Below are 62,254 nucleotides of genomic sequence, written 5' to 3' on the forward strand. Positions count from 1 at the left end.
ATTCCACCTGCAGCCGCTTCGTCTGAGCATTTATTAAGATAAAGCAGAAGTTAGCTAAATAACACTGTAGATAGAGTGCCAGGTCTGGAATCGGGAAGACTCATGTTCCTGAGTTCCATTCTGGTCTCAGACTCTTGCTTGCTGTGTGATTCAAGGTAAGTCACTTTCCTCATCATGAGTTGGAGAAGGAAATGGCAAACCAATCCAGTGGTTTTGCCAAGAAAATCCCAAATGGGGTCATGAAGAGTTGAAAACACCTGAAACGACTGAATAACAAAGATAAGACATTGTGCTGCATACTGGCAATATAAAAAAAGGTCTAAGATAATCTTTGTTTTTTAAAATTTTTTTTTTGCTGAGGCAATTGGGGTTAAATGACTTGCCCAGGGTCACACAGCTAGGAAGTATTAAGTGTCTGAGGTTTTAACCTCATTAGAACTCAGGTCCTCCTGACTTCAGGGCTGGTGCTCTATCCACTGGGCCACCTAGTTGACCTGATAGTCTTTGCTTTTAAGAAGATCACAGTCCACAGTGGAAGACAACATGCAAACAAGTAACATACAAGAAAAATAGGAAACAATGAACAAACTGGTAGAAAGTGGGGTTTTAGCTGGAACATCTATTATAATGAAGAATTTTTTAAAAGATGTGGGGGGAACAATTTAGGAAAACAAACAAATACAGTATATCAAAAAAGTCTACTATTCCATAACTATAATCTTCATCCTTTCACCAAAAAAAAAGTTTCTCTTCTTGGAGACCCAAATTTAAGTACTATCATTTCATTATTCTTTCCTTGAATGTTGTTATAATCTCTATGATGTATTTTTTCCTTAGCCCTTTTTTAAAAAATATAAATTGTCACTTACATTGTTCAGCTTACTGGGACACACATAATCCTTGTGCCTGGTTATGTGTGAACTCCAGGTTGTGATCTTAGAGGGGTTCTCCTACATAACACTTGTTGTTGTTTTGGAGGCAATGGAGAGTAAGTGATTTACCCAGTCACAAAATTAATCAAGTGTCTGAGGGTGGATTTGAACTCAGGTCCTCCAGGGCCAGGGCTCTATCCACTTCACCACCTAGCTGCCCTTTCTCATACACAATCTAACTCTCAAATAGTTAGACAGTAGAAGCAAATGTGACTTTGTTGCTGGAAATAAAACTGAGTAAGTTTCATTATCATGTGATTTGCCACTATATCCTAAGGACATTGGAACTAAAACTTCCAGCTAACACCTCCATATATGTTGTCTCTCCCTATTTGAGCATGAGCTTCTTGAGAGCAAGGATTATTTGCATTTCCAAGATTTTGCTGAATGCACAGAGAGAGTAAGTGATAAATGTGTTTCCATTCGCTTATTCTTTCATGTCTGGCTGTCCACGGGCCCACTCGGAAGAACCCTAACAACATCCATATCTGGCTTATGTCTCCCATGGAATCTATTTGGCTCATGTCTTCACCTGGGGAAGCATCTGGTTCTTTTTGTTCTCCCATCGAGTCCTGGGCTTCTCTGCAAAGGCTAATGACAATGAGACACTGAATTGAAGGCAGATTTTACTTAACTCAACAGAAAACACACTTTACGCTCAAGGGAAAATTCTCATTCCATTTCCAGAAGGTATCAAGTAACAGGTTCTCCCAATTGGCCCCACTCTCTGTGATGACCTCACCCCCTAGGAGCTGACTGGAGACAAGAAGACCCGTTGAAACCAGACTCCAGACATTTACTAGCTTCACGACCCTAACAAATTACTTAACTACCATCTGCCTCAATTTCCTCATCTATAAAATAGGAATAATAGTGTTGTTGTAAGGATCAAATGAAAGATTGTTAAAAGCACTTAGCACATTGTAGGAACTATGGAACCATTCTCCCCTCCAGGAGGGAGTCTACATGACTCACATGTCCAGTGAATGGATAGATCTTTTTGTTGATGATGATGATGATGAAGTTGGTTTACTGTAAATCCAAAGGCATCGGGAAACATAATTTCCTAGAACATGTTTCACATATTGCAGTATGGAAGACATTTATAAAAAATTCACCAGGAAAATAATTGAAAAGGATGAGTGGGAAGAGAAGGGTGAGGAAAAAGAAGTCGACTCTTCTTCCCAGCCAATTGCATTGGGAAGACATGAGAGTTGGTATATTTAATACTGGAAGGGATGGTCAAAAACAGTAAACTTCAAGTTTAATGAATAGATCCTTATTGCTGTCCCAGTGTCCGTGGCTCTTTGTTGCCCTGATATTTTTTTTTCTTTCTTTTTTTTTCCTGAGGCTGGGGTTAAGTGACTTGCCCAGGGTCACACAGTTAGGAAGTGTTAAGTGTCTGAGGTAAATTTGAACTCAGGTCCTCTTGATTTCAGGGCTGGTGCTCTATCCACTGCACCACCTAGCTGCCCCAATGACTTGATATTTTTATTGCCAGCAAGGGCAAGATGCCTGGCACATAGCAGGTATTTAATAAATCTTAATGAGGATATAAATTTTGTTTTGGATTTTTTGGGGGGGCAATTGAGCTTAAGGGACTTACACACAGCTAATAAACATTAGGTGTCTGAGACTGAATTTGAACTCAAGTCCTCCTGAATCCAGGGTCAGTGTTCTCTCCACTGTGTCATCTAGCTGTCCCCATGACACAACTTTTAAATTTAAACTTTTATGCATAAATCAGAAAAAAATATGGTTTATTGCTTACACTGACATGTAGCATAGATACATTATGCATCTCTCAGTGAAACTAGTCTATGTGGCAGAGTTGATCCTCCCCTTCCCCCATTTCTACTTCTCTGCCTCTTGTCCCAAAGCTTCCCTCCATTGACCCCTACCCCCTTTCAGCATCTTCATGTGGTCCATGAAGGTTCCTCCTGGGTACATTTCATTCTCTAGATGGGCATGGTGGATATGCAGTTCTGTCTCCAGGTCAGAGCCATAAGCAGTTGAAGGGGCCCACTCCAAAGGCTTTAGAGGAAGGAAGAGTCCTTCTTAAGCCTCAATTTCCTCATCTAGAAAGTGGGAGTAATAAGTGCACCCATTGCACAGGGCACCTGTGAAAAACAAATGAGGTAATGTCTGTAAAAACTTTAAAACCCGATGTATATTTGTACTATTACTATTATCGCCTCATAATTTTCAATATGGTTCATAAAGCAACAATCTGTGGCCAAGGCCCTCTCTTGCTATCGTTCTTTGATATTTAGTATTTTAATGATTAGTAACCAGCTAGATCTGACAATTGCCCCCAGTTCCAGAGGTCACCTTGTCACAGCACATATAGCCAGTCTGCTCAGTCTCGAATCGAAGATTCTCTCCTCGAAGATTTTTATATGATAAATTCAGGCCTGCTGCCATATTTCTCATCTAATTGTAACAGTAATCAATTGGGAAAGACTTAGCTACTCTGATCAATACAATGAATGACCTAAGATAATTCCAAAGGACCCTTGATAAAAAATGCTCTTCACCTCCAGAGAGAGAACAGATAAACTGAGTGAAGACTGAGGCAGACTTTTTTACTTTTTTTATGTTTCTTGAATTTTTTTTTTTTGGGGGGGGGAGGCAATGAGGTTAATATGGAATTCATATGTATAATCAATATTATATTGCTTTGCCTTCTCAGTGGATGGGGATGGGACAGGAGGGAGACAGAATTCAGAACTCAAAAATTAAAAAAAAAAGATGGCTAAAAATAAGTATTTTTAAAAGGAAACACAAAAAATAAAAATAAATAAAAGCTGTTAAAAAACAGATCAGTCAGGAGTCCAGGCTCCTGCATTCAGATTTTTTTAAAGTCCCTCCCTTTTTTTGTCCCCTCCCCATTCCCCATCAGGAAGAGCTTCTTGGTGAGATCTCAGCACTAGCAAAGCTGACTTTAATAATTTAGCAGATGCAGACAAATATAGCAGTCCTGAAAATAAGCCAGCAAGGACACTAACCTCCTCCTTCTCCCCTTTCCTCGATGGGTATCCTTCAGGTTCCCATCTCCGCTCCAAACCATACCTTATACACACTGAACCTGAATTCTATATACCCACATGGTGTGTGTGTGTGTGTGGGGGGGACAGACATTCAAACCCATAGATCTGGACATACATGTGCTTGCCCACAGATACACACAATCCTGTATACACAAGCTTGAATGCAAATACATGTGTACAAATACATGCAAACTCACATCGGTGTGTTTGGCGTCCTACAGAGAGCACACATACACTCTCAGTCCCATGTATAGGTGATCCAATCAGTGACAATCACACAAAGTTCAAGCCTCCACAAATACACCCCCAACTGAGCCTCTGTGAAACCCGTCCAGGAAGCCTGCCATGAATGTAAATCAGAGAGGAGGTAAAGAGAGGAGACAGGGTCCCGATCTGTGTTTACTGGGCTTCAGACACATGAAAATGCATGCATATACATATATCCCAGGTCTTGTGTACAAACATATAATAATGCATGTATACATATATATATATGAATTTCTGATACATAGCAATATTCTAGGATTCTAGATATAGAACTGGAAAGTGATTTAAGGGCTATCTATTTCAAATATTTCATTTTATAAATAAGGAAATTAAGACCCAGAAAGATTAAGTAATAGATTTATTTTTATTTTTGCTGAGGTAATTGGAGTTAAGTGACTTGGCCAGGGTTATACAGCTAGGAAGTATTAAGTGTCTGAGGCCAGATTTGAACTCAGGTCTTTCTGACTTCAGGGCTGAGGCTCTATCCACCTTACCACTTAGCTGCCCCTAGATCTTTAATAAATGCTTTTTGATTAATTAATTGAGGCCAAGGCGGGAACGCAGATATATTCACAAATCCCTGAAGGCTGATATTTCTAGACCAAATAAGTCCCCTGCACTGAGGCTGAATGAGCCCTGGAGGCCATCCCAGAGCTGCTCAGGAAATGTCTAAGGACTCCAGGGACAAGGTGACTCATTCCTTAGGCCTCCGGGAATAATAAATTTCCTGGGTGCTTCAAACCAGCTCAGAAAAGATTCTGTTGCATCATGTGATAGAACCTAAGTGGTCCCTTGGTATTGACCCTCCCCTCCTCATGACAGCAGGGAGGAGGGGGGGGGGATTCTGCATCTGATAAAAGAAGAGGTTTCCAGCTTCCTTGGTTGCAGCTTTCTAGTTGAGAAGATGTGATTTCAGGAGAAATGGAGGATGGTCCTTCTCTATAGTAATGTCTGTGAGGAGTATTGAAAAGGAAGCCAAACCCAGAGCAACTCTGTATCCTCCCATTTTACTTAACTGTTGTTTCTTTGTTTCAAGGGTGGGTGCATGTTTCAAAATAATAATATTAGCTAGCACTTTACAAATGTTATCTCATTTGGTCCTTATAATAACCCTGAGAAGGACATGTTATTCTTATATCCATTTTATAGTTCAGGAAATAGGCAGAGTAAGTGGCTTACCCAGAATCACACAACCAGCAAATGTCCGAAACAGGATTCAAATCAATTCTTCCTGACTCCAATTCAGTATTCTACCCATTTTGCCATTTAGTTCCTTATCAGAAAGGAGAGGGAATTAGCAGGGGGAAGGAGGTATATTCAGAGGAAAAAACAAAATAAAAAACAATGCGATTCAAAACCAAAAAGTGTCAATAAATCATATTTTCAAAAACAAAAATTCAAGAAGGGAGGTGGACTAAGTGACCCTGGAGGGTCCCTTCCAGCCCTGACATCCCATAATTCTATGATTTTCAGGACAACCAGACAAACATGAGACGCTGTTTATGTTCAAAATCTTTCAAATAAATCTTTACACTCTAGTCAACTGTAATTGTTTGAGAGAAAGCTGCCTTATCGTTAGTGTCTCTCAGTGAATGATAGCATATTTGCTTTTTCTTCAAATTATTAGGATATAGTCCCATCTTTATTTCTGAGCGAAGATCCAGAATGAGTTAATAAATTCCTCTGTCATTAATAGAGCACTGATTCTTTGCTAAAACTCTTCCACACCCTACAGTTGGGTCTTCCATAACCCGCTATGAGTGGCTCCTTCAGAATGGTGAGATGGAGGATAAGCCCTATCTCCCTCAGGCTAACCATGCTGCCTTCCTCACCCACACATGACCTCAACCTGCAGGGCCCACAGGAGACAGGTGTTCTGTATAATGGCCATTATCCTCCCATTAGCCAGTTATTCCTTAGGATTTCACTCATTTCTGCCTGGGGCACCGACACTCACTTGGTCTCACCTATTAGAAAACCTCAGGGTTATCATGAACTTTTCCCTTTCCTTCATCTCTCACATCCAATTAATAAGCCAGATATTGTCCATTTCCTCCTTGTAATCTCTTCCATTTATCTCCTCCCCACCCCCACAACCACCTCTGGTTCTGGCCCTTCATTCTCACTCACCTGAACTATTACAACAGCCTCTCCACCTCAGTCTCTCCTTTCTCCCATCCATCTTTTACACAGCTACTTTTCACATGATCATTGATTCTGAACTGGGAGTTCCTCAGAAGACATCATCTGACTCAATTCCCTCATTTTGCAAATCTAAAAACTGAGGCCCAGAGGTGAAGTGACATTCCTATTAGTGTTAGAGATGGGATTTGGACTCTCTGGACATTGAGGTAGCACAGAGGATATAGCACCAGATCGGGAGTCAGAAAGAACTGAGTTCTAATGCAGCCTCAGATACTTATTAGCTGTGTGACCCTGGGTAAGTCACTTAATCCTGTTTGCCTCAGTTTTCTCATCTGTAAAATGATCAGGAGAAGGAAATGGCAAACTACTCCAGTATCTCTGCCAAGAAAACCCCAAATGGGGTCAGGGAGAATTGGACACAATAACCGAACAGCTTCTGACTCCAGATCCAGTACTGTTTTCCTCAAACCATGTCTACCTCATTTCCATGTCATTCCTCGGTACAAAACCTCCCATGGCTCCCTAGCCCCTGTGAATAAAGTCCACATTCCTCCATTTAGTCTTTAAGACCTTCCATGGCACAGAACTCACTTCCAACACTCTAATCTCTAGCCACACTGGAAGACTCGGTCTCCTTTGCTTATCCCCCATGTTGCTCAATCTCCAAGACTTAGTCTACACTGTTGCTTGTCTCTGGTAAGGCTCTCCTCTCAACTTGCCAGCAGTAATCCTAACCAATTCTTAAAGCCTATGTCTTTGTCACCACCTCCACGAATCCTGCCAAGATTTCCTCTAGTTACTAATGATCTTTGCCCTCTAGATTTTATGTAGCATATTGCTTGCACACTTGCATAATACAGTGAGAAAAGTGTGAGATTTGGCCATGGGTTCAAATCCCAGTGCTGCCTATATGCCTATACAAATTAATTCACCTTGACCTCTCCAGATCTCAGTTTCCCCATCTGTAAATTGCAGGAGTTGGACCAGATGAACTCTAAACCATTTCTCTAAGCTTTCTTCTCCCTTTCCTCATCTGCTATCTCTGGGACAGTATGATTCTATAAAGCTATAGTCTGTCTCATCTTAACTTTGGTCCCCTCTAGATAGACTGCCATAGTTCATTCTGGAAGAGAACCAAAATGACAACATTATGCTAGAGTGGAGGTACGGCATGTCCGACTATGGCTGATCAGACCAATAAGAGCTCAGAAAGCTCTACCACAGGTTGGACACATATAATCTCTATGAACATTTGGGGTGGACACTTGAACTGCATCTTGCCATTTCTTTTGAGCTAATTGAATTCTTTTGCTCTTAGAACACAGCACCTTCTCTGATGAGAGCACACCAATGTCATACAATTAATTCTAAAGTTCTTAAGAGAGAACCATCCCTGAAATCAGGAGGACCTGAGTTCAAATGTGACTTAACACCCTGGGCAAGTCACTTAACCTCAATTGCCTCAGCAAAATAAATAAATAAATAGAAGTTCTTGCGAGTGTCCTTGAATTGCTTTTTCTGACCACCGTGTGAGTTTTCCATAAATGTCTTTTTGACCAGTGTAAGTTTGACATTCAAACAACATGGCCAACCCATCAGAGTTGGGCTCTTTGAAATAGTTTGATTCCTTGGCAGTTTAATTTGAAAAAGAGCCTCAGGATCTGATATCTTGTCCTATCAGGTGATCTTCAGAATCTCCCTACGACAATTCAAATTCATTTTCCTGACATGGTGCCGGGATACTGCCCAGATTACATAGCTATACAACAATGAGATCAGCACAGTGGGTCTGTAGGGCTTCAGCCTGGTAGCCAGTCATATGATAGCTCTCCCCCACTTTCCTTCAGAACCTCAGAACCTGTGTGTCAATTTCATCATAGGTGTGGACATCCTTGAAAAACATACCGCCAAGATAAGTGAGTGTATCCACAGCATTCAATATGTCTCCATTTGCTGAAACCCTTGGGTTCCACACATGGATGACCCGGTGCTGATTGATGGAGCCCCTTTGTTTCCTTGGTGTTAATTGGCCAAAATGAACACAAGCAGGCGCAAATCTATCCACATTTTGTTGCATCTCAGCTTCAGAGGCTGCACTGAATGCACAATCATCCACCAACAAAATATCAGGCACCTCCCTCCATCTTAGTCTTGGCTGGTAGCCTTTTTAAGTTGAAGAATTTCCCATCAATGCAGAGTTGGCCTTGATGCCTTGTTCATCCCCATTGAGGGCCTTTGACAACAGAGCTGAAAATTTCATACTAAAAAGCATGGGAGCAAACTCCCTGCCTTGTTTCACTTAATTGGTGACATGAGAGTTAGTGCAAGCCTCTCTGCACATAGTAGGTGCTTCTCTCCAGCTATTGATGCATGACGAGTTCTTGCCTTATGTTTAGTTGGTTTTACTTTGTCTGTTGAACACAGCATGCATGCTTGTGACAAGCTGCTCTATGTAGTAGTTATACCCCATTGTGTTGGTCAGTAAATCTGAGTTTGTCTTAGTCTGTAAGTACCTAAGGGCAGAAACCCCATTTGTAACGTAGCAGCAACCAAACTGGGCTTTCTGATACTCTTACTCCTTTCTTCTCCAGCTTCTCACTCCTATTTTCTAAATTGATAACTTTAAAAAATCAGTCATTTCCTGAAGACCTCTCCCACCCTATCTAAGACTTGTAGGACAGGAAGACAATTAAGCAAAACCAGGTCCAAGAATAGACACTATATCCCACTCCTGCAGCTCCTCATCACTACCAAGAAGAGGGAAATTACTACACTCTCTGATTTCTCTGGAGCAAGATTGCTCCTTGTGATTCATCTGAGGTTAACTACCTTTTAGTGAGTGGTATTTCCATTTATATTATCATAGCATTGTACACCAATGAAATCATCTTGTCTGGACCGGCCTTTTTGTTTATTCACTTGAGTTAACTTTCTTTGCTCTGCATTACTGAGCTTCCAAAGTTTCTCCAAATTCCTCATATTCCTCATTTCTTTTCTTTTTTTTTTTTACTTAGATTTTTTCCCACAAAATAACTAATACGGAAATGTCTGACATGATTGCACATATATAATCTATATCAGATTGTTTACTGTCTCAAGAAGTGAGGGAGGGATAGAATTTGGACCTTAAAACTTAAAAAAAAACCCACAACAAATGTTAAAATTAGTTTCATATGTAATTGGGGAAAAATATAAAATTATTTAAATAAAAATGCTCATCATTTCTTATAGGGTAACAATATTCCACTACATTCATATATCACAGTTTCTTTGCCAGTCTCTCCTGGAAGAAGCGGTGTAATGCAGTAGACAAGAGGTAATAAATAGATAATACAGTAAGATAAGGCTTTGGAATGAAAAGGCCTGGGTTCAAATTTCCCTTCCCATGGTTATTAGCTGTGTAACCTGGACAAGTCACAACTTCCTTCCCTGGGTCTCAGATTCTTCTTCTATAAAATTAGGGTTCAATTAGATAGTCCATTGAGATTCCTTGGTTTAGGACACTCAGTTAATGTTTGGGGTTTCTAGTTGTTTGGGGTTTGTGGCCATCACAAAGAATGCGGGGATCAATATTTTCTTACATGTGGCATCTTTATTTCTGTCACTGACCTTCTGAAGTCATATTCCCATTAATGGGATTTAGGGATCAAAAAGTACAACCAGTTTTGTGACTTTTCTCATCGACAATCGTATTGCTTTCCAGAATGATTAGAGCTAGTCAAACAACTCAACAGCAGTAACAACTTCCACTTCACCAGACATTAAATTTCAAATAGTCTCCACCAGCAAAATAAACAGTAACAAGTTCTATACCTACCTTTCCACAGTCTCTCCAGCAATGACTTTCTTCTGTTCCTTCTTCAAAAGCCAGACTCATTTTGGGTTTTCTACTCTGGGCAATGATGAGAGGAAAAGATACATAAATCAAGAGGTGACACAGAAGGCCTTTTCAAGAAAGGTAAGAGTTGGGATTTATTTTTCCTTGGAGAAAGGAGAGATGAGGGTAATCAAAGTCATATAAGGGAGGATTTGAGAAAGTTAAAGGAAGGTAAGGAAAGATCTCTCCTCTAGGGATCAAGTGCCCTGGAATCTTGATTTAGTTTATCAGTAGTATCTTGGGCAAGCCTACTTTCTTTGGACGAATATAATAATTATAATAACAAAGTCAACCACAACATTTACATATTGCTTATTATGTGCCAGGACTGCACTAAGCACTTTACAATTAGTATCTAAACGTGGGAGGTATTACTACTCATACACACACACATGCTATTATAGCTCCATGATGTTAATACCCGCCTTGTCTTCACAGGATCGTTGTGAGGAGAGAACTAGGGTGGAATGATAGAATGGGGGAATCTAGTTTATACTAGGCCCAATTCAACAATCACTTATTAAGCACCCACTGCATGCAAGAGCATATGTTCTGAGCTAGATACATAAATATGCAAAATGGCACTATCCTCCCCCACAAAAAAATTAGATAACAGATAATCAGACAATTAGATTTATCTAATGTAACAAATAGATGACTATGATACATACATGTAAGTAAATATGATGCAAAATAGAATGGACTCAAGAAAGGGGAAGATCCAAACAAAGGTCTGTGTGACCTTAGAGAAGTCACTCTCCTTTTTTGGCCTTCGGTTTTCTTATTTGTAAATTGAGAATAAATGATTCTTGTATTACCTGAGAGACATAATGGGATAAGGAGAAAGAGCTCTGGATGGAGAGTCAGAAAAGATCTGGCTCGTTTCAACAATGAGGTGATTCAGACCAATTCCAATAGACTTGTGATGGAAAGAGCCCCCTGCATCCAGAGAGGATTATGGTGACTGAATGTGGATCACAACATAGTATTTTCACTTTTTTGTTTGCTTGCTTTTTTCTTCTTTCTCATTTTTTTCCTCTTTTTGATCTGTTTTTTCTTGTGCAGCATGATAAACGTGGAAATATGTAGAGAAGAATTGCACAAGTTTATCCTAGATTTAATTACTTTCTAAGAGGTGGGGAGAGAAGGAGAAAATTTTGGAACACAAGGGTGAATGTTGAAAACTATCTTTGCATGTATTTTAAAAATTAAAAATTTATGAAAAGAAAAAAAAAAGACCTGGATTCAAATGCTGCCTCTTATATGTAATAATTATAAGGCCTTGGTAAGTCATTTCACCTCTACATCTCAGTTTCCTAATAGGGCTGAGGGGGGGGTCAAAGGAAATCATGTATTATGGCTTTGAAAACCACAAGGGGATATATAGATATGCTGCTGCTACTGCTATTACTGCTGCTACTATTGCTGGGGCTGCTACTTCTACTACTATTACTACTACTACTACTACTACTACTACTACTACTACTACTACTACTACTCCTCACACACAAGCACACACACTCTTTAGAAAAGTATGTTGTTGTTCCTGCTAAATAAAGTTGTAAGTCTAAAAGATCTCGATGTTTTACATGCAACAAGAATCAAGAACTATTCTCATTCTTGGATAGCTAGAAAGTCTCCAGTTAGATGCAAATGAGAACCTCCTGAGCAGAAAAGATGAAGGAATAAAGGTTGCAAGGATGGGGGTGGAGTCGTGGAGTCAAAGAAATTGACTTTCCTAAAAGGCTTTAAAGATGTCTATCTGCGCTGGCTTTGGAAGAACCCCAAATTAAGAGGCTGGATGAGATAGTTTGAGAGGTTCCCTCCTACATTTGTGCAGCTCAGCTCTCCTTGATTTACCTGTCCTTAAGGCCCCAGATTGCAAAGGCTCTCAGCTCACTTTCCTGTCTTTTTCTCTTCCCCAACTCTTTCACTCTTCTCTCCCTCTCTACCTTCTTCACCTTCCTCATTCCCTGTCTTTCTTTCTTTTTTCCCCTCTCCCTCTCTTTTTCCCTCCCTTTCCCCACCTCTCTCTTTCACTTTTTCTCTCTCTCCCTCCCTCTCTTCTCTTCTTCCCTCCTTCTCCCCACTTCTGTCTCTCTTAGTCTTTGTCTTTCTCCCTTCCTCCTCTCTCTCATCTCTCTGTCCCTCCTCTTCTCTCTCTCTCTCTCTCTCTCTCTCTCTCTCTCTCTCTCTCTCTCTCTCTCTCTCTCTCTCTCTCTCTCTCTCTCTCTCTCTCCTCTCTCTCTCTCTCTCTCTCTCTCTCTCTCTCTCTCTCTCTCTCTCTCTCTCTCTCTCTCTCCTTCTCCCTCCTTCTCTCTCTCTCTCTCTCTCTCTCTCTCTCTCTCTCTCTCTCTCTCTCTCTCTCCTTCTCCCTCCCCCCCCCTCTCTCTCTCTCTCCCTCTCCTTCTCTCTCTCTCTCTCTCTCTCTCTCTCTCTCTCTCTCTCTCTCTCTCTCTCTCTCTCTCTCTCTCCCTTCTCCCTCCTTTATCTCTGTCTCTCTCCCTCTCTGTCTTTCTATTGGAATATGTCTCTCTCTCTTTTCCTCTCTGTCTTTCCCCCTCTCCCCCCTTTCCCCTCGTCTCTTTCTCTATGTTTCTGTCTCTCTTTCCCCTCTGTTTCTCTCTGTCACACTCTCTCCCCTTTCCCCCTCCTGTTTCTGTCTCTATCTCTCCTCACTCCCTGCCTCTTTCTTTCTCTCCCTTCTTCTCCTCCTCTCTCTTCCTCTCTCCTTCCCCCCACTCTCTCCCTTCTCTCCACCCTTCATACAGAGCCTTGTCAGCAACCTTTCCCCTGGGCTGTTCTCCAAATCCTTTGAAATTGTCTTTTAGAGGTTGGAGCAGCACTGAGAGAAAGAGTGCAGGGAGAAAGTTTAATGACGAAACCATTTGGACCTCAGCCCCACCCCATTTGCTGGGGGGACTCAGCAACTGCCAGGTGTGCCCACCTCAAGCCATGATTAAACCTTGGTCAGATATTTCTCCTTCCCTGTCTCACCACTCTCCCAGGATCCACCTCTCCCTTACTCAGATGAAGTCCACTTGCCAGATGGGTGTGGGGAGTTGGAGACAGAAGGAGGGGACCTAGGGTAATTGGCCTGGGGACAGTTAGATGAAGAGTAGAAGCCAGATCTCCTCTTTCTTCCTCCTCAGACCACCTGTATCATTATCCTTCTCCCATCCCCAAGCTAGCTCATCTATTATTGAAGTCATGAGTATATTTCCCATCCTGAAAGTGCTCTGGCTTGGAGGAAGTGGGGGAGGGAGTCTCTCTGGGATGCAGATGGGCAGCTCAGAAAAGGGGAGTGGTAACTCAAGGTCATTTAGCTCCAAGCCAGGGAAGGAACTGGGCATCAGGCCTGCAACTCTGAGCAGCCTCTTTATTCCTCTTAGCTAAGTTATGCTTGTCTCATCAAGCCCTGCCCTAGGAACCCAAGAATAACCTAGTAGGTCATAGAATCACAGATTTAGAACTGGTAGGGAACTCAGAAGACTATCAACCCAAATCACTCAATTTCAAGGTGACTGAGCTGTCCATGGTCATGGTCTAATAATAAGTGTCTAAGGTGGGATTTGAACTCACTTCCTCCTGACTGCAAGTCAAGTACCCTATTCATTGCATCACTCTGCCTCTCAGACTAAATCTCCTTCCTTTCCCAGCACTGATTTATTTCTAGTTTGCCCCCTGGTTATTGGGGGTGGGGGAGGAAGGGAAGAAAAAAAAAGCACTTCTGCAGGCCTCAGTTTCCCCAAATGTAAAATAGGGCACTGTATTCAATAACTTCTAAGCTCTAAATTCTTTGAGCTTATGATTACTGGATGTCATCTGCCTGTCTTGGTGCATTTGCCCTGGATGTCTGTCTTTGTCTCTCCATCTCCCCCAAATCAAGAATCATGTCTCTTTCAGCAACTGAATACGATTCAACAAAGCTTTATTTAAAAACATGTGAAATTCAAGGCTCGGGGCTAGAGATACTGAAATAGGTAAGACCAAGTCTCTGACCCCAAGGAACTGACAGAATAATAAGAGGGAAAGATGTGGACCGAAATAACCACGCTTCAAGGGAGAGTGAGGTAAGTGCAGAAGAATCAGGCAGAGATGGAAGCAGGAGGTCATTGGTGGAAGCATCCCTGTTTCCAGGGAAACGCCAGGCTGTTGTGGAGGCAGTAATTAGACTAGAGAGAAGTGCAGAAGATCAGGATTCAAATCACAACTCTGACCTTGGGCATTTAAATAATTTTATTTCCCAGAGCCTCTGTTTCCTATATATAAAATTACTTCAAAGGTCCCTTTGGGTTTTAATTGCTATGATCTTTCGAGGGAGGTTTGGTTGCAAAAGGGAGATGTCTAAGAAGGCTTCCTGCAGGGAGGTGCCAGATAAGCTGGGTCTTCAAGCAACAGTTGATTGATCGTTGTTCTTCATAATCCAAAAGACCAAAAAGACATCACTATGTTAGGGTTAAGGTATGGTGTGTCTGACTGTGGCCGACCAGCCCAAGGGAAGCTGGGACGGCTGTAGCACACACAGATCAGGCACGACAGGTCCAGATGAACATACGGAATAGACGTGTTTCTAAATTTGCACAGCTCATATTTCTTTTGATTTACTGCACGCTGTGCTAGCTCCTGAGAATACAATGATAAAAGCTTCCTGCTGAAGCTTGCCTTCTACACAGGAAGAAAGAGCATGATTTCCTCAGACAGGCGATGGTGGGTATGCAAACCAGATGCGAAGAGTTGAGGACAAATTGAGTACTCAAAAAGGGAAGGAAGGCATCTCTTTATCATCATCATCATCAGAGTAGTTAGGATTTATATACTGCCTTAATGCAAAGCACTTTACAAATATTATTTCTCATAAAAACCCTGGGTTGTTGTTTAGTCCCATCTGATTCTTCATGACCCCATCTGGGGTTTTCTTAGCAAAAATACTGGAATGGTTTGCCATTTCCCTCTCTAGATCATTTTATAGACGAGGAAATTAAGGCAAATAGGGTAAAGTGACTTGCCTAGGATCACATAGTAAGTGTCTGAGGCCAGATTTGAACTCAGAGAGATGATTCTTCCTGCCTAGCCCCACTGGACATCACAAGTTCTTGGGGTTAAATGACTTGCCCAGGGTCACACAGCTGGGAAGTGCTAAGTGTCTGAGGCTGGGTTTGAACTCAGGTCCTCCTGTCTTCAGGGCTGGTGCTCTATCCATGGTACCATCATGGCTGTCCCAACATATCACAGATTCTTACTAAATAGTCATTGATCAATTGAGTTCCAACTCTCCTATTAATGCACTATAAGAATTTGAATGAGTTCTATCATCTCTAGGACTCAGACTCAGTTTCTCCATAAGCAAAATGAGGGGATGAGTCCAGATGATTTCTAAAATCATTTCCAGTTCATACATTCTCTCTTCTAATATTTTATACTCATAAGATCATAGGATTTAAGTGACCTAAGAAACGTAACATTTTATGGCTTCTGAACCTGAGACCCACAGATTGTCATTTGTCCAAATTCAAATGGCTATCAGTAGCAGAATTGAGACCCATGGCTTCAAATCTAGTGTTTTCCACCTTATTACGCCACTTCACAGATCTAAGGACCCTTCCAGCTCAGATATCCATCAATTTGTCATATTTGTAGGAAGCTCCTTCTAGTTCTCTCTCCTCCCAGAGATGGCCAAGGCTTCCTAAGGAATGGAGAGCTCGGTCCCAAAGAGCCAAGTGTGAAACGGCTTCTATTATACGTAGCACCTGAGACACCTGTCCAAGATGTGCAAGGAGCATTTCTGGTAGGTTTGGAGGTTGGAACACTACAGCTCCCCTATATGCAAATAACGGGCAGCTAGGTGGCCCCGGAGGTCACTGGACCTGAAGCCAGGAAGACTCATCTCCTAGAGTTCAAATGCAGCCTGGTACATACAAAGCATTATACAAATGCTAAATACTATTAGGAAGATTAAATAACTTTGACCTTAATGAACTCCAAGACAGGTTTAAAACCCTGGTCTTGTCATTGCAGTCAGTGCCCTTTCTATAACTGCACACACACACACATAAAGTCTCCTGTCCTGTTGGGGAAATAAGATTGAAAACACTCAGACCTGGGGTTGCCACATAATAATAGCTAGTATTCATATAGGATTTTAAGGTACATAATCTCATCTGACTCTTGCAGAAACCTCATTGATGAAATAGTGCAAGCGTCTATTCAGTTCAAGAAGCTGCAAGACGTTGTTGCTGGGGAGTTTACTCTTGGAGCCCCTTTGGATTCCACCTCTGGATCCAAGTCATTCCATGGGCTCTGGTGAGAAATGAGCCATTCAACAAATCTAGTCTTGTGGAAGTATTGTCAGCCTTTAATATTGTTTTGTGAAGTTAGGACTCTTTGCTGTAAAATTTTAGCCTTTTGATTATGTGCTCTGAGAACATCTCTCAGTCCTCTTCCTCCTTTTCTGCAAGGAAATGCTCATCTTTCTTTAGTTTCGCTGAGGTAATGAGCCTTGAGTTTTGTTAATTTTGCACCAATTTTTGTTCAGTCATCGTCTAGATCCGTTGTCCTGTTTTGCTGTGCTAAAAGAAAATATTGGGTGCTAAGGATATTAATTTCCCAAGTGTGTTTCCCATTAAGCTTTGATTTCAGGCTGCTAGTTCCTGAACATTGTTATTCAGCCATGACTGACTCTTTGTGACCCCCTGGTTGTCATTTATCCTCCACTATCTCCCAAAGTCTGCCAAAACTCATGTTTATTGTCTCTATGTCATTATCCTCATCCTCTGCCATCCCCTTTTCCTTTTGCTTTTAATCTTTTCCAATGAGTCTTGTCTTCTCAATATGTAGCATATTTAAGCACCAGCTTCATTATTTGACCTTTCAGTGAATATCCTGAATTGATTTAAGTATTGACTGATTTGACTATCCAATTATCCAACTGATTCCTTACTATCCAAAGGACTCTCAAAAATTTTCAGCACCACACTTCTAAAGCATTGATTCCTATACAGACCTTAGTTGGCAAGGTAAGGTCTCTGCTTTTTAGTATACTGTCCAGATTTGCTATCGGTTTCCTTTCAAGGAGTGGCTTTTAATTTCATGATCGTAGTCACCATCTGCAGTGGTTTTTGAGCCCAAGAATATAAATTCTCTAGCAAACATTGTGAGAGAATATGCTCATTCATAATGGTTAGAGCAGATACCAGATTTTAAAGAAGTCTGTTTTGTTTTAGTTGGTTAGTAGGAATGAAAAGGACTTTTTCAGAATTCCATTCTAAGTATTCTCCTCTCCTTTGCAGAATCATTTGTCACAGCTGCATTATTTTTGCTATTTCATTATTAGGTAATGCTTCTTAAGTGTGTGTTGAATGAAGATTTTTTTTTCAATGCATTCAGTTTCTTCATCTTTTCCCTCTTCAGATTTAAGTAACTTCTTGATTTTTACTCTTATTTAAATTTAGTTATGGAGTTATTTCTTATGATTACCCATTATTGATCTTTACGGCATTGCTGTGTAACTTGGAACCAAAGACAGTATTGACAAAAAACAATGCTATAATTGGTAATAATAATAATAATAATAATAATAATAATAAAATAAATGACAGGGACAGCTCTGAAGTCAGGAGGACCTGAGTTCAAATTTGAACTCAGGCACTTAACACTTCCTGGCTATGTGACCCCGGGCAAGTCACTTAACCCCAGTTGCCTCAGCCAAAAAAAAAATAATAATAATAATAACAATAATAACACTTTTTGTGTAGCCCTTTTAAGATTTGCAAAGCCCTGAGCATATTTTAGCTAACAACAACTCTGGAAAGAAGGTATTGTTATTTTTTCTGTTTTACACATAAGGAAACTGAGGCAGGCAGAGGTTTTTGTGTTTTTGTTTTTGTTTTTGTTTTTTCCAGGATCACACAGATAAAGTATCTAAGGTCAAATCTGAATTCATGACTACCTAATTTCAAGCTCAGGGCTTTTTTCACTTCAATAAAATGTTCCCGATTTTGTTACAATGTAGTTTGTATTCATGTATGGGAATGGGAGGGAAATGTCTGTTTTCCAGCTTCCATTTCAGGCCCCCTTGTGGTCTGCCTGATTTAAGCATCGGTGACATCATCACTAAAGGCATTTCTAAGCAGGTAGAGCATTGAAATTTCAGATTTGTCTCAGTATTTCTTTTCTTTTGCAATTTGAGAACATGAAGGGTATTCCTCAGGGTTTCTCTCTCCATCTAGCACTGCTTCTCTAGAGTTTCTTGTCAGGTCCCCTGGATTTGATTGTCACTCCTCTGGTGATGATTCTCAAATCTCCTTATTCAACCCTAACTTTGCTAACGCTCTCTAGGCTCATATTTCCAACTACCTGTCCCTGTAAAAGGTCTCTAACTGATGTCTTCAACTCTGTACATCCAAAATTGGATTCGGTATCTTGCCTCCCAAATCCTCCCCCTCTCTCCCTTCCCTGTTGCTGTGGAGTTCAACACCATCCTCCCAGCTCTTCAGGCTCACATCCTAGGTGTGATCTTGGATCCTCACCCTCTCTCACCCTCACCCCCACCTCATCCAAATTTCTCCTTTCCTCTGGCATTGTCACCCTTCTAGTGCAGAACTCATCACCTCACACCTGTGCTATTGCAATAGCTACCGATGGCTCTGCCTGCCTCAGGTGTCTCCCCCATGGCCACCCAGCTGCCCAGGTGATCTTCCTAAAATGCATGCCATCTCCCTATTTTATAATCTCCAATGGCTCCCTATTGCCTCCAGGATCAAATATATAAATATAAATAATATAAAATCCTTAGCTTAGCTTTCAAGGCTTTTCATAGTCTAGTTTTACACACACACACACACACACACACACACACACACACACACACATACACTTTTTCAATCTTTTTACACTTTACACCCTGCCACGGATCCAGTGATACTGCCCTCCTATCTCTTCCATGAACAAGACTCTCCTTCTCTGGATTCCAGACATTTTTCTCTGTCTGTCCCCCATCCCTAGAGTGCTCTCCCTCCTCACTCCTGTCTCCTGGTTTCTCTGGCTTCCTTCATATATCAGCTAACAAGAAGCCTGTCCCCATCCTTCTTGAATCTTGTATCTTCCCTCTGTTGATTATCTTTATATCATTATATATGTAGTCCACTTGCACATAGTTGTTGCAAATTGTCTCTCCCATTGAGCTATGAGCTCTTTGAAAGCAGGGTTTGGTTTTTATGTTCTCTTGTATTCCCAGTGTACTTAGCACAGTGCCTGGAATATAGTAGGAAGGAAGGAAAGAAGAAAGGAGGGAAGGAGGGAGGTAAAGAGTGAAGGAAAGAAGGAAGAAAGCAAGGAAGGAGGGAAGGAAGGAAGGAAAAAGGAAGGAAGAAAATTTTATTAAGTACATACTATGTGCTAAGCACTTTTTGCTAACATTATTTCATCCAATGCTCATAGTAACCCTGGGAGATAGTCACTATTATCATCTCCATTTTATAGTTGAAGAAACGGAGGCAAACAGAGGTGATGTGGCTTGCCCAGGTCCCACGGCTTTCAAGTATGTGGGACCAGATTGAAACTCAGGACTTCCTGACTTCCGGCCCACAGTTCTATCTACTGGGTCACCTAGCTGCATCCATAGTAGCTACTTAATAAATGTTTAATGAGCTGAAGGAGAGTCATTTGTTCCATCATCTGTGTCAAGGTGATCAATGATTTAAAGTCAGGCCGGCCTGCAAGCCTTGGCCCTGACCTATTTCTTAGAATTCTAGAAGCAGTTTTCTCACACTGGCAGAGGTGCTGGCTCAATGGCTGATGTCACCAGAGCCCAGTCTGGCCTTCCCAGCTACCAGAGCTGGCTCAGAGCTCACAGAGTAGTCTTCAACATCCGGCAACTTCGATGACACTCTGACTTTACTATTCTGCCCCCTGTCTCACCCAACCCTGCCACACACACACAGACTGCAATGGGCTTTACGGAGATTATTTTTTAACCCAAAGTAACCCAGGTATAAAGTGGCAAAGTGGAAATTCAAATCCAGGGCCTCTAAATGTAACATTTTCCACTCCGCATCAACAACAACCATTGTTATTAAGTTTTAAAATCAGACCTTAAAAGATCCCAATCTATCTAAAAATGGGAAGGGGGTAGCTAGATGATACAGTAGAAAGAGCATCATCCTGGAAGTCAGGAATTCCTGAGTTCAAATCCAGCCTCAGACATTTAACTAGTTATGTCATCCTGGGTGAGTCACTTAGCCACAATTGCCCCACACACAAAAAGATGAAGGTAAAAAATAGAAATGGAATATAAGTAAATTCTTCTACTTTTTGTTTTCCATGTCTTCTTCCAACTTTTTCCTCTTCTTTTTTAAATGTATTGATTCTTATATATGCATATAATAATTATCTAGTATATAATACTACATATATGTAGATACATACATATATTATATATAATATAGCATATATTGTCTATGTATAATATACATAATATTTTATATTATGTATAAACAATAAATGCACATTATATAATATACATATTATATATATATAATGAATAGGCAGATAAGTTAAGCTATGAGGCACAGTACATAAAGGATAAAGTGCTGGCTCTGGAGTCAAGAAGACCTGAGTTCAAATCTGACCTCAGACACTTACTAACTCTGTGATGCTGGACAAGTCACTTAACCCTATTTACCACAGTCCCCTCATCTATAAAATGAGCTGGAGAAGAAAATGGCAAACCATTCCAGTACCTTTGCCAAAGAAATTCCAAATAGGGTCACAAAGTCAAACAAGACTGAAATGACTGAACATTTCCCATTAATAAAATTCTTCATTGTAATAAATAAATAGAATGGAGCAAAAACAAACAAGCAAACTCAACACATTGGTCCTATCTAAAGAGGTGTGCCCCATTCTGCTCCCGTAGTTCACCACTCTGCATAGAGGAGGGAAACATATTTCACCATCAGTCCTTTGAAGGCAAAACTAGTCACTGCATTGCTCATAGTTCCGAGTCTTCCAGCGTTTTCCTTTATGTGATTAAGGTCATTACATAAGTTTTTCATCTGGTTCTGCTCATTTTGATCTAATCAGTTGATACATCTTCCCAGGTTTCTCGGAAGTCCTTATGTTCCTTATTTCTCATGGCCCATTGATAGTCTCCTACATTCTTACGTCACCATTTGTTCAGCCATTGCCCTATCAGCAACTTCCCTTTTCTTCCAATTCTTTGTTCTTGTAAAGATGCTGCTAAAAAAATCATTTTCTATATATTTATATTTATATGTAAATTCCACATATTTATATATAAATATAAAATATTTTCTATATATATTCTATATATGGGGACTGCCTTTGAATACCTCATGGGCTTTGCCTAGGATTAGTATCACTGGGTCTCAATAGCCTTCTTCTGACTTTATTTTTTTATTTCAAAATGTTTGTTTTCAGTTTCACATCTCTCCCTCCCTTTACCCAAAATGTGCATTTATGTTATCGGAATTTTATTTTTGGGCGCTCTTCTAATTTTGGTTTAAAAAAAAAAGTTTGAAGTTATCTTGGATTCTCAGATAGGTTTTAATGAATGAATGAACCATAGTCACTATTATCATCTCCATTTTATAGTTGAAGAAACAGCTTTAGGGTGGCTTAGGACCTTAGCTGCTGCTATCTACTCCAACTCCTTAGTTTTCCTGATGAGGAAATTAAGGCTCAGAGAAAAAGAGAAGTTATAAGATCACACAAGGAGGGGAATGTGAGTTTTCCTATGGCCCCATCCTGCCTCTCCTTCTATGGGGACTCATGAGTTCACAGTTACCCCTTTTGGTTATTGTGTAACACACACACACACACACACACACACACACACACACACACACACACACACACAATCCCTAACTCCTCTCCTCTCACTTTATCACCCAGAGTCAAAGCTGCAGTGCTGGACTCCCCATTGCCATGGCTGCACTGCCACCCACTGGCCAAGAGCACTGCAGCAAGCAGTCGGAAGGGAACTGTCCCCTGCCTGAGGCACAGAGCCCCCACCCAGCTGCTATCACCCAGAAACAGTCCTAGAAAGTGTGTGAAGCATCCATCCCCTGCTCCCTGAAATGATAATCAGTCAAGGTTGAATCTTCATCAATTTCCTCCTTTGGACAGTGAAACTTTCAAAGATTTCTGAGAGGAAATGTCAATGTCCTGGGCCCTGGGAGGGGAGGAATGAAACGATTTCTAAATCTTAAAACTCAGAATGTCAGAACTGATTCTTTTTCAAATGATAAACATTTATTTTCTCCCCTTCCCGCCTGTTACACGACTGAAAAGAAAAACAAATATATACAGCCAAGCTGGACAAATTTCATGTTGGCCATGTCCAAAAATGCATGTCTCATTTTGCTTCTTGACTTTCATCATGTTTCTCAGTCAGAAAGGAGCTAGATATACATGGCTCAAGATAGGGTTTCTGTATTGCACTGGATGGAGTTCTTAAGTCTTTCAAAATTGTTTGGCTTTTCAATGCTGTTATTATACACATTTCCTCCCTCCTTCCCTCCTTTTGTCCCTCCCTTCCTCCTTCCTTCCTTTTTTCCTTTTTTTCTGAGGCAATTGGGTTAAGTGACTTGCCCAGGAAGTGTTAAGTGTCTGAGATCAAATTTGAACTCGGGTCCTCCTGAATTCAAGGCTGGTGCTCTATCCACTGCGCCCCCTAGCTGCCCCCTTCTTTCTTTCTTTTTAACAAAATTCTGTTGTATTATTTTTAACCATACTTTTCTTTGGCTTTCTTACTACGGATCCTGTTTTATTGCGGGCTTAGATAATGCTTGAAATGTTTGACTTCCCCACACCAACAGCCATCACAATATCTTTGTCATGAAAGTGTGCTTTTTAAGCACTATAATTATCACATGTTTCCTTGGTGTAATATATTGTACAAATTTTCTGATTGTGTTCAGGTCACTCTAATCTGTTCATTCTAGTCTTCCTAATTCTCTTGGAAACTATCCATTTTATTCTTTGTTATCACACAAATATATTCAATAGCATTTATATACCACAATTTATTTAGCCATTCTCCAGTAAATTGACATCGCCTTAGCTTCCAGCTCTTTGCCAGCACAAAAAATAATGCCATAAATGCTTTGTTCTGATGGGTTCTTTTCCTCTTTCTTTGATCTTTTTGAGGCTATAGATCTAGAAGTGATATCACTGAGACATGAGCATTTTAGTGACTTGGATATAATTCCAAATAATAATGGGTTGTTATTGTTATTTGTCCTTCATACTTGAAAAGAACCAATGACATCACAATGTTAGGGTCAAGGTACAGTGTATTTGACTGCAGTTGACAAAATTACATGACCTCAGAAAGCTTTATCACAAATTGGGTACAAATAGTTTGAATATTTGGAGTGGAGCTGTCTCTAGATTTACACAGCTCATGTTTCCTTTTGGGGGTCTGTAATTCTGCTTTGCTCATCAAACACAGCACCTTTACTGGGAGCCCACCACATGTAGGACCATCTTGTGCCAGAGTCTCCTATGTCTCACAATCAAGTCCAAAATTCTTCACAGAGATCCTGAGAGTGTCTCGTATTGCTACTCTTGAACCTGAATACCTGTCTCGTGTGAGTTCTCCATAACATTGTCTTTTAGGCAAACATACATTTAGTATTTGAACAACATGATCAGTCCCTCGGTTCCCTGCGGTAAAATTTGAATGCTTGGCAGTTCAGTTACAGCGAGGAACTTCGCATCCCTTATCTTATCCTGCCAGGTGAGCTTCAGAATTTTCCTAAGACAATTCAAATAGAAATAATTCAAAGTTCTCCCAAATCTCCCAAACATTGAGCTAACTATGGCAGTAATAATCTGATCATCTGTGTGGACATCCCTGGGAAATATACTGCCAAGAGAAGGGAATTCAAAACTGCTCCTTTCTTTGTAACCAATGGTTTCCTGTACAGATGGTGCTGTGCTAGCTGGTGGAGAACCTCTGTTTCCTTAGTGTTAATTTTTAAGCTAAAAGCGCACAAGTAGTACAAAATCGGCCTATATTCTGCTGCAGCTGTCACAAAGGCTGCATTGAGTACACAATTTTGAAATAAAAGTCATACACACAACTCTCCCTTCACTTTAATCTTGGCTTGGAGTCTTTTCAAGTTAGTTTATCATCAGCGCAGCAGCTGACTGATGCTTTTTTCATCTTTGTTTAAAGCATGGATCACTGAACCTCAGAGAAGAACCAAGTCCGTCATGTGGATCTCTGCTCAATCTTGCTGTTGCTTTCTACAATGTATTCCTGGTTCTGTTTGTTTCACTCAGCAGCATCTGGTAAATCTTTTCAGACCTTTCTAAAATCGGCCCGTCATCATTTCTTATAGAACAATAATCTTCCATTATTTTCATAGTATGAACAGTTTTAATAACAGCACTTATACACTATTTTAAGGTTTGCAAATATCTCACTTTATCCTAACAGGAGAAGGTTGTTATTACTATCTCCATGTCATGGTTTAGGAAACAGAGGCTTAATGACTTGCCCAGAGTCATATAGCTCATAGTGTCTAAGGCTGAACTTGAACTCGGATCTTCCTGACTCTAAGATCACTTAGCTGCCAAAGTAACTGGACTACTTTGCAACCCCACCAACAGTGCTGGATGTACCTGTTTTTTGGAAGGGACCTGTTAAAATTCACCAAGTTCATCCCTTTTCCCTTTTCCTAGATACTTGAATGTACTCTTGAACCCCTCAGAAATGAGAATAGGATCACCCTTTGTTTTGCAGAGATTGTTGTCACCCAGGTTGGGGTGGGAGTGTCTATCAGTACGCAATAGAGAAATAATCCTAGATGATTGTGTTTTCTTTCAACAAGCCTGAGCAACCTTGAGTTGGCTGTGGGTAGAAACGGGAAAGCATTTGTGGGGGCTCTGGTTTGAGAGAGTCTGGCATATTCTCTGGGAAAGCTATGGTCTTTGGAGGGATGAAAGAGAAATCCTTGGAATGAGCCCCTCTCTTCCAAATCTTATATGACAAAGGTCCAATCCCTAAGCCCAAGTTCTTCCTAAAAATAGGCAGCTTACTCCAAACTCCCCGCTTCAGGTTTCCCAAGTTCCCCCTCTGAGAAATCTTTTCAAATTAGACAAACTATAGTTTATCATCTATAGTTCCCTAATTCCCATGTTAATGCCTTTCTTCCAAATAGAAAGAAAAAAAGAATCTTTCTCCCTGCCCCAAATAACCCAAACTGGAAAAGATTTCTAAGTGATGATGAGAGACATTCTCATGGGTCAGCAAAACCAGGGACTTGGGTCTCTCTTGCAGTGGCAGAGTGAGTAGAGAAGAATTCAATCAATTATTGAACAAGTATTTATTAAACACCTGCTATATGCTAGGAGCTAAGGATTCAAAGATAAAAACTAAAGGATAAGGCTCTGTTCTCAAAGTGTTTGTTTACATTCTATCAAGCAACAAGTGCATGTAGAAAATATCTATAAAGAAACTGACTCCTGTTGGGAGGACATGCTTGTGACTGGGCCAGAAGATAAAACTGTTATATTACAGTAATCTCTAGATTAGGGGCAATTAAAATACTGGCTTTGAAGGCAGGAAATTGAGATTCAAACTCCAGCTCTGATATTTAGTGCTTGACTTTAGACAAACTATGTAGGTCTCTGGGCCTAAGTTCATCCTCTGTAAAGTAAAGAGGTTGCACTAGATAGCCTCTATGGGCCCTCCCACTTTTGACAATCTGTGTTCTAAGTTCCCTCCTAATTCTGACATTTTTTATTTTGAGATTTTTCTCAGCTCTGGCATTTTATGTTCCATGTTCCCTAATAGCTTGGACATCCTGTTTTCTAAGTTCTTTCTTAGCTTTGACATCTTGTATTCTAAGGTCTGACATTCTCTCTTTCATGCTTCCTTCCAGTTCTGACGTCCTGGGGTTCTAAAGGCCCTCCTAGCTCTGACATCCTGTGTTCTAAGGTCCTATGTTCTAACACTCCCTTCTAGCTCTGACATCCCATGTTTCTTTTTTTCTCTCAATAGTATTTTATTTTTCCAAATACATGTCAAGATAGTTTTCAACATTTATTTTGTAAAACTTTGTGTTCCCAGATTTCTCCTTCCTTTATCTACCTCACCTCTCCCCAAGACAGCAAGCAATCCGATATAGGTTAAACATGCTTAATCCTTTAAAACATATTTCCATTTATGTCACGTTGTGCAAGAAAAATCAGACCAAAAGAAAAAAAAAAACCATGAGAAAGAAAAAGCAAACAAACAAAAAAGTGAGAATTCTATGCTTTCATCCACATTCAGTCTCCATAGTTGTCAAATCTAGATATAGATGACATTTTTCATCCCAAATCTCTCAGAGCCATCTTGAATCATTGCTTTGCTGGAAAGAGCCAAGTCCCTCATAGTCGATCATCACATAATCTTGCTGTACCTGTGTATAGCTTATTTCACTCAGCATCAGTTCATTTAAGTCCTTCTTGTCTGTTCTGAAATCATCCTGCTCATTATTTCTTAGAGAACAATAATATTCCATAACTTAGTCAGCCATTTCCCAACTATGGGCACCCACTCAGTTTCTAATTCCTTGCCACTACAAAACATTTTGCATTTGTAGGTCCTTTTACCTCTTTTATGACTCTTTGGGATACAGACCTAGTAGTGACACTGTTAAATCAAAGTTTGGATATAGTTCCAAATTGCTCTCCAATTTGTATTAGTTCACAACTCTACCAACAATGCATTAGTGACCCAGTTTTCCCACATCTCCTCCTATGTTTATCATCTTTCCCTCTCATTTTTGCTAATCTGAGATGTGTGCAGCGGTACCTCAGAATTGCCTTAATTTGCTTTTGATCAGTCAATAGTGATTTAGAGCATTTTTTCATATAGATATAAATGGCTTTAATGTCTTTCATCTGAAAATTTTCTGTTCATATCCTTTAACCATTTATCAATTGGCGAATGACTTGTAGTCTTATAAACTTGAGTCAGTTCTCTTTAGAAATGAGATCTTTATCAGAAACATTATTTCCCAGCTTTCTGCTTTCCCTTTTAATCTTGGCTTCACTGATTTTGTTTGTGCAAAACTTTTTAAATTTAATGTAATCAAAATTATTCATTTTGCAATTCATAGCGTTCTCTAGTTCTTCTTTGACTACAAATTCTCCCTTTCTTCACAAATCCGAAAGGTAGACCATTCCTTGCTCTAGTAATTTGCTTATAGTATCATCATTTTGATGTTCCATTTTCTAAGATCCTTCCCAGTTCTGACATCCTGTGTTCTAAGCTTTCTTGTACCTCTGAATTTTATGTTATAAAGTCCTTCACATAGCTAGTGTTTGAAATGGGATTCAAATCCAGAACTTTCTAACTGTTCTTAAAAAAGATGTTCTATACACATTCTTTTTTTTTTTCAGTTCATAGAAGTTACTTCCTTTCTATGTATTTTTCATCACTTCAGAGGGGAAGCTTTCTAAGACACATTCTTCAGGTCCCAATTGCCATAAATAGAAGATGTAATTTTACTGCATCATCACTGCAATTATTATTTTTCATTTGAGTTTTTCTTTCTTTTCCATTGTTATCATTTCTACTTGTGGGTCAATGTACCTCTGGAGGATAGAGGGAATAAGGGTGGAGAATGCCACCTCCTTTCTGATTTATTGTTGTCTGTGGTCAAATGAAGGCTAAGAAACCACATTAAAAAGGGTTTTCCCCCATAACTTCTGCATTTTTTTCCTATTCCCCAATCCATAAAATGGAGCAGAAACTCAGAGATCAAACTAGACTGAATCCTGGACACAGTGCATCCTGGGCACAGGCCCCCTAGTCTCAGGGTCTTTAAGACCTGGCAGGACTCACTCCTAGTCCTTGGAAGGACCAGTCAGTCCTGGACAAGGTCCAGGCTCTCTCTCCGGTCTGCCATCATTGCCTTCCATAAACCATCAGAGAAGCTGCTCCCTTTCTGCTTATAGACAACATCCTTCAATTACTGGAAATCAATCAGTCATTGGACAAGCATTTATTAAACACCTACTTTAAGCATTAAAGATATAAAGAAAAGTAAAGACACTGTCCCTGATCTCACAGATCTTACAATCCCTGCCAGCCAGGACCGAGTGAGTCCTTGTATTGTTCTAGCTGCTGCCTGGTACTTTTTAAGTAGGTGGTACACAGGGTGGTCTCCCCTCTCATGTGCTTCCCAGAACCTTTACCCAGACACCAAATATAGGTTTCCTATGATGTTGTAATCCTCAATCCAAATTTCCCAAAACTTCCCTTGATTTCCTACTATGATGAAGCAGGAGCAATTGCAGTTATGGGTCAGACCAAGGATATGGTGGTACTCTGCGGTAGCTGATGAGAGGATGCCGATTAGCTTATCTTGTCCTTAAATTCCAAAAGTGGAACCAAGTGTCAGATTCCAGCTCTCCTGTGGAAGGAGTCACTCAAGAACGTGAAGGCTGATCTGGAGAATTTGAGGAAAATGGCTGACAGAGTCAGGTCTCCAAGCTCCTTCTGACAAATTGGTAAACTAGGCTGTTAACTCTGTAGGCAATTTAAAAATGTATTTATTAGTTTTATAATGTTTTGATTTTCATTTTCCCTCTCTGCTTTCCTTCTTCTCTCCCCAAGATGGCAATCAATCTGATATATATGTGTACAATCATATTAAATATATTTAGTCATCTTGTGAAAAAAGAATAGGAACCAAAGGGGAAAACCACAAGAAAGAAAAAAAACCAATAAAAAAGTGAAAATAGTATGCTTTGATCTGCATTCAGACACCATAGTTCTTTCTCTGTCAGTATTTTCCATCACAAATCCTTTGAACTGTCTTGGATCATTGCATTACCGAGAAGAACTAAGTCTGTCACGGTTGATCATTGCACAACGTTGCGGTACCATGACAAATATGGAAATATGTTTAGAATATGTTTAGAAAACTTGCACATGTTTAACCTACATTCGATTGCTGTTGTCTAGGAGAGAGGGAAGAGGGAGGAGGAAAAGGAGGGAGAACAATTTGAAATATGAGGTTTTGCAAAGGTGAATGTTAAAAACTACCTTTGCATGTATTTGGAAAAATTAAAAGCTATTATTTTAAAAAGTAATGTTGCTGTTATGTACACTCTTCTCCTTTCACTGAGCATCGATTCATGTAAGTCTTTCCAGGTTTTTTCTGAAATCTGCTGCAGGCAGTTTTAGGAGAATGTCCAAATGATCATGTTCCCCTTGGAGGAGATGAAGTTTCCAATCCATATAGGATAGAAAGCCCAGAGAGAGATAGAAGGACCAAGCCCATTCTCATCTGCCCCATGCGGGACCAGGTTCTTGGGTAGTTGGGTAGGCACAGGGCCACTGGGCCGGTTTGGCTGATGCAGCCTCTGGTTCTACCACGGGCAAGAACGACTTCCTCAAGCTTATTTGTAGAACTGTGGTCAAATAGGAATCAGTAGGTCCTGAGCTAGGACACCGAAGTCTTGCTTGAGTCCTGGGTTGTTCCAGGGAGACTGGCCTTGGTACAAACGGGGCTTTCCTGCACTTGACTGCTGCGGAAACTGAGGGGGCAGCGGAGGCCACGTAACAGGGTTCCTGGGCAGCCTTGGAGGCCAAAGGAGGCTTGGCAGCCAGGAGGAGCCACCAAAACATTCCATCTCCTGGGCTGAACAGCCACTGGCTCAGAGGTCTTTGAGTCACTCCCATTTTCACAGAATTCGTTTCACAAAGTATGTTCCTCATAACAAAGTACTTGTGATGGATAGGACACCGGAACTGGAGTCAAGGAGACTGGGATCAAAAGCTCAATTTATGAGCCATGTGACCCAGACAGGAATGCTGCCCAGTGTTATTTCTGTATATCTCTCTCTCACTTTCTTTCTTTCTATCTCTGTGTGTCTCTCTCTTTCTATCTCTGTGTTTCTCTATTATCTCTTTCTCTCTCTCTCTCTCTCTCTCTCTCTCTCTCTCTCTCGATCTCTCTCTCTCTCGATCTCTGTCTCACAATCTGTGTCTCTCTGTGTCTCTGTCTTTCTCCCTTTCTGTCTCTATCTGTGTCTCTCTCCTCCCCCTCTGATTCCCCTGATTTCTTTCAAGTCCGGGGTTAAACCTTTCTTGTTCCCCTTCATCCCCTCACCTCAGTTGTTTGTCGCCAGTGTATCCGGTCTGTAACTTGTTTTGTTTCGTTTTTTGCGGAAATTTGAACACTGCCTCCTCCGTTAGACTGTGACCTCTTAGAAAGCGGGGGTCGTTTATTCCCCTTTCTTTGAATCCCCAGAGCCCCGCCCTGCGCCTGCAGGTGCACATAGTAGGCGCTTAATAAATGCTGGTTGGCAGGTGACTCCTCCCCTCCGCCACATTTATTCATGCCCCTTTGGTCTCTATCGGCCGGCTTCTTCGGGAGCTGGGGCTGTTTTGTTGTTGTAGAAGAAGAAGTGAATAAATGCTAGTTGACGGAGTGACGGAGCTAGTCCAGACTCGGGAAAACACTTAAACCCAGTCCCCTCCTCCTCCTCCTAAGATAAATAAACAAAAAACTCGGGGAGTCCGGCTGCCTGTGGGAATCCGGGAGTGGGTCCTTCCCCCAAGCGCGGGGGCAAACCTTCCGAGGTGATTAAGGGATGCAGATACCCAGGAGAGAAGTATCCCCTGCAGATGGGGGTGGGGCGGGGGCGGCTCTGCTCTCATTCGGGGTAAAAAAGGCGAGGCTTCGCGAAGTTCGGAAGCGTGTCCCTAGCGGCGGCCCGTACGCCGCGTCCCGCGAGACGTTTACCTGGGCCCCAGGTGAGCGCAGAAGGAGGAGCTGCGCTGAAGCTGCTCACCTGGCGGGACAGGTAAGCGGGCGCTGGCGGGGGGGTGAGGGGGGTCCCGCGACTGGCCCGGGCTGGGCTTACCTTACTTGGACCTTACCTGACCTGGACTCACCTGTCTCGCACTCACCTGTAGCGCTCCTGGCGGTTGTAACTGGGCCGGGGCCGCTCCCAGGGGCGCCGCTTCCGGGCCGACCGGGTCCTGGGGCTGCGGGGAGGAGCGGCCTGGGCACCCTGACCCGGCCGGGACCTCCTAGCCTAGCGCTGCCCAGGATCCCCAAGGCTACGGTGGGGTAGGGCTGGGACCCCGGGAAATTCCGTGCTCTCCCGTGCCCCACCCTGCAGCTCTAGCCCCTGAGACCCCCCCCCCCTTCCCCGGCAGTTCCAGCCCCTGCGACCCCCTCTCCCCGCAGTTCCAGCCCCTAAGACCCCTCCCCCCCGCAGCTTCAGCCTCTGTGATCCCCCTCCCCCCGGCGGCACCTGCGACCCCTTATGACCGCGTATGTGCACCCCACTCGCCCTGAGGGTGCGTCCCCCACCCAGCGACAGCCGGTGCCACCCCAAACCCGTCCTGTGCGTTGCAGTGACAGTCTGTGCGGCCCCCCCCCCAGTCCGGCTGTGCAGCCGGGGCCAACTCTTTTTAGCACCTGGTGTTTCGAAGGTTCCCACCCCTGGCAGTCTCGGGGCCAACAACTGTGTGTCTGGTGGAGGAACTTCTGGAGAGCCCCAGGATTCGGGCTGGGGGCTCTGGGGCGCGGTGGGGCCCTAACGGAAGAGCCTGGAGCTCTGACTGGAAGACCCAGCCTGGGGCCAAGGAGGTGTGAACCCGCAGCTCCTCTGGCCCGCTTCCTGTCCCTCTCTCTAGGTCATTAAGTCCGTGCGGAGCCGGTTCTAGGCTCCCAGAAGGAGAGCGCTCCCCTACCGAGAGCTCGGAGGTTAAAGGATTCCGGCTGGGATCTCAAACTTGGCTCTCACAGCCCCTCTCCGTGATCCCACCTAAAGGACGCCCATCCAGCATTTCTGATAATCCACCCTCGCGCCCAGGTAGCAGATCCCATATGGAGTCAGGAAGCCGGGGGCCAGCCCCGATGGCCTCTTGAGGTGTATTGGCGGAGTGAGGGAGAAGGCAAATCTATGAACTTGCCGGTCATCTTGGATGAGGGTGGAAAGAAACCCAGCTGATGGGTGGGGAGGGCAGCGAACCCTCCTCACTCTGCCCAGGAGCGTGGAAATTTGAATATCTCGCCTGACTTTTAAGATCTGGAAAGCTTTTTTCCTCACAACATGCCTGTGAGATAGGAAAGTTCAAGTATTAATCCATTTTATAGACCAGCAAACTGAGGCTTGTTGAGGGGCAGAGTGATTTGCCCATAATATATCAGTTATGTGATCATAACTAAGGTAATCCTGAGGCCAGGTTCAGCAGTAACAGATTCCAGTAATCGGGGCATAGTTGTAATGGAAGAAACCATTCAGGAGGCCCCACTTCTAGCCCTGCTAGATCCAATGATCAGTTCTGTGCCTTCGGTTAAATCCGTTTTCCATAGTGCAATGGGAGAAATCATTTTGGTTCCTATGTATTGAGTTTGCATTAGTACACCTGAGGAGACGGATCTTTTGTAGCATTTGGGATGTTCCAACCTGTTTGCAAAGAGTCAGACTAGCTTAGAGAATGGAGTGCTAAGGGATGGCATCCCAGGGAGTTGGTGGCAGGCGGAGAGGCCTTCCTCAATCCATCAACAAGCTTTATTTGGTTTCTGGGAATACAAAAGCAAAAGTGAAATAGTCTTTTCCTTAAGGATTTTTTTTTTAATGAGAGAAGATAGTGTGTGTGTTGTGTGTGTGTGTGTCTATTGGGTGTTCCAAAAGTCCTAGGACATTTGGAAGCTTTAGTAAATTTACTGATGATTATAGTAGGGACTGGGACGGTCACCACCCTGTGGGGGGAGGGGAAGAGGAGGGGGGGGGAGGACAGAGAGCGGCTGAAGCAGGGATTGCGGCTCAAGCACGATGGCAAACGTGTCCAGCCTTATCGCTGCTGAGGGGTTGGGGCTAGCTGATGGGAAAAGGAAGGACTTCTGCATCTGTCCATTAACTGACCATTATCTGTGAAAACTACTGGTTAGAGAGGGAAGAGGTGATGAGCCCTGAAGGGATGGCCTAGAGACGGACTGACCCTAGGAGTCTGGATGGGAGAAGAGACTTGAATAAATCTGTGTGTCGATAAAGGGACATCTTAGCTGAGGGTTTATCACCGGCAGAGAGTGTGCCTTGAAGCAAAAGGCTTGGCACGTCTGCCCAGTCCGAGTTCTAGGTTGGGAGCCCGGATTTAGGCTTGGGGCAGATGAGAAATAGAGCCAGGAATGAAGGAAGAATATTGATGCCCCCTGGGGGCCCCAACATGAGGGCAGAGTTAGAGCCCTTGTCTGTGGGATCCTTCTCCCAGTCTAAGGAGCAGAAGGCAGGATGGGCCACGAACACAAACATGTTTAGGGACACAGATGGCCTCGGGTTGTGGTGAGCTAATAATAATAATAATAATAGCATTTCTATAGCACCTCAAGGGTTGCAAGGCCTTTTACCATGATCTCATTTGAACTTCGCCACAATCCTGGAAGATAAGTGCTACTCTTATCCCCATTTTACAGATGAGGAAACTGAGGCAGAGTCACACAGGTAGGATTTGAACTTTGGTCTTCCTGACTCCAGATCTAACAGAAGACTCAGCTTCTACTGAAGAAGAAAACAGATTCAGCCCCCTTCACGACCATCCCTTGGAAAGGCAGTATTGAGGAACTAGATCTAGAGTTAGAAGGGCCTGGATTCAAAGCCACTTTAGACATTTATCAGATAACGAACAAGTCAGTGAACAGAGTGGTGGACGTGGAAGAAAGAAGAGCCGAGTTTAAATTTTTCCTCATGCTTACTAGCTATATAAATCTGGGCAAATCACTTGATCTCTTTTGGCCTCAATTTCCCCATCTCTAAAATGGAGATACCTCCCAGAGTTGTTGTGAGGATCAGATGAGACTATTTGTGAAATGCTTAGTGCAGGGCCTGGCACAGAGGAGATGCTTAATAAATATTTAGGGTTTTTTCCCCTTCCTCTGCAAGCTTTTTTGTTTTGTTTTGTTTTGTTTTATCAGTAGTACCCAATAATTCTCTAAGATTAAATAAAATATAATTATTAAATAAGATTTAACGTTAAAAATAAATTAGGGGGATTAAATAAAATATAATACAGGTGAAATGCTTTGTAAGTGACCCAGTCTGAAGGTCAGGTGATAACAATTGGCTCCCACTGCCCTTCCCCCTGCCCTCCCCCAACTATGACTACCCAGGTATGGTGGAAAGAATGAGGCTGTTCAGGGATCTCTATCCCTCCCAGGCCTGGGCATCTGCTGACCTGCCCACTCGGGCTGGAGCTATGAGCCCCCGCTTGGTTGATGAGTAGCCGGCACACAAAGCCCCCAGTTGTTTTGAGTCAGTCAGAATGGCTGTTGCTTTTAGTTGCCAGTGCTGGTTAGTCCTGGGAGCTCAGAACCTAGCAGAGGAATCAAAGACACAGTGATGTTCGAGGATGGAGCTGGCTGCATGAACTAGTAACATCAGAGGATCTGGACTTGCAGTGGGTCTGTGTCTTCCCCAGAACCAAGCTCAGGACTCTGTACCCAGATTCAGACTTGTAAAGGACCTCAAATTACCATCTAGTCCAAGTCCTCAGCTTGATAGAGGGAAACCATCTCTTGGGGAGAATGTGAGCATTAACACTGGATAGCACGCTAGGCTCGGAATGGAGAAGGCCTGAGTTCAAATCCAGCCTCAGACACTAGCTGTGTGCCCCTACACAAGTCACTTAATCTCTGCCTCCATTTACTCCTCTGTCAAATGTGGATAAGAAGCGTGCCATTCTCCCCGAATTATTGTCAGGATTGGATGAGATAATAATCTCGAAGCTCTTAGCCCAGGGCTGTCACATAGGGAGCGCTGTGTAAATTGTGATCATTATTGCCATTCTTGAGGCATTGCTACTCCCATCTTTGTTCCTTCATTATTGAAGGAAGATTAATGGGATCATCCATATCCCTGAGCAAATATAACTAACTCACATGCACTTAGCAAAATGCTTTCCCATCATTCCCTCATCCCATGTTTCAGACACTTCTGTGAAGGTCGGGCAGGTATTGTCCACCCATTTAATAGATCAGGATACTGAGGCTGAGAGGTGAGGTGACTTGCCCAATAAGTTTGTAACTGAGACCTCTTACTGAGCTATCCTGTCTTTTCCTACTACATTTGTCTGAGTGCATTTGCATTCCATACCTCCTGCCCCCAAACCCCTTCCAACCATCTGCTTACCATCCTTTCCTGAAGGAGAAAAAAATCCCAAAGGAAATTGAAGACGGCCAGGAAACTCCAGATGGGGGAAGTGGTGTTCAAAACCAGAATCAGAGATCATCTGGTGTAAATCTCAAGTACCTTTTTGTTGGCCGACATCTCATTAGAGCTGAAAACACTCTTAAAACCTCAAACAAGAAGGCCTGGGAAAAGTGATGGCGATTTTAGACAACACACAATACCAGCTCACCTTTCGGTAACACTTTAAAGTTTCTCACAACAATACTCCGAGCTAGAATGTGAAGACTATTCTAATTTAAAATTAAGAAATGGGCTTAGAGTCGTCTCGGGTCACACAGCTTGTTTGTAGCATCACCATCATCACTAAGTTTAATGCCTTTCTACCGTACTACACTGCCTGGTTGGTTACTGGTAGCTGGGGTTTCCTGGCCCCCTCCCTGTCACCCTTTCCATACTGGCTGCCCTTCTGCTCATTCCCCCCAACAGGGTAGTTAGAATATTCCTTGCTCTCCATCACTACATCCAGGTTTTTCCTCCTACCTCCATCTCTCAGTTACTTCCCTGTCTCCCTCACTCAAAATTGTAGGAACTATTTCCTCCTGCTCCATTCCTTAGGCTCTGACAGCTCCTTCCCAGCGTAGGTCCCACAGTTGGCTGTTGGTGTTGGGAGGCCCTGGGAGGCCTTGGATGGCCTTGGATTCAGTCATCACCTGCACAGCAATGATTCTCAAATCTGCTCATATAGTCTTGACCTTTCTCCTCCAATCACAGATGTCCAGCATGTCCAAAAAAGGAATTCCCCTTTCCCCCAGAGCTTCCCTTCTTTCTAATTTCCTCCTCCTGTTGAAGGTACCAGCATCCTGCCAGTCACACAGGCTGGAATCATCTTCATCTTTCTCTCTCCCTCCATAAAACTTACAAAATCCTGTTTGGCTTTTAAAGCTCTTCATAATTCCCCCTGCTCTGCTGTTTCAATCTTTGCTGCCCCTTTCCCTTCTCTTAAATCCGGTAACATCAGCCTCTTTGCTGTCCTCAAACAAGACTGCCCACCTCCCAATTCTGGCCATTTTCACTGGCTATTCCCAACATCCGGAGGGTTCTCGCTCTTCCTCATCTCTTCTTCCTGGCTTCCCTTCAAGCCCCAGCAAAAATTCCACCTTCTCCAAAAAGGCCTTTCCTGATCCCTCCTAATCCCAAAGCCTTCCCTCTATTGGTTATTTCTAGTTTATCTTGTCCATAGTGTATTGTATGTACAAGTCTACACTACATCTCCCTTAGTTTATCTTGTCCATAGTGTATTTTATGTATGTGTCTACACAGCATTTCTCTTAGTAGACTGGGAGCTCCTTGAAAGCAGGGGCTGTTTTGTTTGGTTTTTGCTATTCTTTGTATCCCTAGTTCATTGTGACGTCTGGCATACAGTTGACACTTAATGGTTGATAAACTGTCAATTAGTTATACAAAGGACAGGGTGGTAGAGATCTGGACATAATCTAATAAGATCTGAATCCTGAGTCTGGTTTATTAGCTGTCTTACTATGATTTTCTCTGCCTTCATCTGCTCATTGGTAAAATGGGAATAATGATACCTATAGTATCTAATTCCATAAGTATTTACTTAACACCTATTATGTGTCAGGGAATAAGGATATAAACTTAGTATAGAGCCTGTGAGTAATGGGCCTTTAATAAATGCTTATCCATTAACCGATTGAAGTACATTTATGGATGGATGTACATACATATACATGCACAAACCCCATTTGGGGTAGAGGGGGAGGATGGTGGAAATTTCTCAACAGCCTCCCTCCCCCAAACAGAGGTGTCAAAAAATACTGGCCAAGAAAGGGATATTATCTTGAGTGCTATTGGGGACCAGATTAAAATGTAATTAGGAAATATTTGCCAAGATAAAAAATATAATAGAACCTAGATTATGTGAATATGTGGTTTTCTAGGTCAACATGCAGCCTTATTAATGGCAACAAATTCTGGTTTCACACCTGTCTCCACCCCCTCTCCTACACTGGGATGGAGGAAGGCCAGAGTATCCTTTCTTTTCCAGCCAAGATGTCCAAGGGAGGATGAAAGATGGGAGAAAGACTCAAAGGCTGCTTGCCTCTCCAGGCAGGGCAATTTGCTTCATGTCTCAAGTGCCCAGAATGGATGGGAGGAGCTAGAGCTACTTCTTCAAATAAAAGATTTAGCAGTGAGTTGGGGTAGGGTAGCTACCTTTGACCTTAAAATCAGAAAAGGGTTAGGATCAGTGAGACTGCTCTCCCCTGACTGAGTGGGATGCTAATCCAAAAGATGGATCATGGTTTCATCAATGAGAAGAGCTTAATGCAGGATTGGTAAACACCCCAAAGTTCAAGCATTAGTTGCCTTTGAACAAAAAGTGACACTGGGATTAAGGAGAAATAGAGGCAAAAAAAACCCCACTGCCTTTGGGAATGAGCAACCTGGATACTAGTTCCAGCTCGGTGGCTAATTCTCCCCTTTCTAGGCTTCAGTTTCCTCAATAAAAGGAGGACTGGACTAAAGAAACACTGATTCGTTCAGGCTCTGACATCTTTTAATATTCTGGATTCTATTCCCAAACATTGTTATGTGAAGATCTTTCTGATAGGCAGTAGTAAGGGAAATATAAAATGTAAACGTGACGGTCCCTGCCTTCATGGCCCTTCCAGTCCACTAAAGGAATATAGCACTGATATTCTAGTACATAATAATAGAGGTACAAAGTGCCCTGGGAGGTCCTCGGTGACCTCGGGAAGATCAGGGAAACTTTCCTGGTGGGTGCCCTTTTGATTTGCCAAGAACTTGGCAGTTGGTCGAAGAAAAGAGAGGGAGGAAGACCATGTGGGCATTGGGGACGAGGCTGAGAAATGGCAGGCTCCGTTTGGCTGGAGTCCGGGCTTTGAGTACCAGATAAAGGGCTTCTGATTCTCAAGCAACGTTGAGCCAACAAAGACAGAAATTTCATGGCTGTAGCTCTGTAAAAAGAGGCGTTTTGGGGGTATCACAAAGCATGGTGTAGGAGAACAGTATGGAGGGGATCAAGGTGAGGTCCGGGTTGATGACAGCCAGGTCAGTACTTGATCCTGTGGTGAGAGGTCCATTCAGCCCAGTAGGCCAATCTGCTTACCTTTCCTGCTGTTGACCAGATGACCAGCTCATCCGACCGTTTTACCTCCCCCCCCCATTCAGGGAGCTGAGGGGGACCCACAGAAGCTAAAGTTCTGGCCCCCGTGGAGGATTGTGGACAGAAAACCAGACCAAGAAACTGGAGGCAAAGCCAAGAAGATGTAGGTTGCACAGCGGGGGACCCTGAGGAACCAGGTTCTGAGGTTGGTCTAGGAAGGCTTCTGGATGGGGGGAGTCTTGGACAAAATGGTGCCCCTGGATCGGAGGAAAGGAAAATGACTGTTTGTTTTGTCACCTGTAGGGAGGAAACAGCGAGGCGCTTGGCCCAGCCACAGCGAGGAGAACTTAGAGCAAGCAGAGGAAATTAAGGCTGGAAAGGTAGTTGGGGGCCAGGTCTCAGAAGGCCTCGGAGGGTGGGCGATGGAGGGCTCCGTGCCAGTCTGAGAAGGGGCTCAGAGGGTCAGGAGCCACAAGGCCGTGACGTTTAGTGAAAGGTTTCCTCAGACTCACGGGCCGTGGGACATCAAGTGAGTCATTTAGCCCCCAAGTGCCTCCAAAACAAGAACAAATCCCCGGATTTCTCTGGCTTTGAATGGGTTGGTCCTGGGTGGGCGGGGTTCAGGGAACCAGGTAGAGGCTCTTGGAGGTCATTCAGGAAAGGCCTGGATGCAGGTGGGGGGCCCAGGGATCTGAAGGGGAGAGGCCCATTACCATAGAAGCAGAAAGGCTCGACGACTCTGGTTGTGAGCGGGCAGGAGGGCACTGAAGTTCCCAGCCCCGGAGCAAGGAGGAGGCTCAGAGCCAGTGGCAGAGGGAAGTCGGGAAGAGCAGGTTTGGGGGGAAGTGAAGGAGCTCAGGTTGGGCTTCCCCAGAGGAAGGGAATGGGCATTTATGCAGCTCCTCCTGTGTGCCAGGCTCAGTGCCAGAGCTTCTCCCCCATTACCGCCCAATTTGAGATAGAATGGCCTAAAGCAGTTGGAGCCTCGGGTCAGGGCTGAAGGTTTCCTTTGGGACGACGGTGGGACCGAGGCTGAAGCTGCGGGGCTGGCCCCTGGGAGGCCGAGGCAGCGGTGCCGGGGCTCCCCTGGATGGGCAGAGCGCCCGAGTGCCCCTCCCTGCTGCCAGCCGGTCCTGTGAGGCAGCAGGGGCTCGGTTCCTGACACCTCAGAAGGGAGTCAGAGGAGGGAGGTGGGAGGGGCGGGCCCTGGGCTGCAGTGACTAGTGAATGCATCATGCCCTTGGGCCTGGGTGTCGGGCCCCTGGGAGCCTCCCCTGATCCTGCTTGGGCTGGGAGCTCCCTGGGGGAGTGGGCACAGGGGGGGCAGGGGACAGGGTTCTCGGGCTGCTCTGAAAATGAGGCATTTGTTGTCAGCTCCTGGGCAGGGTGTGAGAGAGAGAGGCTGCCATGGGCAGGCCCCAAGCTGGGCAGACGCACCAGCCAACCTTTTGGAGCTTCAGAGAGAGAGGCACTGGGGAAGGCAACGAGTGTGGAGGAAGCCCGGCCTCCCTGTCCAGGTGACCACAGGCAGGGTGGCAAGCGCCCTCCTGCCCAGGTCCACTCCTGCTGCCCCAGAAGGAACCGGACAGAGGTAACGGCTCCCCCGGGATCGGCTGCAGCCCAGTTTCCTCGGCCGGTTTGGGGAGGGGACATGGGGCAGATGACTTGGGGGTAAAGATTCCCGGGACGGTTTTCTAGGTCTCTGCAGTTCTTCTAACTTGGCAGGCCTTGGGCAAGGAGCCAGGGGATCTGGGAGTGGTCATCTCGCAAGCAGGGAGAGGGGCTGGGTTGGGGGGACGGGGGTCCTTCAGCACTCCTCTCCCTGCCCCCCTCAGGCGTCTGTAATGTGGTGAGCCATGCCTGGCCGGCGTCCCGGACATCGCCCGCCGTCCTGCCCTCCCCGGGCAGGCCAGACCTCTTCATGGGAGCGGCCCGCAGGCGTCTCCCCCCGAGAGGCCTGCCTGGAGGTGTACGGCGCAGCGACGCCCCAAGTCAAGCCGGGCCGCCGGCTGGCCCCGCCAGCCACCCCCCGACGGGCGCGCCGGCCCAGCCCCAGGGAGCCCGGCGCCCGGGAGTCCGAGAGCATCACCTTCATCTCGGGCTCGGCCGAGGCCCCCCTGGACACCACCAGCTGCTGCCTCCCGCGGCCGTGGGTGTGGAACTTGTGCAAGGCCGTCTTCTGCTTCCGCCGCTGCCGGGCCTGCTATCAGCGCTGCGGGGGCTGCGTGCGCAGCTGCGAGGCCTGCCTGCCCTCGCTGGGCCCTTCGGAGCCCTCGCCCGACGAGGGCTGGGGCAAGGAGCACAACGGCGGCCCGGCCCCCAACAGCCCGGCCGCGACCTCTCCCAGCCGGCCAGACAGAGCGGGCTTCAAGTCCGCCATCGGCAGCAGCTTCAGCTACCCCGACGTCAAGCTGAAGGGCATCCCCGTGTACACGTACCGGGGCGTGGACGCCGACTCGTGCCACAAGGAGCCGCTGGCCGAGCAGCCGGCGCGCCGCAGCCTGCCCGGGACCTTGGGCGGGAGCCCGCGCAGCTCCGAGGAGTACTACTCCTTCCACGAGTCCGACCTGGACCTGTCGGAGATGAACGGGGGCTCCATGAGCAGCCGGGAGATCGACGTGCTCATCTTCAAGAAGCTGACGGAGCTCTTCAGCATGCACCAGATCGACGAGCTGGCCAAGTGCACGTCGGACACGGTCTTCTTGGAGAAGACCAACAAGATCTCGGACCTCATCAGCAGCATCACGCAGGACTACCACCTGGACGAGCAGGACGCCGAGTGCCGCCTGGTCCGGGGCATCATCCGCATCAGCACCCGCAAGAGCCGCAACCGGCCGGCCACCACCTGCGAGAGCCGCCTGAGCCGGGGGCCCGCCCCCGACAGCGGCACCGACACCATGGTGGCCTCGGTGCTCAGCCAGGACGGTACGTCCTCCCCCGGCCGGCCCCCGAGCCTGCGGGCTTAGGGTCCAGGGAGCTGGGCTCCGGTAAAACTCGGGCTGGGGGGGGTTAACCAGGCCCAGGAGAGCCCCAGGCCAGGGAGGGCTTCCTCATCGTTTGCCACTTGTGACCCCTTCTCACCTGAGGACTTTGTGTGGCTCTGGCTACGTAGGTGTAGACATTGGCTGACGAGAAATCATAATTTCACAACCCCACATGGGGTCGTGACCCTCAGTTTAGGAAGCTGGGCCCCAGACCAAATGTGCCCGCCGAGTTATGGCAAATGGGCTGAGGGGCAGAGACAGAGTGTGAGCTTTTGTTTTTAATATAGTCTGGCCCTGGGGCAGCTAGGGGGCGCAGTGGATAGAGCACCAGCCCTGAATTCAGGAGGACCCGAGTTCAAATCCGGTCTCACACACTTAACACTTCCTAGCTGTGTGACCCTGGGCAAGTCATTTAACCCCAGCCTCAGGAAAAGGGAAAAAAAAAAAAAAAAAACAATATAGTCCAGCCCTCCCACAGTCTGAGGGACAGTGAACTGGCCTTCTATTTAAAAAGTTTGAGGACCACTGTGACCTATCCCATGGAGCTATGAAGTGCTGGGAGATGAGCCACCAAAGCCAGGCAGGAGAGGTGTATGTGATGGGCAGACAGACACACATGGGGAGGGGGGAGGGGCAGAGGCGGGGGCAGAGGCGGGCACAGAGGCGAGAACATGGACTGGTTACCCAGGCTCCTGGTGAGGAGCAAAGAGGCAATAGAAATGGGGTGCCAGGCAGAACCTGAACTGGGGGGGGGGGGGAATAGAAGGCACGAAAAATCATCAAGCGGAAGAGTGACAGGCTCGAGACAGGGACTAGAGCTAGATTCAGGTACTGTACAGCCATAAGGGGGTGTTTCTGCCCCCTTCCATCTCCTGCCAGAGAGGTCTTTCCTGGGACGACTCCTCTTGCTAGTAATAACTCCTCAGGCATGTCCTTTTTAGGGCTTATTTGTAATGGTCTAATATTTTAAAGACTCTAACAGCCCCAGGAAGGGCAGTTATTAGAGCCTTTCAATGGATCAGGCTCCTAATGGATTATTTGACCCAGCACAAGGCTAGAATGAGGGTTCCTAACCCCTCCCCCCCAAGCTCTTTTCCAAGGGTATTTTTCTGCAACTACTCCCACCTCGGGGCCTCTGCCTTCACCAGCTTGGGCTAGCTCTGGTGGAAGTGGCCCTGGTCCCTGAGGGGCCTGCGTGGGTGGGAAGCAAGCCCCCCATAACAGGAAGAGCTCTGCAATTGCTGCAGAATATTATACCCTTCTAGTGATGAGCAGCCCAGCCCCCACTGCCCTCTCCACTTTGGGAGAACCTCCAGAACTAGATGGGCTTTTCTAATGTGAAGCCTAAAATCATGGCTCCTCAACTTCCACCTATTGTGCCTGGCTCTGCTCCAACAGGTCTAATCCCTCTGGTCCATTAGGGGTGCTCTAATGGGGAGGAGCTCTCCCTCAGGTTGTCATTCCCTGAGCCTATGTTTCTTTCTCAGAGTTAACTGTGCAGATCTCCCAGGAAACCACATCAGATGCCATTGCCCGGAAACTGAGGCCCTATGGAACTCCAGGTCTGGACCCCCGCATGGGATTGGTGGGGAATGTATTGCAGAGCCCGGGAGGGTAAGGCAGAGGTCAGAGGCCCCTTCAGGCTGGGGCTTGGTTGAGAATCACAGGGGCTTTAGAGTTCAAAGACTGAGATTTAATCCCAGTTCTGCCATGCAACTTTGTCTAAGTCATGGCCTTTCCAAGCCCATTTCCTCATCTTGAAAATGAGGGGGTTGAACAAGGTCCTATCCAGCTCTCAAGTCTAGGACCTTGGGGCATCGTAGGTTGTTCAATATGTAGCACTTTGAGGTCAGCAGCCTTGGGAGGGAAGGGCTGAGAGGAAACGGGTTTGGAGAGACAGGGCTTCCAGGGTACAGAGGCCTGGCCCTGCTCCTGCTTATTCCTCTTGAGAAGATAGAATTGTCTACCTGGGACCCCATGAAGGAGGATCATTCTTTATAGGTTGGGAAACTGAGGCCCAGAGGAAAAGCCGGTCCCAGGGCTTCACCTTGTTTTGTCAGCTCCCCTTCTGTGGCTCTCTGTGGGAGCTATGGAGCCTGAACCTCACTTTGCCCATCTCTCTCCTCTTCAGGTTACCCACCAAGTCATGACTCCTCCTTCCAAGGAACTGAGACAGACTCCTCGGGGGCACCCTTGCTCCAAGTGTACTGCTAGCCCTGACCCCAACCTTCTGGGGCCTCCTGGGACTGCAGGCAGGACAGATGGGCCCCGAGAACAATTATTCCCTCTCCGGTGGGTTATCACATAAATCGTTCTGGAGATGGATTCCAGCTCTTATACTGGCTACAGACTCTTGACTGGAAATGCCTTTGGGGGGGTACCAGAGCCCCTAGCCTCCTGGTATACCCTCTTTTTGCCCCCCAGAACTAAGAATAATTTCCTAATGCCGTGAGGCACTCAGTTTCAGGGCCTTTCCCTGATCCCTCAAGAGCTTCTTACTAGCTCTTCAGGGGAGGGGTCTCTGGTTCCTTCCCCAAGTACTGGGCCCTGCAGGCTCCAAAGGCTTCCTGCCTTCCTGGATTGAGTGGCTTTGGTTCTTTTCAGCATCCAGGAGTCTTGCCATGTGGTTGGTTCCACGTCAGGATTCACTTGCCATTATTTACAGAAAGGGCTTGGTTTGTTTTCCCCACTTTTGACTTCCCAGCTCTCCTAAGCTAAGGGGCCTCGGGTTTTGGGGGGTTACAAATTCATCTCGGGTCCTGTGACTGACCAACTTTGGAGAGCTGTGCTAGAGATCTGGTGGTTCTTATTGCTAGCTCCGCACACTTCAGTTGGTTCTGCTTAACCTGCGTAACTCTGACCTAACCTGGTCCAGAACCTTGTATGACATTAATAAAGTTGTTGGATGATTATTCACACCAAACCAGAGTTATTAACCCAGGGTCCCTCTGGGCTTCGATGCTGGGTGAGGTCCTGTTTGTACCAAGGCAGCGAAGGAGGGAGCCCCATGGTTGGTGGGCCTGGAGCAGGAGCACCCGTTACCCCACACTACCCTAGGGGGACACAAGGGAGGGCCTGTGCCCACTCCCAGTGCTGACCAAAAAGCTGCTGGGTGCCAGGATTTAGTTTCTTCTTGCCTGGGCAAGGTAAGGTCACCTGAAGCAAACACCTGTTCTGATGGCCTTGGTGAGGCCTGGCCAGCACTGCCAAGGTTGGGGAAGAGGGATCTGACCCACAGGCCCAAAATCTTTCCTTTCAAAGCAGAAAAAGGAAGGGACTCAGAGCAAATTATTGTATGAAATATCAGTTGGGAAGCGAACTTCTCCCCCAGCAGAGAAGTAATGGGCTCATACCCAGGGCCCCCCAGAGACAGCTCTGAAAAACAATCCTGGCTCTGGAAAACTTGGGTAAGTCTGTAACTTAGGACCCTGAGTGGACGTTTCTGGTCCCAACCAAATGCATGCTGAAGCATCCCTAGGGCCCCATGGTTCTCCATTGAGGCAGGCAGCTGTGGCCTCCCCTCTTCTGGTTGCCAGGGCATTGGCCCCAGATCCATTGGGCACAGCCAGAGACCTTGGCTCCCTGTAGGGGAACAAACAAGGGGCCTCGGAGCTGGACTTTACCCAGGGCCTCGGGGGCAGGGGCCTAGCCCTGGCCAGAGGAGCCTGTGCCAGCCCTGTTCAGGTACTTAGCCTTTCCACACAGTGGGGGCCAAAAAGGGGAGGCATCCCGGAAGAGGTTAAGGCAAAGACAAGAGGCCAGGGTCAAACGATCTTTTACTTCTGTAACAGGCAGAGTGGGGATTACAAGCTTTCTCCTCCCACCTTGGAGGCTCCAGGAACAGTCCTGGGAGGTACCTTTGGGGCTGAAGGCCCACCCTGGGGTTAGGGGTCCTGTGCCTGTCCCTGCATTACAATCCCTTCTCCTGGGGGAAAAGGTGTCCCGAGAAGTCAGGCAAGGGGAAGGAGGGGCATAAGATCCCAAGGGAAAGAAATTTGGGGGTGCCAAGGTGCTAGTTGAATTTGGCTTTGGAAAAGTCCATTTCTGGATGCTGCTCCATAAACCTAGGGAGGAGAGAGGGAGTGTGTGAGAGTCAGGCTCGGCCTGAAGAGCCTGGAAACCAGCCCCCTTCCCCAGGGTGCGGCAGTGACTCTGAGTTACCCTGGCACTGGCCTTGCCCCAGAGATGCCCCTGTGGGTGTGGCAGTGCTGTAAAAGCATAAAGATGGCGGCTGACAGCTGCCGTGGCCCCAGCTCAGCTCAGCCCCCCCCTCCCCCCCCCCCGCAGCAGGAGCGTCCCCATGGACACTCACTTTTTCAGAATCTCCTGCTTCTTCTGTTCTTCCGAGGTTGGCAGGCCCATGGATTTCTGCCGCTGATCGTACATCATCTTCTCCACCATACTCCTGGTCTCGCTGTCGAGGTCGGACAGCTGGCACAAGAAAGCAGGCGAGGATGAGTGCTCTCTAGTCTGAGCCACCCCACCCCCCCTGGGCCCAATGCCAGGCCTGCCCAGACGCCCAGCTGCTTAGCTCACCTTAGAATTCTCTGGGTTGATCTTCTTAGTGTTGATCTCAGGGTCACTAGACACTAAGCGGCTCCACCACTCCATCTTGTTGATCTGGGGGGAGACAGGATGGGTTGTACACAGGAAGCAATCTTGGGTTCACACTCTGAAGCCTATCCCTGAAGGATTCAAGGTTCCTCCCCAATTCTTCCCCTCCTCCCCCTGCTTCTTCAGCCCTACCCCAGCCCCCAGCCTGACCCCCTCTGTGGGTAACAGACAGTTGCTGGAGTCCCACCTTTTCCAGGTGCACAGTCACCACCTTGCCGTCTTCAATGAGCCAAGAGCTCTCCTCTACTTTGACCTCATTGCAGAGCTCACCATCGATGAGTGGGGGCTGCCCCTTGAGCCCCACCTGCAGATGTCGCCGCTGAATGTCCACGACCACATCCTTGCCCTTCAGCCGGAAGCTCACAGGGAAGGGCACAGCCAGCTGGGGGTAGACATAGAGGTGAGACCTTTCTCTACAAGAGACCCTCCTCCACACACTCTCCTCCCTGGCCACTTACATCCAGCTCGGACAGGGTCTGTGTCCACCGATATTGAGGGAGGTCGGCTCCATTGCCTGCATTAGGCCTCAGTTTCCCTTTGTCCTTTTCGTCTTCCTCCTCCTCCTCCTCCTCATCCTCCTGCTCAGAACCAGAGGTCAGGTTCCGGACTCTGCCTGTCTCCCCATCCCCATCCCCCGCCCCTGGGAAGGTCTTGGGGAAAGAGGCAGCTGGTCCATGTGGTGTCCAGAGGCCAGGGAAGCACCAGGATCTGGGCCTAGCCTCCGGGGTCAGCTGAGAATCAGACCTGTGAGTTTGGAATCTGTGGGAAGACGAGTCTACCTCCCGACGGTGACTGCAGCCAAGCCAGCCACAGGCATGGGAGGTCTGCCTGGGCTTCTGGAAGGTCCCACCATTTGGTGCCCAGCCTGGCAAGGCCCACCAAGCTGACGAAGACCTGACGAGGGCCCTAGCCAACTCCACCTCTGCAGGTCAGGGAGGCCATCTCTGGTAGAGAGAGTCTGCATGGCCACCGCACACAGAGAAGGTCCACTGGGATAGGAGAGACCTTCTGCGGGCGGGCTCAGGGCACAGAAAATCTCTACCTTCACGGGCCAACTTGCCCAAACCCAGAGAGGTAGGCCCAGGAAGTAGGGCCCAAGCCCAGCTCTCTATATCCTCTGCCAGCTGCCTCCCCCAGGATTCATCTACAGTTTTAAAAAGGTCTTTAAATCAACTATATTCATGTGATCATGATAGACTTAGGAAAAGATGGGGTAGAAACATCTCCATTTGACAGATGAAAAGATAGAGGCTGCGCCAGATAAAAGTTCCTGGCAGAACAAACAGAAAGCTCCTGGAGTGGCCAAGGCTGGGTCTTTGTAGTGATTTAGGACATTTAGAAAAGGGGACAGTAGAAGAAAAATCAACCAATAAGTGCATCCTTGGGAGCCCCTCTAAGGCTTTACCTGTTTCCCAGCAGAGTTGGAAGTGTTCAGAGGCTGAGCTGGTCCGTCCCCCTGATTGTTCTCCTTGCCCTTCCTCTATGGAAAAAAAACAAGAAGGAGTGTGCCCAAGTGCCCTGGCACAGCTGCCCACACCCGCTGCACCAGGCCTCAGGCCCCAGCCTCACCCGGTCGATCTCCAGCTGGAGCCTCTCTGCCTCCTCATCTGTCAGCTCCTTGATTTGAGGCCCAGAGGCCTCCTGCTGAGTCTCCCGGGCCAGTCTTGCTGCCCGCTCAGCCTTCTCTCGCCTCTCAGCCTCCTGCCGTGCCTGCTTCTCTCGCCGCCCTTTCTGGGCCAACTGGTTGTGGTGGCGGAAGGTCTCTTTGATGAGCTGGAGGAGAAAGACTAGACGTGACGCCTGAAAACAGCTGAGGTGGGGGAGACTGGAGCTCCCCCCCTCCCGCATCAGCATCCTGGTACCCGCAGGACCCTTCCTATGGGCTTTAACTTCCTCTCCCATCCCAGTCTTGCCTTTCTTCCCAGCCAACCCTAAGCCCATCTCTCCTCCAAGCCCAGCTCAAATGCCAGAAAGTCTCTGCTCGTCCCCATCCTCAACCATCTCACACTGGACAGTCTAAATCTGAGAACACGCAACGTCAGAGGCCAGAGAGCCCCTAGGCCAGGAATGTCAAAACTCATCCAAGTTTGATAAGCCTTTCGTTTTACAAAAGGATCCTTCCCAGAATGAGGAAGCCAGGACTGGAGAAGCTTGCACAAGCTGGTCCTTTTCTTCCCACCTCCCCTCTTAATGTGAGAAAAGTTTCAACAAGCTATTAGGCTACAGAAGAACCTCTGTCTGATATCTAACACACACACACACACGAAATGAATCCTTCTACAAAAAAAAAAAAAAAAAAAAAAAAAAAAAAAAAAAAAAGAGGCTGAAAGAACAGGTTGTCCCCAATTAGATACAAATGGCAAAGCATCGGGTTAGTATCCAGTCAGTTAATACTTTGAGTCCCAGGACATGGTTCTCCCATGGGGCTTGGGAATTGTCACTCATTTCTAATGGCTTCTGAAACTGCAGCACCATATTCATTTTGGGGAAAGGGCTTCTTATATGGGATACAAAGGGGCACTAGGTGATCCTGATATACATAGAGGGAACCAATATGATGAGGTTTAGATTTGGGGTACCCAAATGAAATTGAGGTCTAATGGCAGGTTTGGGGTACAGGGAGTTAAATGGACCTCCCTTGCAACTCCTCAGAATTCAGCGCAAGAGTAGGGAGTTAAGTGAGGTCTAGTGGCAGCACAAGCAGTTCTCTGTAAAGGAATTTAAAGACCCGAAAACCTAGATTGATAGAGGTTTATTATGGGAATTGGAAGTAAGGTTCTAGTTAGTAAAAGGTGTTAGATAAAGAGAGGAGGGCACCAGGAACAGTGTTCCAGTGGGCAGAAACCCTTGACGTGCCAGGTGTAGGGCTGGCATGTTTGGAATCTCTGCAAGGAGAGGATTTTAATCTGGCTCCTTTTGTAATGAGAGATTTGGCTAAAGGGACCCGTGGGTGGAGTCCCAAGTTGATTCCTCACTGGGTTTTGAGGGCTAGAATTTGCTTGGTGGGGGTTGGGAAACCTGAGCAGATCATCAGAATGGGGGCTGGGACAGCCCAGATCTCCTATTGGAAATCAAAGGGATGCTTTTGACCAGGATTTGTGAATCAAAGGTGCAGGCTTCCAGAACTGATAATGCATCAGCTAGGAGGAACTGGGAATCAAAAAGGGTTAGGGTTAGGAATAAATAGGGTTAGGAAAAAGGAATAAATCAATCTGAAAGGAATAGTTTCTTACAGGGACCACAACTCACTTCAACCCCAAGAGTTAGGGGGCCCAACTTTAGGACACTGCCAGCTCATACCCACATGGATTTTCCTTAAAACCTTTCCTCTCCAGCTGAAAGGGAGCTGTGACAATGCCTTCCCTGCTTCCAAGGCAAAGGACTCCTGATTGGGTTGCCATTTCTTGGGCAGCAAAAAGGGGCTGACCTTTCTCCCACAACCCCGGAAATGATCTTTCTTTAAATCCTCACTCAATAAGATGAGAAGGCCAAGAGAGGGAAAGCTGGGAAGGCAGAAGAGCTATGGCTGCAGTGACAAGAGCCTGGATGTGGGTCAAGACCCGGCTTGGCCACCAAATGGCCATATAACCTTAGTTAAAACAACTCCCCCCACCCCCCCTCCCAGGCCTCACTTCTCTGGAAAATGAGGGCACTGAGGGACAGAGTTCTAAGTTTCCACAATCTAGCTCTGCCGACTCAAAGCTGAGTAAGGTCCTGTCCAGCTCTACTTCAGAGCACCTTCCAATTAAATTCAACAAGCAGCATCTATGGCAAGCACCAATTGTTCTGGACACCCCTGGGTTACTCCCCTTTGCACTAGCCCTTTAAAGGCAAAGTCTCCCCCAAAGCTAAGATAACTAAGGGGTCATAAAACCCACCCCCTCATTTTACAGATAAGGAAATGAGTGTTCAAACTTGCCCACTCTCAGCAGGGTACTAATGGCAGAGCTGGATCCAAAGCCAGTGCTTTGCCCCTCTTATGTGGCCTGTGTGACCAGCTGAGATAGCGATGAATCCTGTAGCCCAGACAGGGGAGGATCATATCCTCTCCATCTGTGAGGGGTGAACTTACAGAGGGCTCCACAGGTCAGACCCTATCTCCTCACCTACAACAGTCCCCTGGGCTTGTCCCTAGAGAAAAACTCACATCTAGGGGCTTGGGGTTCCCAGGTTCTGCAGCAAGGGGTGGAGGGCCAGCCACAGCAAAGCAAGCCAAGAGCTATCAAGTGCCAGGGGAAGGATGCGCCTCCCTGAGCCACCTTCCTGCCCCGTCAGCTCAGCTCCAAGTTCCTGACTTGGACTAAACCTCTTCCCTGGAGTGACCCCCCCCAAAGTATGAGTTCTGTCCAGTCACGGCCAAGACCCACAAATGGTTAGAATAACGATGGTGGTAACTCTGCTCCTGACACCGTGCTCAGGGCTTCACAGAGAACCTCTTTGTTCCTTTCAGCCCTGGGAGGCAGGTGCTGAGATTAAACTGCCACACAGCCAGTAAGCATCCAAGGGCGGATCTGAACTCAGTGCTTCCTGACTCCAGGCCCAGCATGCTGCCCAGTGCACCACTAGCTGTCTTTTACAAATTGGCTCTCAAAGGCCTGCAGCCTGAGCTGAAGGTGGGACATGGCTGAGGTCAAGAGCTCTGTTGGGAAAGACCAGGAGTGAATTACGAGGTTAGGGCCTGGAAGATCCTTACCCAGAACTCTGGGCTCGAGCCAACCAACCCCCCCTATCTGCATTCCCCCTCTTCTACCCCTGAACGAGACACAGGGCACCTGTACAAAAAAAGAAGATGAGCCCAGGGGGGGAGTGGGAGCCACAACTGGCCCCATAGGAACCAAAAAGAACTCACCTCTGCATGGCCACTAGGGCAGCATGCAGAGAGACTGACTCAGGGGGTGCTCTGGTCCTCAGACACACGTTACTGAGACCTTGAACCCGAGCCAGTTGCCAACACCAATGGCTGAGAGAAGCAGGGATCATCACGGCCTCCCTTTGCTGGGAGCTCCAAGTTGTCCCAGTGAGTCATGTCCCCATACTAAGGCCCCAAGGTTTACTGAAGGATGGGGTGAAAGGACTGGGAAGGAATAGGGCCCCGAGTAAATGCCTCATCCTCCCGACCTCTTAGCAGCTGGGCCAACAAGGACATTTGCTAACAGCCATTAGGCTTCCTCCCTCTCAAGGTGGGCTGTAGTTCCCCGATTCAGGCTCACACCAGAGACCTGATGTTGGCACTGAGAACAGGTGGAACAGATCTAAGTCTCCGTTATGCTGATATGTCTGAAACTTGGAGCTCAGGAATGGGGGGGGGGGGGGGAAGAGTCTCAAGAGGGCTCCTAGTCTCCCACACCCACACAGCAGCCTGGGAGATTTGGGTATGGGGGTATGGCCTAGAATAAGTTGGCCCCAGGGCTGCCAAGGGAAGTGAGGGATGCTTCCAAGCATTTGGTGTGGCTTCTTGAGCACTCCTGTCCTGAGACACCCACAGCCTAGAGGCATCCTATGGTCTAGAATGGAGGGAGCGGGGCAAGGCCCATGGTCTGTCTTTTGACTGAGGTGGTCTGTGAAGCAGAATGGAGATAGGAAAAACAACAAAAGGAATGAGTTAAAAAACAGGTATGATCTCTAGAATACTCAATTATTATGGAGGACAACAGGATTCTGGGAAGATGGTGGAGTAGGTTGGTAAATTTCTCCTGATTTCCCCACAAACAGAACAAATTTGCACCTCGAGGTGAACACAGACTGGTGAAAAACCAAGACGACTTGGGGTCCTCCTGATACAACTCTACCAAGATCTGAAGAAAGACAGGAGCCCAGGATTAATAAATGCAAATACCTCTGGGCTAGTTCTACACAAACATCAGGTGGGATAGCTGGTTGTGGCTGGAACCTCAGCAGGAACCATAGAGACTTTCACCTCCCGGACTACTTGTCCAGTCCAGGAAGATGAAGTGAATCTTGGATGATTGGGAACACCAGGCCCAGTTATGCTGCAGGGACATGGCCCTGGAATCAGAACCTGGTGAGTGCAGAAACAGAGGGGCAGGGGCACTGCTGGCTGTGCACACTTGCAGGAAGGTAGAGCTCTTGGTTTGGGGTTCCAGGTCAGAACAGAGAGCTAAAGGGGAGCTTGAGGTGCTATCTTCCCACCCCACAATGAGAGATGCTTACACTAATACCTCCTACTAAAAACAAAAACGAGCTAGCAAAGAAGAAAGAACCTGACTATTGACACATATTATGGGAATAGAGAAAAATGGGATTCATCTTCAGAGGACACATTAAGTTTAAAAAAAAAAAAAAAAAAAGCTACTACCCCAAAGAGTAAAATGAAATGGCTCCTTGCCCACAGAGACTTTATAGAAGAACTCAAAAAAAAAGAATACAAATATCAAATGAGAGACGATGAGGAAAAACTAAAGGAAAAAATTAAAACCACCCAAGAAAAACAAGATCATTAAAAAAAGTTACATAAAAAAAGAGGTACAGAGTCTCAAAGATGAAAACAATTCTTGAACAATTAAAATCAGGCAAGGAGAGCCAGTGAAGCTCTAAAATATGAGATAACCAAGAAATAACAAAACATTATAAAGAATGAGAAAACAGAATGTGAAACAACTCATAAGAAAAACAACAGATCTGGAGAACTGATCAAGAAGAAAAAACATAAGAAAAAATGAACTAAAAATTGTGACCAAAGAGAGAATCATGACACAAAAATGCATGAAATAATTCCAAGAAAACTGTCCTGGAGTGACAGCAGAACATGAGGGAAAAGTAGAACTAGAAAGACTCCACCAATACTTCAAAGAGATCCTCCAGAAAACACATAGGAATATTACTGACAAATTTTGAAACCTCCAGATCAAAGAGAAAATTTTGCAAGAAACAAGAAAGAATCTACAGCCTAAAAAGCAGCCAGCAAAATTATCTATAACCCTGAATGAGAAAAAATGGACATTCAATGAACTCGCAGATTTTCAGGCCTTTCTATCAACCAAACTTGAACTTAACAGAAAATTAACATATAAGAGCCAATATAAAAGCTCAATTTTAAGAAACTTAAAAAAGACAAACTGTTTCAACATGAGTTATTTGTAATATATATATATATATAATTTACATCAACAGGGTAGCTCAAAAGAAAAATTGGCAAAGTTAAGGTAAAAATAGCAATCATGTTATACAAATGAGGTGCAGAGGAAGACTAGACAAAGGAAACAGGGGAGAGGGCTGGTAGTTCTGAAAACCTACTCACATTGGAAGTGGGTTCAATAGGTAACACTACATATCAAGAAGGGTAGCTCCTATGTATACATAAATGTATCTTAAATGCAACTTGCTTGGGAGTGGTGAGGAGGGACGAAATGAGGGAAAAAAGAAAATAGTGAATAAGGTGAGCAGCAGAGAACCAAAGAACAAGTTTTAAGGAAGTAAAGGAAAAAATGGTCATTCATGAATATAATTTCTTCTACTAATATATACTTTCTTGATCTGGTAATTTTGTTATATATTTTGAATCCTCTCCTGCTGAGCACACAATATTTGCTTTTGTTTTGTATTTTGTTTCTGTTTTCCTTTTTTTCTCAAATAAAAAAAAAAAAAAGGGGGGGGGGGGGAAGAGCAGGAGAGCAGCTCTCATTACCACAGCTACCACCTCCCTGCGCAAGAATCTGCATGGAGCCTTTGTCTGAGGACCCGTGGAGAAGGATCATTAACTTCCCCAAGGCAGCCCACTACTCCTCTTCTGAACCTTTCAGGAGTTTGCTATTTCCACCCAGCTTCCTGAAGCCTGCTCTTCTGTCTCCAGTTCAGCCCCATGTAGCCTCTTCTGGATTCCCAGTGCCCAGCTCATCAGTCAGGCTGGCCTGGCCTCTCAATGGCTTCTTCTTTTTTTTCCTGAGGCGGGGGTGGGGTGGGTGGGTAAGTGACTTGCCCAGGGTCACACAACTAGGAAGTGTTAAGTGTCTGAGATCACATTTGAACTTGGGTCCTCCTGAATTCAAGGCTGGTGCTCTATCCACTGCGCCACCTAGCTGCCCCTCTCAATGGCTTCTAACATAGCCTGAGGCTGCTTTCTAACATCACCAACTCACTCTAACCTAGCAGGCCACTAAGTGTCCCTAGATCTTTTTTCAGATGAATTGGGATCCAGCACTGCCTCCACCCTAGACTTCTGAGCTCAGAAACCTGAGGCAATTTTCTCCCAACTGACATCATGCTCCCCCTTAATGCCTCCTGGTGGAGGGTAACTGTTCAAGGCCTTTGTGGAGAAGTACTCTGGGAAAAACCAGGCCAGCTTGGAGTAGATAGAGGTTTTCTCTGATCTGGATGTAAAGCAGAGTTGCTATTTTCTGATCCTGGTATCTCCCTTACAAGTGTTCCCTACACACACCCTCCTGGAGAACACAATCTAGAATTTTACAGCATTCACCATCACTCTCACTGGCCCAGATGACGCCCCACTCGCCTCCATTCTGAAATCAGCACCCATTCCCTTTTGCCCCAGGCCCTTCTTCCATTCTCTGCTCCCTCTGGCTCAGCAGATGGGCCTGGGGCTTCCTTCTCATCTCCATTTGGATGACTAATACAAAATACTGGCCCCATTTTCAATCCAATCTAATCCATGGCTCTTTAGAGTCTTTCCAGCATTTCGGCCACAACTCTGAGCAAATGAAAAAGGGAAAAATTTGAGCAGCCAGGTCCCTCACTGACCCAAGCTTGACTTTCATGGGTATATCTCCTCTGATAGCTGTGGCCTCCTCAAATGGCACAGACTCAGGGACCATTAGCACAGGGGCTCAGGAAAAGCCCATTCAAAAAGAGGACCATTAAAGAGTCACCAGTCCCTTCAATCCATATGCTAATCTGGCCAACATCAATGGGAAAGAATGGGGCTGTTTCTCAGGCTCAGGAGGAGGGCCAGGCAAGGCCGAGCCAAAAAACTAAAAAACAAAACCAGCCCTTGGTTCCAGGACGGAATGAGTAGGTACCTCGGCCATCCACTGCTCAGGGCTTGTCCGGCCCCTCCTTAGAGGGCTCAGCAGGGGCCCGCCACAGCAAGGCCTTCCTCAGAGCTTCAGTTGGTGGATGCTTTTCCCATGCAGGCTCACATCTGAACTTCACACAACCCTGCATGCTACTGCTATTATCTCAGAGATAGGAAATGGGGGGCTCGGAGAGGGAAGGCAATTTGACCAATATCACTGGTTTGTAGAGGGCAGTAAATCCATTCCTCAAAACTACATGAAATGTAGGGAACAAAATAGAGCTAGACCCACGCTGCAAAGTGACTCAACCCTTCCACTAAGACACAAATTCGCATGTTTTAAAACTGCCTGAAAGGACGAGACAGAGATGGAGCTGTGTTCCCCAGATTACTGAACAGAGGGGAAGACATGTTCACACACCACAGTCTGATGAGGGAAGAAGTAATGAGGAACACACAGAATTCAGAAAGACTCACAGGACCTGACGCAGCCGGAAGTGAGCAGGGCCAGGAGATGCCAGAAACAGAGTAACAAGCAAAGAGCGAGGGGTAGCTGGGCTCCCAAGACCCTGGCAGCGGGGACAGCCAAGGGAAAGATGAGCAAGGAAATGATGGTGGGGCACAAAAACCTGAGACCTGGGTGCCAATGCAACAGAACATAAGGACTCTGGATTGAACCAAAACTCTTCTGGACACTGTTTTCAGAACAAGTTCTCTACCTAAGTTTTGTATCTAAATTACATTTGAACTGAGGGAAAACAGATTATATTCATGATGCCAGAGTTAGAAAGCAAAGCAGGGCTGCAGAGTTGCCCAAGATCACCCCCTCAGTGCACACAGAAGATGGTCAAGCAAGATTTACCCAAAGTCCTCCGGTGAAGAGAAACCCCGCCCCCAGCACAGTGATGGAGATGGCTGAGGTGACCTGGACACAGAGAATTTCCTGGGGAAAGTGGAGAATGCCCAATGCTCCATATGCCAGATGAAGGAGCCTCGGGAGTGTGGGCCTGTCCGTGGGAGGGCAGTGCCAGGGGCCCAGCATGGCTGTGGGTGACTGGCCCCTGAAGTGGGCACCATTCCTCAGCCCCTGGATAATGCCTCTGGTTCATTTAGGCAGGACCCAGAACCCCAGACTTCATGTTGGAAGGGGCCATCGGCTCCTAGCCTCTCATTTCGCACATTCAGGCCAAGGGAAGGGAAGGACTTGGGCAACTCTAAAGCCAGGACTCGGCCCCTTCATAGACTTTCCTAGCCAGGTATGATTGAGGAACCTGGCCTGGAGGGGGAGAGGAAGGGTCAAGCATAAAGGTCCAAAGTCAGGAGATTGGGCAGAACTCACAAAGCAAGCTTTAAAATCAAAGTGATTTTGTAGCTTGTTTTGGAGCTAAGTACTAACACACCCAGCCTTCACATAAGCTACGCAGCCATTTGCAGAGAACTCCCTCTTCTCCCGTCCCCCTGTCACACCAGTCGGTTGCCTTTTGCCACCATCTCTTCCTCTGCCTCTCCCACAGAACCCCCTCTTCTTGCCAGCACAAAGCCTACGCATCTATGTGACCCGTCCCTTCCTGTCTTCTTCAGCCCCACTTTCCACTAATCTTTAGTCCCTCTCTTCTGGCTGCTTCTTTCCTGCCCACAAATACCCCCATCTCTCCCCATATTCCAAAAACCCTCACACTTAAGACACTCCCGTCCATCCCTATAGTCAGATTCCCTCTCCTCCCTTTTGTAGGTAAGAAGTCCACAATCAGGGCCTTCCAAATCTCTTTTTGGTGGGAGGGAGGGGAGACAGTCAGGGTGAAGTGACTTGCCCAGGGTCACACAGACAGTGTTTTGGGCCACATTTGCCCTCAGGTCTTTCTGACTCCAGGGTCAGCGCTCCATCCGCCCCACCACCTGGCTGCCCTTCCCCCTCTTGTCTCACTCTTAGCCCTCTGGCTGCCGACCTCCCCATCCTCCCCAAACTGCCCACTCCAATACCCTCACCCTCTCCACAGTGGTGTCTCCAGGCTTTTGAACTCACTCTCTTTCTTCCGACCCCTATTACTACCAAGGGCACTGCCATCTCCCAGTTCTCATCTTCAAATCCTCCATCTCTCCCCAGTTCCTATATCCAATCTGTTGCCAAGGCCTGTGATCCTACTCTCAGGTACCCCCCCTTCTCTGATGCCGTCACCACCCGGGGGGAGGGGGAGCACTCCTCACTATACACCTGCACTACGGGGTGATCTCTCTGCCTCCAGTCTCCCCCATTCCAGTTCATCCTCCACTCAGCCAGCAAAGTGATTTTTCCTAAAGTCCAGGTCTGACCAACAATCTCCACTTCTCTCCCAACACACACACACACTTCAGTCAACTGCAGTGGCTCCCTATCAATGCCAAGATCAAATATACAATTCTCTTGTTTGGCAATGGGGGTCCTTCCTAACCTGCCCTGCCCCCCTTCCAGCCACCCCCCAATCTCTGGCCCTCTGACTCCGGGCTCTTCCCTGACACTCTCTTTCCCTCCATTCAGAAGACCCCCTCAGCGTTCTTTCTCCCCAGGCCTCACGGTGCTGGGTGAATCAGACCCTCTGCGTGGGGATGTCTGTGAAGTCCCGCACTACATTTTCTACAGAACGCCATAATCAATGCTCTTGGCTCCTTACTACTTGTTCATGATTCTTCCTGGGGCCCCATCTGTACCGGGAAGAGGCTGCCCGCAGGGGATTTCCGAGCCCCTCCAGGGTGGGGGCGTGTGCTCTGCAGGGAGCACACCTCAGTTTCCTCATCAGTAAAATGGAAGGGTAAGGAGGTGGCCCCAGGGCCCATGTGGCTCTACCGCTGCGATGATGGGAAAGCTCATTCTAAAGTCACAAAACCCAAAAGGGATGAAGTGTAGAACTGCCGGGTCAAAGGGCCCTTGGGGTCTCTGCAGACCTCTCCTCTCCCCGCTTTGGACAAAATCCTCGAGGTCACCACAGGCGGCCCGCCACCCCGAGCTCCCCAAGCGGCAATGACAGCGGAGACAGCATCCCTCAAGTGAGACCACTCGGATGGGAGCTCTGCTGGGAGGAGCCTGTCTGGGCCCGGCACTCACCTTTTCCGCCATCCCCTCCTCGCCGCCGATGAAGAAGTCCGTTTTGCGCCGCAGGAAGCTGAAGAAGGTGTTGACGAGCTGGAAGACACAGAGAGAGATGAGTAAAGGGTGGAAACGAGGACTCGGCCTGCTCCAATCCTTGCCCGGCCTCCCTGGCCTCCCCGGCCCTCCCGGCCAGCCTCTCCCGCACGTCTGTAATCCCCAGTGGCCTCCAAGGCACGGCCCCTTTGGGTGACTCCTCTTCGGAGAGAGGGAACGTCTCCCCTCACCCTGCCAAGGGCCGAAAGCTCGTCAGGCTATGCAAGAGGGGGAGTGCCGGTCAAGGGAACGGCGATCTGTGGGAGGACAAAGAGACCTGGGAACGGCGCGTGGGAGCCACAGGAGGAGAGGAATCCGGGGGAGAAACCCGGGGAATCATGAGCGCAGGCAAATCCAGAGAGATGGGGAAGCCTGGGGGGAGACCCCGAGGACAGACCTGGAAGGGATCAAGATGGGGGAGCAGAGGGATCAGGAATCAGGGATAGGAAGGGGGGAGGGAAACCTTGGAAATCGGGATAAAAAACAAGCACGGGAGAAGAAACCCGAAAAACACTGGGGGGGAGGGGGGGGAGTGGTTTGAAAGTGAAAGTCGGGCCGGTAAGGAGGGGGCAGGAAGCGGGGGCGGGAGCAAAGGCAGGCGGGAAGGGGGAGGGGGGATCTAGTGAGGGCCAGGAGCGGGAGCAGCCCCGGAGGGGGCCCCGATCGCCGCGAGCGGCCCGGCACGTGGGGGGAGGCGGGTCCCTCCCGCTCCCGCTGGGCCCGTTACCTCCTGCACACCGCCCTCGTGCTGCTGGGCCATAGCCAGCAACATGCCGTCGAAGCGCTCCTCTTCCTGCTCCCCGCCCATCTCGCCGGCCCTCGCCTCAGCCGCTCGCACTGATCCCGACCTCGGCCCCACTCCCACTCCCGGGGCCGCTCCAACGGCTCCCTGCGGCCACCTCCACCTCCGCCTTCCTTCCGCAGTCGAACCGGAAACAGAGCCGCCGCCGCGCAGCCTCAGACTCGCCGCACTTGGCGCTCCTCAGCCCGCCTCGCCGCTCTCTACCAATGGCTGAGCGAGAAGCCAGCCTCTCCGCCCTGAGATTGGCTATCCCCGCGTCCAATAGACGATAACATCCGCACACGAGGGGGGGAGCTGAATCAGACCGGTTGTTTGGCTGTGTTGCTATGGTTACCCGGTGCCCTCCAGCTTTCCAGAAAACTCTAGACTGGAGATGAAAGGCTTAGACTTTACTCTGCCCTTCTCTACCATCTTCACTATTAAAGTCCCTAATTCCTAAATTCGGAGCCCATTTATGACCAAACCTAAAGAAAAGGTCTACAGCCCTCGCTTCCTTTTCATCAGAGTCTGCCTACATCTTAGCCCTGAGCATTCTGGGTTCTAATGAGGTTCCTCCCAGGTAGTCATGGGAGATCTCTGTCACTCGCGGTTACTCCTTAGTAACTCGTTAGGGGAGAGCGATTACGTAACCAGATGAGTCTCTCCAGCACCCGGATGGAATCCGGACCCGGGGGTCCCCTCTCCCAAGGAGGACGCAAAGCCGGAGTCTCCTTCAGACTTGCACCAAGTCTCCTCCTCTGAGCCCGGGGAGCCCGAGAAACCAGCCTCCGCACCATCCCGCGGGATGGCTCCTACCCGGGGGGTTTTAAAAATGTCCTCCACTTACATGTAAAACAACCTAAAAATTACGCATGTACTTCACTTTTTACATCTTTCCTCATGACTCATGCGGGGAGAAAAAATCAGAACCAAAGAGGAAAATCATGAGGAAAAAAAGTGAACATAAGGTGCATCTTCCACTCAGAAGTTGATTGGGGCTGCCTTGGAGCAGTCGGCCTTAGAGAAGAACGGAGCCCACCGCTGCCGAACAGCCTTTTCCTGATTCTGCTTGTCACTCAGCCTAAGCTTAGTGCTTTCTTAGCGTCATTTCTTACGGCACAGTCACATCCCACCTCTTTCTCATTCAGCCACTCCCCGTCGGACGGGCTCTTACTCATTTTTTAATTCTTTGTCACCACAAACAGGGCCGCCACAAACGGGTCTTTTCCCTTTTTCATGATTCTTTGGATACAGGCCCAGCACTGGCCCTGCTGTAGCCAAGGACGTGCACAGTCTTATAGCCCTTTGGGCACAGTTCCAGAATGTTCTCCAGAACGTCGGATCCGTTCACAACTCCACCAACAATGCATCAGTGTCCCAGTCTTTCCACACCCCCCTCAACACTTACCATTCTCTAGCCCATCTGAGAGGCTGAGGTGGTGTCTTGTTTTAATTTGCATTTCTCTAACCAGTAGTGATTTAGAGCATTTTTTCCTCATGACTATGGGTGGCTTTAATGTCCTCATCTGAAGATTGTTCACATTCTTTGGCCATTTATCAGTTGGGGAATGACTTGTACTCTCATCAATTTGACTCCGTTCTGTCTAGTTTAGAAATGAGGCCTCTATCAGAAGCACCGACTTTAAAATTATTTTCCCAGCTTTCTGCTTTCCTTCTAATCTTGGCTGCGTTGTTTTGTTTGTGCAAAACTTTTTAATTTAATGTAATCAGAGTTAGCCATTTTGCATTTCATACATTTTTTAGTTCTTGGACCAAAATTGCTCCAAGGGTGATATCGTAATTGCTAAATCCTATAGCCTCATCTCAGTCTCCATTCTTTTTAATTTTTCAGCAGCTTTTGATCCTTGAGGACCCTTCCTCCTTTGACATCTGTGGATTGCTCGCTCCTGGTAATGAAACCCACCTTTAAGGAAGCTTCAAGGAACAGGATCAAAAATGGACATACTACATAGTTGGGACACACCTGACCTTCAAAGTGGGACCAGCGCAGCAAACTCACATTATACTAAGGTTCCCAGGAGGATGACATTTTGCCAGAACCATCCCTCTGTGCTAGCCAATGAAAGAAAAGCTAGTCAGCTTTCAGGATTTATCTTGGGATAGTCACTGAGCTCTAAACGGGAGTTGTCCCCATGCTGCTGGAAAATGAGCAGATAGATGCTCATTCATCGGGGAATGGCTGAGCAAGTTGTGGTACATGAAGGTAATGAAATATTTTTGTTTTATAAAAAATGGAGAACAAGTTGGTTTTAGAAAAGCCTGGAAATATTTACATGAACTGAGCTGAGCAGATTTTTATTTTTGGTTTCTTAATCAGTTCCTTTTTTTAAAATAGATTTTTATTTACAAGATACATGCATGGGTAATTTTTCAGCATTGACAACTGCCAAATCTTTTGTTTCAACTTTTCCCCTCCTTCCCCCCCCCCCCATGGCAGGTAGTCCCATACATGTTAAATATGTAAAGTATAAATTAAATATAATATATGTATACTGTCCAAACAATTATTTTGCTGCACAAAAAGAATCAGACTTTGAAATAGCCTGTGAAGGAAATAAAAAAAATGCAGGCGGACAAAAATAAAGGGATTGGGTTCATCGTCAGCTCCCAGAGTTCTTTCGCTGGGTGTGTAGCTGGTTCAATTCATTACTTGAGCAAAATTTTTTTTATCTCTTCCCATGGTTTTTCCTTTTATTCTAATTTTTTCTCTTCCCCAAATGATTCATAAAGCAATGTGTGTTAATTTTATTTTTAAAGGAACGTATCCCCATGTTATTGTTTGAAGAGGACCAATGACATCACAGAGTGGTGTCTTGACTTATATGTGATTGGACACAAGCAAGACAAAGTTGCACAAAATCATCAGCCCCATTCTTCCTTGCAGTCATCAAAATCCAGTGACAAAGTCAATACAGCTGGCTCTGTCCCAGGATGCAGAAGGTGACCTTGACATCCTTGATGTCTGACCAAGCCCTAAGTGCTTCACTGCACCTGTTTCTGCCACCTTCATGGCCGTTGGAACAAATTGTTCTCATTTTTCCACTGGGGGAAGTATTCACGTGCTTGAAGTAGACATCCCCAAACTCAACGATGGATTTGAGACCTCGTGGTTACCTGAT

The 62,254-nt window shown here is 46.3% G+C and overlaps 2 protein-coding genes across 4 annotated transcripts; one reads left to right on the plus strand and one right to left on the minus strand.

Annotated features, from left to right (window-relative positions):
• The first annotated feature begins 30,971 nt into the window (after positions 1–30,971).
• Positions 30,972–44,489, plus strand: KDF1 (keratinocyte differentiation factor 1). 2 transcript variants are annotated; one of them, XM_074305688.1, is made up of 7 exons: positions 30,972–31,109; positions 38,655–38,794; positions 38,893–38,969; positions 39,964–40,180; positions 40,425–41,514; positions 43,061–43,135; positions 43,705–44,489. In XM_074305688.1, exons 5-7 carry the CDS (start codon positions 40,446–40,448, stop codon positions 43,785–43,787), a joined length of 1,227 nt encoding a protein of 408 aa, XP_074161789.1. In that variant the 5' UTR covers positions 30,972–31,109; positions 38,655–38,794; positions 38,893–38,969; positions 39,964–40,180; positions 40,425–40,445; the 3' UTR covers positions 43,788–44,489. The 2 variants fall into 2 exon arrangements, with proteins under 2 accessions (XP_074161789.1, XP_074161790.1); XM_074305689.1 differs by lacking the exon at positions 30,972–31,109 and adding an exon at positions 36,820–37,653.
• An 842-nt stretch (positions 44,490–45,331) lies between these two features.
• NUDC (nuclear distribution C, dynein complex regulator) lies at positions 45,332–59,665 on the minus strand. 2 transcript variants are annotated; one of them, XM_074305691.1, is made up of 9 exons: positions 59,061–59,665; positions 58,256–58,333; positions 47,757–47,960; positions 47,593–47,667; positions 46,646–46,765; positions 46,375–46,569; positions 46,110–46,193; positions 45,886–46,004; positions 45,332–45,637 (listed from the first exon to the last, which is right to left on the minus strand). In XM_074305691.1, the coding sequence occupies exons 1-9, from the start codon at positions 59,139–59,141 to the stop codon at positions 45,586–45,588; spliced, it is 1,008 nt and encodes a 335-aa protein (XP_074161792.1). In that variant the 5' UTR covers positions 59,142–59,665; the 3' UTR covers positions 45,332–45,585. The 2 variants fall into 2 exon arrangements, with proteins under 2 accessions (XP_074161792.1, XP_074161791.1); XM_074305690.1 differs by having other exon boundaries at positions 46,646–46,768.
• Positions 59,666–62,254: the final 2,589 nt, after the last annotated feature.

This window comes from Sminthopsis crassicaudata, chromosome 3 (genome assembly GCF_048593235.1).
Source record: "Sminthopsis crassicaudata isolate SCR6 chromosome 3, ASM4859323v1, whole genome shotgun sequence".
NCBI classification, from domain to species: domain Eukaryota; kingdom Metazoa; phylum Chordata; class Mammalia; order Dasyuromorphia; family Dasyuridae; genus Sminthopsis; species Sminthopsis crassicaudata.

Coding starts and splice junctions, on each gene's coding strand:
- KDF1 (XM_074305688.1), top strand. CDS start 40,446: ATGCCTGGCCGGCGTCCCGGACATCGCCCGCCGTCCTGCCCTCCCCGG. Junction 41,515..43,060: donor CTCGGTGCTCAGCCAGGACG/GTACGTCCTCCC, acceptor TTTCTTTCTCAG/AGTTAACTGTGCAGATCTCC. Junction 43,136..43,704: donor GAGGCCCTATGGAACTCCAG/GTCTGGACCCCC, acceptor TCTCCTCTTCAG/GTTACCCACCAAGTCATGAC.
- NUDC (XM_074305690.1), bottom strand. CDS start 59,141: ATGGGCGGGGAGCAGGAAGAGGAGCGCTTCGACGGCATGTTGCTGGCT. Junction 46,769..47,592: donor CCAACTCTGCTGGGAAACAG/GTAAAGCCTTAG, acceptor TCTGGTTCTGAG/CAGGAGGATGAGGAGGAGGA. Junction 46,005..46,109: donor TCAACCCAGAGAATTCTAAG/GTGAGCTAAGCA, acceptor TTCTTGTGCCAG/CTGTCCGACCTCGACAGCGA.